Source organism: Neopelma chrysocephalum, unplaced genomic scaffold (assembly GCF_003984885.1).
Source record: "Neopelma chrysocephalum unplaced genomic scaffold, ASM398488v2 Primary Assembly neopelma1_274, whole genome shotgun sequence".
NCBI lineage: Eukaryota > Metazoa > Chordata > Aves > Passeriformes > Pipridae > Neopelma > Neopelma chrysocephalum.
In genome coordinates, this window is record NW_020897936.1 from 999,903 (window position 1) to 1,057,991 (window position 58,089).

The 58,089-nt window shown below is 46.5% G+C and overlaps 1 protein-coding gene and 1 long non-coding RNA gene across 2 annotated transcripts; one reads left to right on the forward strand and one right to left on the reverse strand.

Annotated features, from left to right (window-relative positions):
- Positions 1–23,358: 23,358 nt before the first annotated feature.
- Positions 23,359–32,711, reverse strand: LOC113977891. Its single transcript, XR_003537434.1, has 3 exons — positions 32,528–32,711; positions 30,352–30,475; positions 23,359–23,628 (listed from the first exon to the last, which is right to left on the reverse strand). It is a non-coding gene; the product is annotated as an uncharacterized LOC113977891 (long non-coding RNA).
- Positions 32,706–35,882, forward strand: FOXB1 (forkhead box B1). Its single transcript, XM_027704411.1, has 2 exons — positions 32,706–33,087; positions 33,498–35,882. The coding sequence occupies exon 2, from the start codon at positions 33,521–33,523 to the stop codon at positions 34,481–34,483; it is 963 nt and encodes a 320-aa protein (XP_027560212.1). The 5' UTR covers positions 32,706–33,087; positions 33,498–33,520; the 3' UTR covers positions 34,484–35,882.
- Positions 35,883–58,089: the final 22,207 nt, after the last annotated feature.

The window sequence follows — 58,089 nt, forward strand, 5'->3', positions numbered from 1 at the left end:
CTTATCATCTTCAAATGGAAATCATTATGCTGAGACCAATAAGCCACAAGGAGCAAATACTGATATTTTTAAGATTATTAATGGAATCAAGGCCTGAAAATTGCAAGAGTCAGACAGACACTTGTAGGAATAATGTAATCCCAATTAACAGCAACAGGTTTGTATAACTGTATCTGAAGATAGCGAATGTCACTCATGAAGGAAAACGTTGTGAGAATAAATTTTTTAAAAGTAATGAGAATAAATTAAGATACAAAAGCTGCCTGGAGGTTAACACTGTGCCTATTCCTCCACCTTCTGTCTGCACCATACAATGCAAGTCAGCTGAGCAGAAATATAACTAATAAGACCTCTTCATGCAGTTCTGTGCTTTCATATGATGTTTCTTTATTTGACTATATTCCACCAACTTTAAGAAATTATGTTTTCCTAAACCCTGCAGAATTTATTTCAATTTTGTGAGTTCCCTTATTCCTTTCTAAGAATACTAAAATTTAAGCATTTAATGTGACCAACAGATCACAGGGAAGCTAAAATGCATACAGCATTACTCAAGATCTGTAACCACGATTAAAGGATTAATCCACAAGGAAAGCTGTAACAAACTCCATTCCAGTTTATACACTGGGACACAAAAGCATTTTTAAAACCACACTGTGGATACTTGAGCAATTGTCACACTTTTCAGCAGCCAGCTTCCCTCTGTTTTCAGTGCAAACAGTGGCACATGCACTGGGTTTCACCTGCACTGCTCCATGACAGCCTGGGCCACCTTCTGCTTAAACTGCTCCACAGAACTCAGAAGGCCAAGTCCTGTTTTCAAAAGTGACCCAAGTGCCTCAGAGCCTAAACTGTGCGACTCTGAATGAGGCTGCAGGTGCCAACCTGAGGGACATGCAGACAGAACAGTCCGTGGTTGTAAAGAAGGGCCAAAGTGGTATTAAAGGAAAGCAATTGAGACCCTAATTCCCAGTGAAATTGGAGGCACTGGGCTCTTAAGTGCACTAAAAAACCTTTCTTTCTTGAAGCATATCAACATTTTAAGGCACAGTCACATCTCTAAGCCTGGATTGAAAAGGCAGATTTGGAAAACATCAGCCTGTTTTCAGAAGGGACAACCTGATCTGCCCCACAGTGTAAGGAACACGTGAACACACGTTCCTGTGAGTGTGACATGGGACTGTGCCATGGGAACACATCCTCTGTGCACACACATGGACATGTACATATACATATACATGTACATATACATACACATACACATGTCCATGTCCATATGTGGTACACTGGCTGCACAGGAGCCGCTGTGGGACATCTGATGGATCCTGACTCTCCCCACCAGTCCCTCATCCTCCTGCAACAGAGCCCCGGGAGAATTTTGCAGATGTTCTCACTCACTTCCCCCAGCAGCTGCAGCTTTAGAGCCCTGCCAGCCCCTGCTGTGGAGTGTGTGGGCACAGCTATGAAACCCTCTGTGAGCCCAGACACGAGCACTCCCATCACTGGCCCCCACCTCTGACCCAGCCCTGCTCTGTTTGTACACTGCAGCACCCCCTGCCCTGGCCCTGGGCTGGGCTCTCCTCTCACTGCTGCTGCCCAACCTTCAGGAGTATTTCTGCTCACAGAAGTCTCCACAGTCTCTGGAAGTAGTTTTGTTCTTTCCAAGCTTTAGCTCCTTAATCTCTCTAGTGAAGCCTCTATGTCAAATAAATATGTTTTACAAACACTGCTGTTCATTTAGTGCTGAGGTACCACAACCCCTCGAAATGCTAAACTCCAGTCAACCTTTATAATGCCTTTTCTTCTTCCTCTTTTTTTTTTTTTCCTGGCAATATTACACATCCTTGTGTGGCTACTGTGAATATTCAAATACTGTAATTGGAAATGATTTACTTTGTTTTGAATTAACTAAAATTCCATTGTTAAGCACAAATACTGCTTCACTAAATCATCAAGCTTTTAATAGGTCCACACGAGCAGGTTACTGAGCGTGTTAGGATTTATAATGCTCCTGGGGAGCTGACCACTGTATTATGCTTCCTGCTGCTAGGTAATATGCATGACACATTTCTGGACACTAATTCATTTATTTAATAGTAACAGTATGCAAAAACAGAGTTCAAAATGAGGCTGACAAAGAAGGTATAAAAGTTTTATTAATCCATAGCTAATCAAAGGCCAGAGGAAAGCACATAATGGTGGCATTTACAGACCATATCGAATGCGAATAAATTAAATTTTTGTTTCCTAAAATCTTACTAATAGGATGTATTCAGCTTGAAACATTTATACTTTTAATTACAGTGGCAGCCAATTTAGAGCAGGTATCTGGTTGTACTGCACTTAAAACTTTGCATCAAGGATCTCCACAAATCCCCTCATCAGCTATTCTTTGAATCCGATTTGTTACTGTGTGCACTGTGTCCATGCTCAGAAATAATAACATTATTTACTTTCTCATTTAATTATACAGTGACAGATTACTTGTAGGGGGAAAGGTCACTGAGGGAAAGTATTGTCTTCCTGTGAGAGAAATCCCCCTGAAAGACTCAGCATCATGTACATACAATATAACTTTATGGCTCTATCCTTCAAATGTTTGTATACAAGAATAAATCAATAGAACTGCTCATATGGAAACAGCCCTTTCTCCAGGCAAAAGTTTTCATAGGATCACAACCTCATTTCTAACAGGTTATCAAACACCTGAATTACACTGCAAATTTTGTTTGAAAAAAAATATTTTAGTCAGTTACTAACAAACATAAATAATAGATGACTCAAGAAAAGAAAGAAAATAAAGAAAATGAAAAGAAATAGAAAAACTGGTGGTCATACTAATTTGATCTGCGTTCTGAAATAGCCTTAAAATGTTAGATTACTTTGATCCTGATCTTTCAGAAAACAAGCCAGAGAGACAATACTCTGATTTAGAAAGTTTGGGGAGAGTGAAGTCACAGTGCTTGTATAGAATCTTTTAAATATCAGAACATATTTCAATATCATTGTCATTAATTCCTGTTCTCCCCCACCAACCATCTGGAGTTGGGAAGATAAGACACTTTGCTGGAAATACAACAATATCCTCTTTAGGTTACTTCAGAAGCAAATGCACGTGTGAAGTTCACAGTTCCATGTCGCTGATGAGCCCTTGTCCATCAAGGAACTCCAGCATTTCCAAAACAACATAAAAATTCTATGGAAATCAAGGTGGCTACTGGCTGCTTAAGAGAAGGCAGAGGCTTCAGTGCTCTCCTGACTCACAGACTCAGTTTCTGGCACACACAAACCGCTTGCAGAGATGGAAACAGATCCAGTCACTGCCCACCCGCTCAATATTCTTACTGGTGCCCTGTTGTAGGAAAGATCTAAAGCTTTCCCAGGGCAGTAAAACTCTACAGAACTGTGGTGTTTGCCCTTCACTGGAGCACAGGGGTGTGTTTGGCTGCTGCAAGAGAACAGACACAACGTTCAGAGCAGGGTGGAGCAGCTGGAGCCCAGCCCAGCACTGGAGCTCCTGTGCTGCTGCTCAGGCAGGAGAGCACAGGTACACAGAACATGTCCCACGTGCCAGCCACAAAGGGCACAAAGGGATGGATTATCAGCCCATCTGCTGAGGGCCAGACTCTCAAAGGTGTCTGAATGCCTCACTCAGTTATTCTCCTTAAAGGCATTTGTCAGTCAGTCTCTTATTTTTTCCTTTCTGGGCAAATCATCAAATACTTTCATAATATGCTTCCATCCACCTTTTCCTTCCTCTGATCTACTTTACAGCTTTTGTTTCTGCTCTGGTTTGACTCTTCAAGAGGTCTCTCTCATTCTGAGTGCACAGGGCACCTCGTACAGAAAGCCCTGATACTACTTTGTAATTTCACCACATTTCAATAACAATGTTCATTGTACTGCTGCAGAAACCTCAAGCAAAATTAGTTTTATATCAGCATAAAAACTGCACCCAGTGGAAAGTACACCAGTCAGTCTGGGTCATGTGAGCTCTGCATGAGCTGCAAAGGGACCTGATGTACTCGAAGAAAGCTTGGATTGCTACACACACACACACATATATTATTTTTTTATATATACATATGTATATAAAGTCATAGTGAACAACAGAGACAGCACAGTCACCCTGCACATGCCAACTGGCTGCTCTTTCTTCTCTCTCTGCTATTTGCAACCAAGACAGTTCAAGGTGGGGCATCAGCTCTTACAAAGTTCTGAAGAAACCTGAAGGGTTGCAAGGTGAGTCCTCAGGAGTGAAGTGCTGGAGCAGAGGCTTCAGCTCTGCACTGGTGTGGTGCAGTTTTAAAGACCAGGTGATGGTGCCTGTCTGCACTCTCAGCCTGTGGTGACGGGGAGGGGAGATCTGTCACGGGAGCATAAATTAATATTTAGGCAAGCAAGCTTTACCTTGCATTAGTAACAGATCTAAAGAGTAGAAAAGGTTCTTACCTTGTCTGAACAGCTGAACAGTTGCTTAGGAAGCTGCAGGAACTGAGCTGTGGGCCCAAGTGTCAAAGCAATAAGGCCACACATCTCTCTGTGGAGCAGGGGGAGGCAGTGGTGTGAAGGACACTCACAATTTGCTGTTTTGTGTTCGTGGATCAGAGCTCTAAACACCACCACCCTCCTTCTCCTGTAATTTCAAGAGACAGTAAGAGTGGGTGCAAGTGTCTAATGGGTCTCCTCTCCTGAAGCAAAACCTGAGCTGGAGTCAGCTTTTCAAAGCCAAGCTATTGCACTTTGTATATTTATCCTCTGAAGACAGGTAAGAACCCCTTGCACTAGAATTGCATGAACATACTAAAAGTCAGAGCAAACCCTGAATTTATTTACGTGGGAACTGCTAATATACTGGGATATCTCCACAGTGGCAGGCATAATCTTGCTCCATAAAATCAGGTTAAACTTTTTTCAGTCTGCTTCAGAGGGGCAGTAATTCTTTGAAATGGGACACGAGGTTCTCATTTGCACACCAAGGCTGAATAAAGATCTGATTTTACCTTTCATATAAGAAAGGCTAATTTCATTTGCCAATTAAAATGATTTAATTTAGACTTTATTGTCTAAAATGGATCACTTCGTAAAAATCTTTAGTCTCCTCTTAACTGAGCTGTTCTTGCTGCTAACTGAAGTTCTGCTTTTATTTCTTATTTGACTTTCCTCTTTAAAAGAAATTAATCATTATTTGTACCACCAGATAAGCATGAGTCTGTTGACAAAGGCTGAAGGCTAGAACAGGTTCTCTTCATTTTAAACTTTGGAGGTAAAGTAAAACCAGGGTACAATAGCAATCCTACTGTTCACTTTATAAACACTTTGCCCTCAGAGCAGCAAGGCTGTGAAGGAGGAGCAGCAGTCCCTGCAGGCAGTGCTGGGAAAACCTGGGCATGTTCACCATGGATGTGTCCAACATTTCCGTGCAACAGCAGGGAATGTTTGAGAGATCAAGTTATCACTGCCTTAAATCCCCAATCCCGTTAACATGCACTTCATAAACCAACTGGACAAGCAGACAACATGGAAACCCTAAAGGTTAAGTACACATTATTGACCTCGAGGACGCTGTGTTCTACAGATCATTAAATATGTTGTGCTCCTCTGCTTCAGCCAGTCACACTGAAAAGTGCCCTGGGAACATTATTTAGTGCTTAGATGTTCTACCTACATTTGTGTGACACAAAATCAATACCTTTCCCCTAACCTTGGTTGCTTAGATTGTTCTCAGCTATTAGCTGCTCTTTAAACCCCAGTGAGTTCCATCATTTGCACACGTGTGTCCATTCATACACTTTAATGACACACAGACACAGGTTGGGAACTCATCTCTCCTGCATCAGGGTACAGCCTACTGAGCACGTGAGGCAGTGGAGTGGATGTGGTGGGGTTTTGTTTCCTGTTTTGCAGAGCCTGCTGTGGTTTTTGGGTGGTGGGGATGGTGCTCCCTGAGGGCTGTGTGGGTGCAGCACAGCTCCTGCCCAGGGCGTTGTCCTGCCTGCTGGAAGGACACTCCATGAGGAGATGACAGAATTGGCTCGGGCTGGACCTCCTGGCCCGGTTGTTGAGTCACCCCAAACCCCTGATGGATGTACTGAGCCCCCAGAGCACAGACACCTGGGGAGGAGGCAAACCCTGCCCTTCCTGAACCACACTCTCACCACACCTCTCGGATCTCAGCCCTGTGAGCCTCAGCCCCGTGCTGGGATCCACACCAGGACACCTGCTGGCTCCTCAGTCCAAGAGCTGCCTGGGGGGGACTCCACTACAGCCATGGCATTGCTTCTGCAGCTTCAGCCTGAGCTCTACTCCGACTTCCACCACCAATTCCCTTGGAATTCTAAACCCAGGCTGAGACTGATGCCACAGGACACTCCTGGCACCCAGGCTGTGGAGTGCATTGGGGCAAAACACTAACAGCAGCCCTGACTTTTTTTTGGTAACTCCTCCTGAGTGCTGCTTAATGTTTAGGACATTTCATTCTCAGAGCTTCAGCCCTAATCTTGTCCTTGACTCTTGACTGAAGACTCAGGCAGGAACATGGCCGTGTGCCCAGGTCCCCCAGTGCAGAGGAATATCCCACCAGCTGTTCTCAGGCTACTCTGGCAGCCCCTTCTCAGTGGCATTCTCACCCATTTCTCAGTTTACTCTTTCCTGAAAGCCTGCCCCTAATCCCAGCCCTAACCCGTAGACTAAGATGTGTGCACTGGTACACCCTGAGCTCCCAGGCTAAGGGCTGCTTAGGGTGAGGGCAGTTCTCACTTGATTTTAGCATTTCTGAGCTCCCCTGTTCTGTCATCTGTCCCCACTGACTGCTCCCTGGAACTGTTTCCTATGACTCTTTGGGACCACAACTCTCCTATTCAAAGGTAGAGCAGAAGAGAACAACCCATCTCAAACCACTGTCTCACAGAAACACAAGAAAAGAGGGACAGACACGAGCTGGGAACCCCAGGGCACCACTGGCACGCCCTTGGGAGACTCTTGTTTGTCTTTTTTTTTTCCTGTTTGGCAAAGCAGCAGCAAGCTGTATTTGTGACCCCAAAAATGCAAAAATTCCTTTGTGAACAGTGCCTGAGAAGATTTTTGAACACCCTTAGCAGTAGCATAGTTTCTCCTTGTGAGAATGATTTTCCATGAAAAGCTTTTGCTTAAATCTCCACTTATCAAGAACTTTTTTTTACAGAAGTCAAAAAGCTTAATCATGTTTCATTTGCATAATAAATTTAGAAATAACCAACTGGAGAAAATGAATGTACCTATACCTCAGAAGAATGAGCATTTAAAAAGCATAAACCCCCAAATACTACAAAATGAACATGCTTGGATTTCCTACTGAAATAGGAAAAAACTCAAACTCCATATATAATCCAATGATTAGACCTGAATAGTAACCATTTATACCATGGGAAACAGTAACTAAACATGGAATTATGGCTACACATTTCTAGGACAAGTCCAGATAAACAAGGTGGGGGAAATGGTAATACTGGCTTTAGCAACCAGTTAGAATTATAGAATTACATTGTGCTGTTGCCTATCCAATGGCCTGGGAAGAGCAAGGATGTCAGGGTAAGCTTAACACAGGCTCAGCAAATTACCACATTTAAATGCCCAATAACCGAACCTAAAGTATCTCAGATCTAGTTCTGCTCTTGTGGGATTAGCTGTACTTTCCCCAAGTCGTGCCACTTTGATGTCTTCAGGGGCTCTAAATGCTCAGGGAGATTTTCACTGATATTTTTAAAATAAGTTGAAGCCACGTACTCCTCAAACCCCTTCAGTTTCTGTCAGAGAGAACATTGACAACACCCATTTGATGTCAAAAACACGGAGACACTGAGATCAGCACTGAGAGGACCTGGAGTCGGTACTTTGCTCTGGAGTTTAACTCAGGAAATCAAAAGCTCCCCATGCAACTGTGGTATGAATGGAATTGCCTGAATTCATACTTTCACATGTATATACAGATACTTTTGGAAAAACTTGACCTCCTGGTGAGGGCAGAGCAGAGGGGGACGAGAAGCAAAGCAAACCCGACGAGTATTCAGCACGTGGGAGATATGCCCACACTTCTGACTCTTGAAAACATCTGCACTGGGAGTCAATTCTTTAATTCCAGGAAAGCCCTAGTTACCAGTTCTCTGAATACCAGCAAAGTTATGTCACACTTTTAGTCCTGATTCCTGTTGTCATTGTCAGCTCCCGTTTCTTTGTAGGTGTTCTGTGCACAGCAGGCAGACCTCAAACAGGGACAGTGTTAAACACAGGAATATATTTCAAAGTACAGACCATGTCCTTGATCACGAGGGACGATCAAGATGATCAATAAACTTGAACTTTAGAGCATCCATGAGTTCCAGTGACCTGTGCCTGGGCTGCAGTGAGCTTATTGTTGTAACTCTTGGGGAAAAGCACTGAAGGACAGTTTTCTCTGGAACAGTTTGCCTGCAGACTGCATATTTGAGGCCTCTTAAGGGGTCTGTGTATATCATAGTTACTTTTGTGCCAATCCATGCCAGTCCATCACCATTAGTGCAGCATCAATTTTTCACAAATATATGAAAAAGGTTCAGTGGAAACCAACCAACCAACCAACCAAGCCTCTAACCCACAAGCAGAAAGCATCATTTCTTTTTGTAACCCTCCCAGATGTTGTATCTTCACAGTTTTCATTTTTGTCTTTCCATTCTCTCCCTCCTCCTTTTCTTTCTTTTTTGACTTCTCTGCACTGTGTTGATTCCTTGTCATTGTTCATGGTCATCCTTATTATCCTGCTTTGGACATTTGCAAGCACTGTGGATCCACTTTTTCACCCTTCACATCAAAATATCTGTTTTCCACATTCATTCTTTGCTTCTCACAGAAGTCAGGTTTTTGTCCTTTGTTCACTTTGTAATCAACAAGTACAGAAACCATCAAAGCATAACATGGACAGTTGTTTCCCTCTATTAACAGTGAGCTCAGGACACCAGATGATCAGGTAGTTGTTTGAAGGGACTGTTTCTCTTCCTGCTGTTTTTAAGATTCACCAAAAAACACCTAAATGGTTATAAATGACACTCAGTGACCCATAGCATTTACAGAGATATTCTATCAGCAGTGACAGGAACATGATGAGTCATTTTATATGTCTACTCAAAAAGATTGCTGTTCAAATGAATCAGAGGTATATTACTTTATGTTAAAGTGTATTCCTTTGCTCAGCTCCAGCTGCAGTGAACCTCTACCAGGTATCTGGTATATTTTTATATTTCCAGATGAAAATTGTTTCTTATGGCCACTGACAGATTCTTGCTTTTACTTAGTGTTAGGTACAGTACCAGATACACTGCACCATGTCATGTTCTGCACCACAGAACTGTGCAATTGTATAATTTTGCAAAAAATAAACAAAATTAGGCTATATCTTGTATTACACAATAAAATCAGTGTCTATACTTGATCTCTTATGTTTCAATGTCAGATGCCAGGAGCAACCACTGGAAATGTATAAGCAAATACACAGTTCCCAAATATGAATATTATACTTTAAATACACTTAAACGTGAAACAAGTCAAACACAGAGATATTTGTAAAATATTGCTGAGGGCCAAAGACTCCATGGAGGTGTCAAGTCTGTAGACACGTCAGCAACAGAGGTGAGTCCTGGAACATTCCCTTTCTTTTATTTTCCAAGGGGCTGATTGTTCTGCAGAATTGGTGCCTCCCCATAGGTTCTGTGGGTGCATTTCTAAGACCTGGGAGACCAACCCAGAACCCTGAGACTTCCTTCTGTTTGATCATGAAATCATGAAAACGTCATTTCACTGAATATTTATTTCTCATAGTAGTCATTAACTTTCCAAAGTGCACTGTGTCACACTGCCAAGAAAAAGCAGCCTTCCCCGAGGACTTCAGCATCTGAATAGAGACATGACAAAATGACAAAAGACAAAACAGACGGAGGAAGTGAAGTGCAAAATGCAAGATATAAATACACGATTTCTGAGTTATCCTAAAGGCACTGTATTGGTCTTGTTTCCACACCCATTTCTGCTGTTGTTTCTGTCTAAACAAGCATGGTGTGGAGCTGTGACCTTTGATGTAACATCAGTCACTCTGTGGGCATTATATGTAATATATGTGTGTACATATATAATATGTATACATATGGATATACACACATAAATGCATACTATAATATGACCAGAGAATCTGGCAAATGACTCTTCTGTTTTGGTTACTCGATACCTTCAATTTTAGAGAATGTTTGTGGCCTGGCCTTTGAAAGGTTCTCACACCTCCATTGTGTGTGAAGCCTTTGATAAGCAGCCCTGCAGGTGGTAAAGTGCCTTTTCTTTGTCTCCTGAAACTCCACTCACTTTTGGCAGAGATATAAAGTGTAGCATCCCGGTTTCCCTTTCTTGCTGCCTCTGCAAAGAGGGTTTGGCTGTTTGCCCAAACTCCTGAAGCTCCCAGAACAGACTTATCGTCACCAAAGAGCTGCAGGGGTTGGTGCTGCACACTGAATATACCCCTGGCCCACAAAGCAGAAAGAAACCACCACTCCCCTGTTCCACACAGGGAATTCTGCCACCTCCCACCCCCTTACTCGAGGCAGCACAAGGGCAGCAGGATCCTCAGCTTGTTTGGGAAGAGGGAGGAAGGCAAGCAGAGAAACTCGTGGTCCCATCCCCTCCCCAAGCATCCATAACTCTTCCACCTCCACTCGCTCCTTTTGCCATCTCTGCATTCTCTTTTCCCCCTTCTCTTCTCTGGGCTCAGCTGTAAAGAGGAGGAAGAGTTTGCTGTGTCCCAGTTACAGCCTGTGAGCAAGGGCAGCAGAGGCACAGGCAGTTCTGTTCAGCCCCATTCCCATCGCACACTCTGGAAAATTACCACGGTTTCCAGATTGTTTCCTGTGCAGGAATTCCAGCTGGGCTGACAGCTCCAGAAAGCAGAGAGAGATGAAAAGGCCATCTTGGGGAAGTCAAACAGAAACTGGTGGCAAAGCCAGGAAAGCCCAGAGGCACAGCCCCAAGCTGGGATTCTGGGAGGGCCCCTCTGCCCAGCTCCTGCAGGTCACAGCAGGAGCCCTCAGGCTCCACGATCCTCTGCCTCAAACAATTGGGAAACCTAGACACAGTAACAATAATTAAATTTCTCTTTCTATTGTGCTGGCTGGTGAACATGTAAGATAAAAGACAATCATTGTTTTGCCAGTCTGAAAACTCAAGGTGTGCAGAGCTATGCAATAAATTTAGAAGAATTGCTGCTGTCCAAATGAGTATCAATTTAGTTTCACGTGATTTTACTTTTTGTTGTGGCTCACTTACTTGCATTTTAATTGGGAAATCTTTTAAAGCAGCTTAATTGCCAAGTTAAGCCCAGAAAAGCTGCCTAGACATCTTTAATTCAGCCCCTTGTGGCTGTACACTACAATGCAAAGAAACAAGAGAGAAGTGCAGAAATCACTGCAGCTGCATTTCAGTTCCGAAACCTCGATTTCAGGAGATGGAACATTAGTGATAACAAAGCAAAGCAAAAATCCTTTCTCAACCTAACTGCAAACATACCTTCTGCACCCCCAAAGGCTGATCTGCTTTGTCAGGGCTGCTGGAATTCCAGCTGCAGCTCCAGGAGCCTCCCTGCTGGCCCACCTGGAGCCAGGTCAGGGCTGAGCACGGGCACATCCTCGGAGCTGGGGCAGAGGGCCAGGCTGCTGGAGTGCTCATGGCCCTCAGGTGAGGAGCCTCTGCCTTTCCTTCCATCACAAGCAAGAGGAACATCACTCCAGTCTAAGGTTCTTGGTGTGATTTCTGCAGTGTAGCTTTAGCTACTGAGGATGAAAAACAGAGTGTATTTTATTAACTGGGTTTTGTCTCATTTCAGCCACTGCCTATAGAGATGCTCTTGTTACTTGACTCATGGACTTAGCAAAGATTTTTATGAATGGGGGCCATGGAGAAAAATTATTGTCTCAAGAATAAAAGTTACAGTTTAATGATATGAAACATTTCTAGGCAACTATCCCCAGTATCACATCTGGCACACTATTAACACCACAAAAGAATAAGAAACAAGTATTAATCCATGCCTCTTAACTTCAAAAGGACTTTGAATCAGGCTGTTTCTATTTCTATAGGAACACTACCTAATTTGTCTTTATACCCCATGAAGTGGCAAGAAACTAAGCAGAAGACTGTGAAACAATTGCACACCTACTACAGAGTGAGTGTGGGCAAATACCAGGTGATTTTGTGCCACCTATATATAAATATGGTCAATGATGTTGTTTTTGCTTAAAGACACCAGCTCTGGGAAAGAAGGGTCTATATTAATGAGGAATCTGGCTCCCTTCTCACCCACCTCACCTCGCTTGGTTCCTCACTGAAGCCCATCACCTCCTCCTCTTGTACCACCTCCAGCTGGCACAGAGATCTCAGCTGCACCTCTGCAGGCACCACCCTCACATCTCTCACCACATGAATTTCTGCCCCTGTCCCCCACAGAAACCTGACAAAACACTGTGTTTCTCTTCTCGGTTCCTCTTTCCCTTTTCTTAGCAGCTTCTCACTGACATTCCTGACTTTTGAAGAATCTGCCTTTTGTTTCTCATATGGATACAATCAGCTGGCTCTGATCTCTCATCAGGACCTGGGGCTGCTGTCTGCAGAGGCCTCCAGCAAAGCCCACCACAGACTTCTGATGGAGCTCAGAGATCCTGGTCAGCAGGTCAGAGGCTCTTTCACACCAACAAGAAAACACTCAACCTCAGCATTGAGAAAACTGTCGATGAAAATGCACCAGGAAACGTCTGGATGAAAACATTCCCCAAAGCAACAGGACTAAGTACAAAATGTTATTATCCAGACACAGCCTTCCTGAGACAACCTCCCCTTTCTGGGCAAATTCCATGGAAGTCTAAGCTCAGCAAGGTCACTGAAATGATTTGCCTGGCTACTTAAGAGGGTCAGTGAAGCAGTAACTACTCCACGATGGTAGATTGAAATAAGTGCCTGCAACACCACACCTGGATGATTCAGAGACCTGCAATGCATGAACCCCCACAAAGATCCATCCTTAAGCATAACCCCTAAATTGTAATTTTATAGCAGCCTCTTTTCCACCTGTTTTCTCTCCGCACTGAAATTCCTCCCTCTCAAGTGTGAGCAGTGAATCTTCCTTTAGAACGTGGCAATATTTATTGACTGTATTCTTTGTTCACATCTGTCAGACATGGGAAGTCACCACTGCTTTACAAGACTATCAGTTTTAAGTAATGCCATTCATCACAAAATGGAATAGTGTGAGCAACATTTCCTGAAGTGCAATGAATTATACAAGGGTCAGCAAGCTGGAGTCACGCTTGGCAACACAAACATTGGCCTCAGGTAGCAAACCCATCTCTCCAGCTGTTCTCATCCATATGGGATCAATGAACTGCAGAGACTACAGGCCTCTGCTTATTGGGAGTATCTGCTGGAACTATTCCATCTAACCAGCATCATAAAACAACTCTGCAGTAAGGTGAATGCTATTCATCTCAAGCTCGTCTGGAAGCCAACTGCTGACAGGGGGGGAAATAGGGACGGCAGAGCGGCCGGTGGGACCGGGAAATGTGGCTGCTCCTGAATTCCAGCCTCAAGGATTAAAACTGCAAGGAGTGGGAACAATATCCCTGTGGTTCACAGGTCACCCCAGCAGAGCTGAGCTTCCTGACGAGCAGTTTCCAGGGTTCCTTAGTGCATTTCCTCACTACCATAATGCCCTTTTAATGTACCTGCTGTCAGGCAGATTTGTTCAGCAGCCACACAATTAGCCCTGTTTTCGCTCTGAAACAGGAGATTTGGTTTATACACATGGTTTTGCTGGTAAGATTATTTTGTGATTAAACACAGACATTTTACCAGAAGCCTCATCACTCATGCACGGCACACTCAAGGCTCTGGTTCTCTCTGCCTTCTGATTTTCCTCAGGATTCTCCAAGATTTTACTTCTAATAATGGGTCCTGCAATAAATTTGATTTTCTAGAAGACACTGTGAACACCACATTGCTTTCCTCAGCCTTGTTTTCCCCCTCCCTTCCATTAGTCTAATCAGATTCTTAACAGTTTTCTATTTAAAATAGCAATTGTGCAAACAATTGACCAAGAAGTCCCTATTGAATTGATAACTGTTAATTGCAAAAATACTACAAGTCTGTCTCAAACTAAGAAAGCAACAGATTTCAGAGACAAGGCCTTTAACAGAGACTGCTTCTATATATAAGAAGGCTAAAGGTGCTTCAATTTTCTTTCCTTAATGACATTCAACCTAACAAAATTTATTACAAGCTAAGCGCTCCCAAGAAAAGAAGCTTGTAATAGAAATATCAAAGCCTTAAATGTCAGTTCCTAACACAGCAATCATGTTCAGTAACACCATTGACCCAGTTTGCTTAGCCCACCAGCTGTAGCATTTTAAACTGTTCACTCAAAAAACCAGGATCATTGAGAGACACACTGTCCCTCTCCAGCTCAGGGTTAGGCAGATGGAGCCAGACAAGTTCCCCATCTAAGGGATAACAACCCCACAACTTGTCTTGTTATCAGAGAAAATAAACAAATCCCCTCGAAAGTGGCTCTAGTGTACTGATGGATTGTAGCAGTGAAATGGTGACAAGAAAGGATGGCTTCATGACTATATGTCTATAAAATTCCATTCTTTTAGATGTTTCCTAGGATGAATTAAATTATGTAAATATATGTTAACAATAATTCATAATATTTTAATAAAATCTTTTTGTTTCTCTGGACTCCTTAGAAGTGTGGTCCCAGGTGTCCTTAGGGTGCTGCCTGTTTTGTTTCTGCACTGTAAGGACACACAAGGTTATACACTTGTTAAGCAAGGAAGCACAACTATTGATATATAATGCAGATAATGAAGCTGGGCATCCTTTGTCTGGTATCATTCCCAGTTTTTGCTGGGAGCACTGTTCATCAACAAAGTGACTTGGTATCAAGAAGGGGATTCACATTTTTCAAGTTCTCTGCCAGCTATTCTGGGAAAGAAAAAAGTATTTTGATTTTCTTTTTTTTTCCCTCTAGTGGAAGATTAAACAGTGAAGGTGTTTCTGCTGTTGTCAGATTTTGTATTAGTAAATGCAATCAAACCCACCTCAGTCTCATGCCTCCAGTGAACTCACTCACTGCAAAGTACATCCCCAGAGATGTTTCTCTCCACATGGTCCCCCCGCTTGTTCAGCCTGTGAAAGTTCGTCAAGTTTAAGGTGACCCTATCTTTAAAATAAATTAAAAGCCCAGGATGTTCTTGTAACAAAGTAACAGCATTTCGTCACAGTCACATCAGAGCCATTTGTCAGTGCTGCCAGTCCCATCGGGGGGGGGATCCTGGTGCAGCTGGGAGGCAATCCTGCCTCCTGGAATGCAGTTTTCCCACAGCACAGCAGTGCAAAGAGCTCCCATGGAACAGCACTGGGGCTTTCCAGCTGAGCTCTGGGGCTCCTGCCCCCAGTGCTGAGCACACACCACGACTCCACCTGCTTTCAGAGGCCTCTGATATCTCAAGGTCCCAAATTTCACATTTCATTTTGGTGTTTATCCACACACTGGCTCCTACACCACACCACCCCCTGTGACACGTGCAGAGGTCACTCTGCTCCTGCTCAGGTGTCTCGAACAGTACCTTGAACAGGCAGTGAGAGGGACAGAGCAGCAGACATTGGGGCAGAAAAGAGAAATATCCATGCTCACAAAGGCTGAGAACACAAACACTAATGTGCAGGGTCAGACCACAGCACTTTCTGTTCCTTGTTTCCACTGCCCACCACCAGAAGCAGATAATTAAAGTTCAATCTTCGAGAGGTTCTGTCAAATCACCTGAATTTAGAGTGACAGAGCAAGCATCAGAAGTAGCCTATGTTTTCAGTTTTCCTTTGATCTCATTCTTTGCTTCATCCGAACTCCACCTGAAATATTTGGAAATTATTTTTCTATTTGGATCCATATCTGCTCTTCAGGAAGGGCAAATACTCAAGTTGAATTTATTTTCCTCCTTTAAAAAATACGGACATTTAAGGACTTGTCTACTTTTAAAGCTATCAGCTTGAGAGTGCTGCTGACATTACTGAACACTCCTATTTTGTTCTTCTCTTTCTATTAAGCAAATGTCTCAAAACAGTAGCATCTCTAGTAACCATAAAAAAAACCCCAAACAAATCAGCAAATCTCTAAATAAGTTTTCTTATTTTTTTTTATTTGCAGTTTGTAAAAACATGCTTATTACAGCTGCTACATACATAAAATTTGCTTACAAAATTCCCATAAATCCCTGAATCCTGAGTGGTACCAAACACCCACCAAGTCTGACTAAAACTGCAAATGCTGGAATCCCTAAAACCATTATTGGGGCTGCAACTTTCATTGCTTAAAGCACACAGGGTCAGCTGGAATAGGAACCAATATCACTTTTCTCATGTTTTCAAACTCTTTGGGCACTTGACACTGGACTGTTTTAGAAGAACTGACCCTTCCTCAACATGACAACTTTCCAAAGCTCCTGTAATGTGATCAATATTATTTTCCAAGTGTTGACACTCAGGTGAGAATAAGCTGTGCTACTGTGCTGAGTACAGAAATATAAAAAGAGCATGCTATTTACATTAATTCCCTAACATCAAACTAGACGTGATTAAGACAATTCATTTTAGTGTTGCTAAATGTTAATGCATCCTATGGTTCCTTCTTCTTTTCCTGTTTACTCTGCCCTCCTCTCTTTTGCCAGAGGTTCTCATGATAAAGCACTTTTCTCTCTAACAAGGTCTCTCTTTAGAATAGCATCTTTAAATTATTTAAATACTCATCTGGTAAACAACGCAGTATTTTTAGCAATAAAGTAAAAATCATGTTGCTTTCTGAACTAACCCCAAGGGAAATGTTGGATTATACAAACTGGTTTATTTCTTAATCGATAGAAGGTGCTCAAGGAACCCTGAGCATCATGACATTATGATTAAACCCAAACTCTTAAATACCTAATTCCATGAAAAAAGAAATGCCTGCAAAAGCCCCCTGCAGTAACTGTTACATATACACAAAGGTGATGAGAAACACAAAATCTCTGGCCAAAAATAAGACTGTACCTGAAGCATTTGCATAATGTTCCTTTACATTCCACGAGAAAAGAAAGGAAAAAAAGCCTGACCCTTTACAAAAGTAACCAAGATCCATTCTCGTTTTTCCCAGGGTTACCGAGGCAAAAGCTGTCAGTGTTCAGCTGACCTGCACCTCACCTCAGCAGGGGGATGCACCTCTGAGAGGTTCCTGGGGTGCCACAGTGTGACATCTATGAAATGAAGGGTGAGGGAGCATCCCCACCACAAATACCAGCCCAGCAAACGGGAGACTGTCATTGTAAGGAAAAGGGGAAGACACAAAACAAATGCCTGTGCAGACACCCTTACAGCCTTTGCCTGGCAATTGTTACAGCAGTGATTCCTGAACAGGGGGATGTGGTTCTCGGGGTGACAGTGGGTCATGTCAGAACTGGACAGCACTGAGGTTCCTGCCCTGCTCTGCTCCCACAGCATCTCGTGCTGTCCTCCTGTTTCCACACATCTCTCCACATGCAACCCTCTCGCTCCCTGCCCTGCTGTCCTCCTGAAGCCTACAGGAAACTTTTGAGTGAAGAAGAGTTTTATCTTCTTTCCCCAACAGTATCTTCTGCTGCACACAGGGTGTTACAGAGGTGGCAGACGTTCGACAGGGGAGGGCAGATACAACTGAGGAGACAAAAGAGCCCTTTACCAGTTTCACCACTACAACCACAAAAAACCCACGATTTCTGTATGAAAAGAAATCAGTTACTGCTCTCTGAGTCAGTAGGCTCTGTGTAGGCATAAGTTCACTGCTGAGGTAGTTGATTTAAAACCTTTTGCTGTGATGGCAGTGTTGGTAAAAGCTTTAACCATAGTTTTTACGATGCTATTAAGTTTTAGTCATTTGTGGGTTTTGCAGTATATGAATACTATAGATGCCACCTTAATTAAAAGGTCTTGTCATCTCGTGCAATTAAAAAGAGAAAATATACTCTGCTGTGAATAGCCAGGAACAAATTGAGCAAGCGGCATTATACACGCTAAGTACACAGCAATTCCCTGCCCCTTCCTGCTCCACAGCTATTCTCAGCCATTCAGTACTTGCCAATAATCCTGCTACAATATTTTATGTTTAATTGACTTATGGAGTACCAGTGCCATGGCATCTCTGACCATTAATGACAGCAAAGTTAAACAAAGTTCTGCTTTGCAAATGCATATACAAACTTCACACACACCGAGTGCAGAAGGAGAAATGCTGGATCTCTCAGAATTTCCATCTACAAACACCCATTAAGAGGTGTTCTTTTTTTCAGAAGAAAATATCTAATGGATAGTAAGACAGTCTCTTCCCAAAGAGTACATAATAAGAGAAACAGACTTAAATAAACTCTAATACCCACCCAACTATTTAATTGGACAGCATATGCACATAAAGTGGATCATGCACATGGCATTCACAGTCTAAACATGAAGGTTTAGACTTCCCCAGCTACCTACAACAAATCCCAGCAGATGGTTTCCAGCATGTGTCCACTTCTGTCAGCTGCAAACACGTTCACCTTCATAGGTCTGGCTCATTCTTTCAATTTTGACTCCATCTCAAGGTCTTTCAAGACAGTGAAGCAGCAAATGACTGGTTGCCTTGAGGTTTGTGCCCAGAGCAGGACTGACTTCAGGATCCACTAGTGATAACTTTTGACCATGAGGAAAGGATGTTCTACATCCGCTGCAGCTTATTCCCTTAATGCCCCAGGGCACTATTGACAGGGCAGGCAGACAGCCAGGCCCATCTCCTGGGCCAGTCAGACCAGAGCATTCAGTTCACACCTTCTCTTAAATCCAGAGCTGCCAGGCCACACCAGCTGAAAGCTCTGTGAAAAGTAGAAAGGCATGACATGGTACATTGTCTTCTCCAAAGAGGCCTGGAGTTTTGACTACAAATTATCAGAGTCATTTAGACTTCTCAGGATTTTTTTCTAGACTAGAGAGTCAATAATATTTATGGTGATTTTTGACAGACACTCCTATAGGTCCAAGCATCACAGCTCTTGTGCCCTCATTCAGAACTCACAATTCACATGATCATTACCAATTGTAAAACACACCAGTTCCACCAGTGCCAACTGAAGCAGAACCTCCTGCCTTTGGGTCTACTTTTTAAGTTGTGTGGCTCCATTAGAGAACTTTTCCTTTAAAGGTGCTAGGTAAGTCAGGCTCAAAGGGACATTATCTCAGGAGTCTTTTCCATCTGAAAGTTCTTGACCAGACATTTGAGTGAAAATGCCAAGTTGACATCAAAGTATGGAAAACACTTTTTTCCCTTCTGTCTCACAAATAAGTGGGGCCTTCTGTTTTGGAGAGCTGACACTGCCCCCATCCAAACAAGTAACACAGTGGACTCAAGGTCAGTATAAGACAGTGGTAACAGCAGCAGGACAGACAGTGATCCCACCTCCCCACAAGGGAAATGACTCCCCTCCCCACCACGCTCCCCTCAGTGCTTTGACTCACCCAGGAGTTCCCACACAGCTGCTCTAGCTTCTGGGAAGATCTTCACAATCTGCACAGAGGATCCTGGCTTGCTGCCTTGTCCCTGAAGTGCCCAGTGCTCCCCTACAGAAGGAAACTCCAAAGCTGCTCCTTGAAAGGAGCTTTTCCTCTTACATCCATGCCAGCAGCCCCCTTTGGGGCTCGGAGCCCCGCGAGCGCCTGTGCTCTGGCTGCTCTGAGCCTGCAGCTGCTCCTTTGAAGTGCTCAGCCTTTGGGGAGCATCCTGGGGCACTGCTGAGCTGCACAGCCAGGCAACAACTGCTGCAGCTCAGACAAGCATATGCTCCAGAGGAGAAGACACACTCTAGATGAGGGATGAGCAAAATTTTGATCACTGATAAAGCAAAGGGGAAAGGTTTTGGAAGGAACTCAAGAAATGCTAAGGATACAGGAGGCTTCAAAGCAAAAGAAGAGCAGTCATCTTGGCTCTGATGGTGTAAACTACATAAGATAGTTAATAATCCAGCTGACAAGTTATTGACAATTAGAATAAATACATTTAGTCATGGTTCCAAGAGCCAGGGTCCCACGTGGGCAGGAGCCCAGCAGCCAGAGAGCAGGAGGTGAAATGGTAGAAACATCCAAGGGTGATGGAGCCACATCACCACCACACACTGTACCAGCAGCACCCTCAGTGCTAATGACCTCCCTGCACAGGAGGCTGGTGGCATGACTGACCCTCAGAGTGCAAAATAATAACCTAATGTTACTTGAACATTGAAAAGACAGATAAATGTGTGTTACTGCGCAACCTCTTAGGAATTTCTGAGAGTCTTCCCTTCCCTCAAAGTGGATACAGCTGTGATGGATGATGAGTAGCACCCAATCACTCCTCAAGGACCATTTGTAACACAACCACCAGGAGCTGCACCTTTGAACTGTGGGCCTGACTTGGCTGTTGGCATGGGCTGCTGTCACCAGGCCCCCTCCAGCTGGAGTCAGTGGCAGTAGGACAGAGTTAGCACAGAAAATGAAAAAAAACAGGAAAAAGACAGAAAACACCTGCCTGCTGCAGTAAACTGACCCAAGGAGAAACACAACAGTCACTGGTCAGAGATGTTCCCTCTCCTTCAGTCCTGACAGAGCAAGAACATCTCTCTGCAGGCTGTGAGCAGCTGCCAGCCACTCACAGCCACCTCAGTGCCCCTTGGCAACAGGTACACACAGATATGCTGCTCCTAAACTACCAGTCACCCGAGGCCAGGAGCTATGCAGAAAGTTTGAATATAGATTAACAGGCTCATAACTTTGCTTAAAAGTGTGCTACACACTGGGGAGGCTGAGCCAGCTGCTACAACAGCCTCTTAGTAGGGCTCCTGTCCATTAAAGAGAGAATAATTCACAAGAAGTGGCTTCAGAGTGGATCAAAGCACAAAGGAGAGAGGGAAAACTATAATTTTGAAAAAGATGTGCACAAACAACACATTTGGGCAACTGTGGATTGGTAAGTGCTATTTCCCCTCCCACTCTCCAGTTGAGCTGCAGCATCTGTCTAATCTGAGCAGCACAAATATCACTTAGGTACTGACTATGCCACCTCCTGTACAACTCTGGGTAAATATTACACATGAGATACAAAGAGAAACATACCTTGATTTAAAAAAAACAACACAGTGTACACCTGGGGTTTACTGACCACCTGCACTAATCTGTCTGCTCACTACAGTTTTATAGCATGAAATCACAGAATCAACCAGGCTGGAAAAAGACCTCTGAGATCATCAAGTCCAACCTGTGATTGAACACCATCATGCCAACCAGACCATGGCACTAAGTGCCACATCCAATCTTTTCTTAAACACCTCTATAATATTCTATATAAGCCTCAAGTTGCAATGTGGGAAGACAGACTGCTGCACCACTTAGTATTTTACTGTTGATGAAGTTTCCAAGTCCACTTTTCTCACATCATTTTACCTAAACATGTCAACTGTATCCAGCATTCAGATGCACGAGTCTTTTTTCTGAATTAATGTGTGATGCACAACCCTTTGTGATCCAGCCACGTAAGCCAAAATTAAAAAAAAAAAAAAAAGAAACCAGCAGAGAGAAAAAGTAAGCAGGAAACCACTTGGCTTGAACCCTAGAGGGTGATGCCCCACGCTGCACTGTGTGTTCTCATTACAGAGCTCAGTTCCTGACCCCTGTGTACGAGCAGGTTCAGCGCCTTCCTTTCTGGAGCACGCTGCCTGCTTTTGAACTTGAGCTGCTGAGAGAGTTTATGAACAGAGCTGTTGTTTTATTTACTCTCAATTAATCATGCTCAACTGTAAACAAAGTGTCTGTTTTAGTTCTGCTGACAATTATCCACTTGTCAACATCTCCCTCAAGTACCTTCAGCATCTGGCAACAGCACAGAACTGCTACATCAAAATGAACGTTTTGTCTCAATAAAAAGATAGACGTGTGGCAGGGTTTCATCTGTTTTCCAGCCCATCAACAGTCAAGCTATATTGCTACTGATGCAACCAGACCACTTGCTATGGAATATTTACAAAGGGGGAGGGAAGCCAAATTTTATTTATATGAGGAAGGCAGACTCACGGAAGAAAGTAGTGGAGAGCCCCAAAGAGCCCCAACACCTCCCCACAAAGGCAGAATGAGCCCTCCTTGCAGCCTGCCTGGTGCCTGCCCTGGGCCTCCTGCTCTGCTGGTGCACGTCCAGCCCCAGCTTCACCAGCCACCTTGCCAAAAGCTGCAGAGTAGGACTTGCTTCTTTATTTTGTGGTGTTCAGCAAATCCCAATGCAAATGGAAACCACTTACTGGTGCTTCCCCAAATACTTTTAGTATGATAATCTTTCCACTACCTGCTCCGTGGCCTGGGCATTCTTTGGTCCCTGGAGCTCCTGTACTGGTTTGAATTTTGCCATTTTAAGCTTGTAAGATATAATTATTCCCATTAGCTCAAAATCCTTCCTGCATTTTAACACAACCTCCCTGGTGCTTAAATTGAAAGCTCCAAGGTAAACTCCAGATAGCCTGGCACCTTTTTGGGTACAGTAAGGAAAAACTGGACACTCCTTTTCTTCTGAGGGGACAAAGGCAGCTTGCCAGGTAACCTCCCTGACAGGTGAGGAGGCTCCAAGGTGCTGGGCCTATGGAGAACATCACCTCCCACCTCTGAGTCACCAAAACCATGTGCTGTGGGTCTGGTTACCTCAAATCTTTAATGTTATCTGAAACTTCACCCAGCTATAGCAAAGGAAGGGGGAAATTTGCCTAACTTCGCTGGAAGCCACTCCAGCCCTGCACCTTTTCTGCACAGAACCGAGTTTTCTCCCCAGAATAAAACACTCAGGGGTGCGTGGGAGGGCCGGAGGCTCCACTGAACGGACCGGTCAGGGGCAAAGCAGAGAGAGACCCCCGGGCCGGGCCGTACCTGCTCTGGGCGGCAGGTCCAGCGCTCCCAGGAATCCCGGCTGCTCCCGGCGGGATTCCCCCCGGGAAGGCGGCTCCGCGCGGGCCGCCGCGCCCTGACAAGCGCTAATCAACCTCAGCTGTGTAATTGATTCTAATGAGCTCGGCTCTGGCTCTAGATCCGCACTCACGACCGCCCGAAGTCGGCGGCGGCTCCGGCCGCGCTCCCCGCCCGCAGCCCCGGCCCGGCCGGACCGCAGCCGCCCCTTTAACCTTCTCCTCCCGCCACAATTAATTGAGATATCTTTTACACTTGATGTGTTGTAAAATTAATGCCTAATTTATGTAATTAGTCAATTAACTGTAATTCTAGCATATGGTGCCAAATGCCCAGAAGGTGTTCTTGTTTCCCAGGTACTTATTTTGATGTCATGAAATGCAGCTAATTAATTTTACATGCATATTAATTTCGGATCTATTTAGCGGCTCCCTTTGTGAAGGCAGATTTAATATTTGTCTTTCTAACCTTTTTGGGCAAATTCCGCGTTCGGTGTTGAAATGGAGGTGACTTTTAAACACATTTCCATCGGTCTCCCTTTCCTCTGCGGAGCCTCTGCTGACACCGGGTCGATCTCTCCTGTGTGAAGATGCACAAGGGCTGATTATCTATAGCTTCCCGCACATCTATAACTGTCGCAAGATACGGTTATTGAATTTAAATCCGATTAATATTTAATATTAAACATTTCTGAGGGAATTTTTGTTTGTTTTTTGCAAAGCACAATATCCCACGGACATTTTTTTTAAATAGCTGCTCTTAATACAATGCTCCTTGGAAAAATTATGAGAATTGAATTATCGCCTAATTAGAAAATGGGCGTAATCCTGATCGCTGGCTTCTGATGTTCGCAGTTCTCCTGACTGCGCTGAGAAACTGCACTTCGCCTCTCCCGGCCCCGGGAAGCGCTCCCGCTCCTCCCAGCAAACCGTTCAGGTTCCGCTTCTGTCTCTGTCGGAAAGCGACCGCGTTTGATTTTGTCCATAACACTGGGAAAGATGAGATTATGCCTCTTCTTTCTGCAGTTTGTGCAGAGATTAAGGGGTTAATCGCATCGCGGGCTTTCCCGCTCCCCAGATGCTGAGAGAAGATTTAAGTAGAAAAAGAGACGAAACCCGCAGTCTACGCCTCAAATTCCCAGCGATACCCTTTTCCCTTTGCCGCAGCAGCACTAATTGCCGCATTACGCTTATCTCTGGGGTGAGGGGAGGTACAAACGCGCCCGGCTGAGGGTGCGGGACTCCGCGCGTGGGGCGGGCGCGCTCCCGCTGCCCGGACCCCGCCAGCCCCGGGGAAAGGCTTTCCTGCGGAGCGGCAAGACGGGACTTGGCTCTTTGAGCCTCTACGCGAGTGCTGTGGCGTCATAAAACTTTTTATCCCTCTTTCTGGATAAATTAATGAGCAATTTAATTAATAAAATCAGAGAGTAGCGTAAGTGCTATGATAATGAAGTTAAATGAGCGCGCAGTAAAATATTCACTAATCCAGCACATTGGCAAATGCCCCCTTAATTCTGCTTAGCACTAAAAGGGTTTTGAGCACCATAATGAGATTCCTCTGTCTGCTAATTAATTGACACTCTCCTGAATATTCATATGTGCTAGCACCAATACGTTCCTAATTGCACCGTGGAATGGATCTCAGAGGAAAGTAAATCGCCATAGACTTAATTAAAATAATGTATGCCAGATCCAGCTCGCTGAAGACGAGACATTTGCCATCAAGCAGTGTAAGAAAGTGGCACCTGGTTTGTAGCGAAAAATGAGGAGAAAATCTTTATCCCTCCCAAGGTGAAGTCAGCAGGGGCTGCGAAGCGCCAGGCTTTTCAGCCTGGAGATCTGGAAGCGAGAGAGCTTCGCCTTCCACCGCCGCAGCCGGTGCGCGACCCGCGGAGCGCGATCGCGTTCGGGGCCGCGCTCGGAGGAACCGCGGCTCAAAGGGGGGAGCGGGCTCTGCACGGCGAGGTGGGAGAAATCTGGTCAGGGATGCCCTCTACAGAAGCGTTCAGGGAAAACCGTTTGTCTCCGGCGAGGGAGAGGAGGAGGGGGAGGCAGCGAAGGAGGGAGGGAGCAGCCACATTTGTAAACTTTTCCTTGAGGGGAATCCGGTGCCTTTGAAGCTCGGTCTCTGAATGGATTGTTCTTTGCACCTCCAGACTGATACTGTGAGCTAATATTGTACATTTAAATTGTTCTGCTGTTAAAAGCGTGGCAAGTTGCGCCGAGAAATGAGTGCCTGGCGCTGCCTGGCCGCGGCCTCCATCCCGCGCCGGGGGAGCGGCGGGGGCCGCGCCCGGGGCTCGCTGGGCGGGCTGCGCCCAGGCCCCGCATCCCCCGCTGCCACTGCAAAGCACACGTAAAGCGCTTTGCTAGGTCTTTTCCTTCCCTACCCGCTCAGGAAACGAAAAGGAAAACTGGTTTCTTGGAAAAGACAGCTTTTAAAAAAATCACCACAGGTTAGAAACTAAAAAGAGTTTATTTGAAGACATACAAATGCATATTTATTATACACATGTAGGCATTAACAATGTAAATTACACCGCCAGCACTTGCTGGTTGTTTATTCATTAGATCTTTAGAAAATCTACATTGCCTGCAGATAGCGGGATGATAATGTGAGATACACAAGCAGTTTACCCAGGCAGCTCCGCCCGGCTCCGCGCGGGGCTCCAACAGGTCCGCGGGGCTCCGCGCCGGCCACGGGTCCCTCTCGCTACCGGGGGCGCTTCTTACGAGTGTAATTCTACCTTGACGAGAAAACGGCCGTGCCCACTGAAACCGCCGTCACCCAAAACACAGCGCGAGGGTTTGACAGGTCGTGGCTAAAGAGGGAGCGAACTTAGGCGGAAACACTTCCTAGCAGGAGAAATACGAAGGGGCTCTCCCCTGAATGACAGCGCAGGCATCTCGCTCTCAGAGCTCTAAAAGCTCTGCCGTTCGCAATACCTTTTATTCCCATGTAAAATCTTTCCTCGCCAAAAGGAGTAAAAATCCTCCATCAAATTCTATCCTCTTCGGCTGATTGAATGCTGTGTGACTACCGTATCTCTCGATAATAAAGACAGAGAAAAATATATGGGAAGAAATCGCTGCGGGGAAATCTTTTCTAAAGTTAGATTCAAAGAATCTCTTCCAGGAATGAAATATTAAAGAAGGTTAATATGGTTTTTGCTGTAGAGCTGAGGGTTGATGGGAAGACGGGAGCTGTGCGGCCGGGAGCTGAGGGTGGAGGATGTCAACAGATGTAAGGGAGCGATGGAAGCCGCTGGACTCGGGAAGCGCAGCCAGCGCTTCGCCTGCAGCCGCCGGGCTGCCCTGTCACCCCCCGCCCTGCCCTTCCCTGCGCTGCGGGGCGCGGTGCGGAGCATTCCCCGCAGCCCCGAGCCGGCCCTGCGGACCCCGACCCGTCGGGTGGGCGCTGACCCGGGCCCCTCAGCAGGGGAGGGGGCGGGCAGCCCCCCTGCTTTCCCGGGGACACAGCCGGGAAAGCGCTGCCCCTTCCCCGCGACACAGGCCCGCACTCGCGGGTGTGCGGGAGCCGGGGGGCTCTGGGCGGTGCCGTCCCGTCCCGTCCCATCCCGTCCCGCCGAGGAGCGGGGGCGGGGAGCGCCGCGCTCGGGAATCGTCCTCCCTTCCCTGGGCAGCTCGGTGGGTGGCAGCGGGGCGGGGGGCGCGGGGAGGGGGCTGCGGCAGGAAGGCAAAGCGCCCACACATCGCACCGCACCCCCACCGCGCCGCGGCAACTCACGGGTCTGTTTGCAAACATGCCCCCCGCCAACAGCGAGAAAAACACGAGCATTCAAAGTTCTGACCCTAATTAAAGCCCGGCTCGTTAAAGACTTCACACAATGCAGGAAAAAGTTTGCCCGAGCCTGAATTCCGCGAGCGGTTATTACCTTTGCTTTTAAAGAGGGGAAATAACCGTAACGTGCGCGCCATTATTCTTGTGGATATGCAATTTAAAATCATCGCCAATTGTCATAAAAACCATTTCACAATGTTTGGCTAAGTAATAACTTAGTCATTTAAAGGTGGTTTTCCGGGCGACACGGACATGCAATTCAAGAAAGATTTACATTGCTTATGGGTTTTGCACCGCCGTTCTGACCGCAGCGGGAACGGCACTCAGCCTAATTTTTTTCTTTCTGATTTTGCACGGAACACCAAGAGGAGAGCAGACTGTGGGAGAAAGCGTGAATGGGATGAGCGTGTCTCGGAAAAAAAAAAAGCTGATGATAAAAAATAAAGTTTATGAAACGGACGGATTTGGAAAGAAGAGTCCTCGAAAAAAAAGAGAGAGAGAGAAAGAAAAGAAAGAAAGAAAAGAATGAAAAAGGAAAATCAAGTTTGCTCCACCCAGCTATTAACCAAAACACAATACCTTTTTCTGGGTGGTACTGCACAGAAGTTGATTCAGTTTTGACAATGTTGTTTAGCTATCATTTGCTATTTTGAATGAATGGGAGCAATCCCCCTTTTTACAACAGTTGTTTCCTATTATGGAGAGGTGCAGCAGTTGAGGGCAGACATGTGAAAGTGGCTGTTTGATTCCCTTTTTCATCCCCCTGACCCTGCCTTTGTCCCTCCTCACCCTGGGAATGTCACGCCTCACTACTTCACTTTGAGATGCTCTAGAAAGTGGCTTTGTTATTCCCTTTTAGACATACACGAAATTGTTCTCATTCCCCCTGCTGTAAAAGATACTTCAAATTGGGACTCGGTTCACAAGTGCAATGCAATTTGGCTTAGCTCAACCTTTGTTCTGCTTGTACAAATGACCAAACAGTGCACACATTATACAGTTGATCTACTGCTCCCTTTACACCAGAGTTAGCGGCTGGGAGAAAAGCAAGTTAATCCCTTCAATACTAAGGTGGCATTTTCAATATTTCCTACAATGCGAGAAGGAGAAGAGAGGGCAGCTTGAAATGCGACATTTGTTTAAAAGGGAAGATTAAAAAGAAAAAGTTTGCGAGGCCTCCCCTGTTACTTCTCCAAATAAATAAATAAACAAACCAACAAGTCCCAAACGTGTAGATAAATACTCCAGCGCCTCCGGGAAGGCAAGGGAAGTTTACCACAAAGACAGGCTCTCGGGGCAGTAACGCCGAGACTCGAGCTGGAATCCGCGCCAACAGCGCAGTACTTAACACAGCGCTGGGGACTCACCGCTGCTGCGGGGCCCGAGCCCGCGGCCACGGGCACACCTGTACGGCCCGGGCACACCTGTACGGCCCGGGCATACCTGAGTGGCCCCGGGCACACCAGAGGGGCCCTGAGCATACCCACACAGCCCGGGCACACCTGTATGGCCCGGGCACACCTGAGTGGCCCTGAGCACACCCGCACGGCCCCGCGGAGGTGGGACGGACGGGGGGCAGGTGCGGGCAGCGCTGCGTGTGCCCAGCCGGAGCTCACGCCCTCGGTGTGTCGGCCCCGCGCAGCCCCGGCTCCTCCGAGCCCTCCAGGGAGGTCCTGGGGACGCGGAGGGAGGGGGGGCTGCGGGGCCGCGCTTACCCGCGCGTGGATTGACCGCCGGCGACGGAGGAAAAAGAGCTCTCCCGGGAAACCGGCTTCGGTCAGGAACCGGGTGCTCCGGGCCAGCCCCAGGAGCGATGAGCGGGAGCAGCAGCCTCCTCCCGGGCTTAAGGAATTCGGGTGGTCCCAGCGCGGGCTCTCTTCGCGCTGGGCAGGGGCGAAACGACGGCGCTGAGCCGGGACAGGGGCCCAGCCGGTGCCACCCCGGCGGTGGCGCAGCGGGGACAAGTGCCGGGGGCTGGTGGCGCTTGAAATCGCCGACGGGGCGGGCGAGGACAGCGCGAACAGGCAGCCGGCTCTGAGGAGGGTGACAGCAGCGAGGAGCCAGCGGGCGGCACGGCAAGGCAAGGCAGGGCAGGGCAGGGCAAGGCAGGGCAAGGCAAGGCAGGGCAGGGCAAGGCAAGGCAGGGCAGGGCAAGGCAAGGCAGGGCAGGGGTGGCCGAGCCCAGCGCCGTGAGCCCCGGGCCCCGGGGGGCGCAGCCGGGCCCAGGCCCCCTCGGGCACAAAGCGCTCTGCGCATCTCAAGCTATCGGGAATACAGGTTTGGGGAGCAGTTCTCAGTCCAGCCTTGACAGGCAGGGGGAGTTTGTTTAGTGCTCGTTGGGAAAGGAACAAAATCCTTTTGAAAGGGCGCTAAGTAGTTTCACGCCAAAGTGGCAGATTTGGTGAAGAATGTGGGGTGGGACAAAGCCTCGCCGTTCCCAGAGCGGCCGCAGCGCTTCGGGAAACCGCACCGGGAATTCAAGCACACAGAAAAGCAGGAGACCCCAAATCTCTCCGCTTCCTTCTCCCTCCCGGCCCCCGAGAAGAAGCAGAACCATTACTGAAAAAAAGAGAGCAAGGCTTAGCCGAAACGCAGCCACGACCAGCAGCCTGGAGTTGACTTTCCAAAACGGGGGAAGCTTGCTCAGAGCCTGGCATTGTGTTTTGCAGCCTAGGAAACCCTAAGAAGCTGGTACTTCCCCCCTCCCTTCTCTTTTCTCCCAACCGGTTTGTAAATATTAACAAGGTTGTGAGCTATTCTCTCACACGGAGTGGGTTTTTTCTATCCTTGGAAAACTTCTTGGCTTCCCCCCACAGCCCCTCTCCCACTCCTCCCCTCTGCAAGGCTGCACACCTGCTTGCAGCCACAAGGATTCAAAATCAATATTGTATTTGTCACTTTTCTGTCTCCTTTTCCTCTCTCAACAGACCTGCTTGCCACTGAGGCGAATTGTGGATTTATGGAGGAAAATTAGCATAAATTATTAGCAAATCTGTAAACGTGTGTGGTCTTGCTTGTGGGAAAGGGGGCTATTGCAAACCTTCCATGCAGAAAGGTGGTCCATGATGGGCTCCATGCAAGGGCTGAATGGCCCTTGCACGAAATAGATTTCCATTGGGTTTGCACATTGATATAATTGACTTATGTGTATTTTATACAGTTTTCCCAACACTTCCTCTGAGCTCCTTATTTGAATTAGACTTCAGAAAAACGTCTATTTGTTTTGGTGTCCTACACAATGGATTTGGATTCACTTGCACCCTCTCCTCCTCCCTAGTGTTGGCTTTCAAAGTAAAAGGCAAATGCTACAAGTTGCATTTAAATCCTGTATTTCCCAGGTCTATCATCTGTTGTGTGCTTAACACGAGGTGAAACTTTGGGTATCAATTACTGGGATGATTTAGCCTGCCCTACCCCTCCGCTCACACATTCCTTTACAATGGGAAAAAAAAGAAAAAAAGAAAAAAGAAGGAAAAAAGATCGTGCGCCTTCCAGCCATACCTCGTTCTCACTCGGAGCAGCAAATGACAACGGAAGTCGACTTCTCTTTAACTTTACAGCTTGCGGTTCCCTCTTGCACCAGCGGTTGTTTTGTTTTGTTTTCTTTCTTCGGAAAGAAAAGGTACTGGGAAAAAGAGGAAGAAAAGAATTTGTCACTTCGTGAATCTTATTCACTCCCGTGCTGTTTCTGAGCCGTCTTTTTGATGGGCATCCCAGGAGTGAACTTGGGCTGAGAAACAACACCCGAACTGAGGGGTGTTAGGAGTTGGGGACGGGGGGCTGGAGTGTGTGTGTGGGAGGGAAGTGTCCCTTATACCCACATATTTGGGGGCTCTCAATACAGACATAGAAGCCTTCTGCGTGGTGTCCTAGGGGACGCTGGGAGGAATCTGCCCTCATTTGAGAGTATCGTCTTTCCTACCCCCTAACAAACGTTCATCATCTAATCACCTCTTACACCCCCAAAAAAATTTCTGGAGGCTGCCTTCCTGCCCTGCCCGGCTGGACGGAGCATCTCGGAGCCGGTTACACTGAGCAGGGCTGCTCCCGGGCTCTGAACTCCACAAACGCTCCCGGGCCCTTCCCTGCCAGGGGCACAGGGTGACATGCGGCAGGTCTCCCTCCAAAAGGGCTCGTTAGCTCGGCAGCGCGGGGCCGCTCGGCTGCTCGGAGTCCCAGGAACACAATTATTTGCTCATTATTCTCTAAACGACATCCTGCCCCGAGAGAGAGGGATTAGATGGGACCGAGGGCGGGCGGGTTGGAAGGAGGGGAGCGGAGTGTAACACACACGAGGTCGGCGCGGTGTGAAATGCGGTTTCCAGACTGCTGCCAGGTTTGAGGGAGCCCCGCTTGCTGGGGACTGTCCCTCCGAGGAGGCTCCCAGGCGCCCGCAGAGCCCGTGTCGCAGCAATCGCGCTGCGGAGCCACCGCCGCGCTCCCTCCCCCAGCCCGGCTATTTTTGCTGAATTAAGAAGGTGACATTATTCTTCTTTTCAAGTACTTCTGTTAATATTGAAAAACGTGCGCTTGCATTTCAAGCGCGCGCGCTCAGCCTCAGCAGCCATTTCAATATTAATGAAATTGTTTAATCTCCTAAATTCATCGTGTTTAAGTTACGTTTTGGTGAGTTATTGACCGACTCCGAAAATATTGTTATGGAGTTGATGTGTATTCACCACAAAGGCTCTTCCTCCCAGGGCTTGCAGCTCCCGAGACAATCTTTAATTCTGGCTCTAGGGTGACAGGATGCACCGCAGCCTCGGGAATACACATCATACAAACTTCCCTCCTGTGCCAGGGCAAGCCTGGGACCTTCCGGGCCTCATCCTCCCCCCAGGACACGCGGCTGGCAGCGAGCTGCTCGTCTGGGCTGCGCTTCCAGGATCGGGCCTCGGTTCCCGGGGAGGAGGGAGGGCGGTGGAGCAGAGGGAGCCGCAACTCGGGTGCTCCAAACCCTGCCTGCTCCTCCACACCCTGCCTGCTCCTCCACACACGGGTGCGCACCGAGCAGCACACAGGCAAGCGAACAGCCTGAGACACAGCGCGTAAATCCCACAGAAGGCGTCAAACTGAGGATATTTAGCACCATGACCGGTGACAGGGACTGGATAGCCCGGCCCAGCTCCGCGGGACCCCCAGTCCCGAGGCCGGCCGGTCGGAGGGGCAAGCGGACCCTCCGCGGCCCCGCGAGCAGAACGGCGGCGTGCAGGGAATTCGTTCCCGAGCCCACCGGGCTGTGCCACGGCCGAGAGCCCGCTCGCTGGGATTATTTAGGGCGACTCCCACGGCTTTACACCAACAGGTCCGCAGAACCAGTCCTGCATGGGCTGGGGGGGAAGGGTGGAGCCTTGGGGGGGAGAGTAACTTCCCGGGGCGGCGGCTACCGAGGAGCCCCGATCTTATCGCTCCTCGAAAGAACCTTCGCTCGGGGAGAGCGGATTTGGCAAAGAGAAAGTCTCTCGTTACAGGGAAAAAGGCTCGCCTTAAGTTAGCCAACAATACAAATCAGATAACAATGCAGAACAAACAGAATACCACAGCCAAGCAATTTCCATGTCAAACATCCCACTGCTCAGTACCTCCATTTGTAAGTGTGAATTGCAGACTAAGCTTCCTGCAAAGTCCACAGAGAGGTTAGTGCATACCTTCCCCCCCACCCCCAGCCACCGGGTACCATCGCACTGCAATTCCGCTGGCGGAGCCTTTTCACCCCTCGCCTTGTCTTCAAATGGAAATGATTCCCATTGGCCCAAGGTGTCCATGTAAATAGGTGTAAATGAAACCAGATTATGCCTTTCTCTCCAGCCCCCTCCTCCCCGCTCCCCTCCCCCTGCTCCCAAGGCGATTGTCATATGATAGCAAAGAAGTGGCACATTAATGAAGCGCCTCTACAGGGGTCTTTTCTGCTCATGTCACCACATAAAACTATCAGATGGTTAGAGGAAGGACATGGAGGCAACTACTTAGCTCATCGCGGCTGCAGAGAAGCAAACAAGCCTCTGCTCCAGTCCAGCTGCCGGTGGTGTAAAAGAAGCTGATTCAGCCCGCGGAGGCGAAGGGAGGGGTGTACAAGAGGATTCCCAAAACCAAGCCAGCTCGCTGCCTCTTCAGGACTAAACCGGAGCAGAGTGGCCGCGAAAGGAGCGACAGACACGCCGGAGGAGCGGGGTGGGAAAGAGCCCGGACTCTCAGCTGCGTCCCGGATGCGGACTGTCAACTTCCAGCAACTCTAAGGTGGGCATATGCAGGGGGTAGCACGAAGTGGGAGACGAGGGGAGGGGAGGGGATGGGGTTCCCTTCTCCTCCTCGCCGAGACCAGAAGACAGAGCTATCACTAGAGTAACTTTACGGCCGCGGGCTGCAGCGGGAAGGCCAAGCTCAGGGAGGCCGGAGCTGGGAGAGGCACACCGTTTTTCCCCCGCCGGCGGCACAGAGCTCCGGGCTGTTTTCTCCTGCCCCCATCCTTCCATCCCCCGCCCCCATCGCGAGGGCTGAGGTCCATCGTGCCCTTTCCCTCCGTCCTTCTTTCTCCAGCCCGGCCCCAGACCCACCGCCTGCCCCGACTGGGTGTCCGTGCAAATCCTCTCGGACTCACCCCTCTCCCCCCACCCCCGCCCCCTTCCCTTGTCGCTGCCCCTCTGCAGATCTCCCCGGTCGCCTCGCGAAGATGCCTCGCCCGGGCAGAAACACTTACAGTGATCAGAAGCCTCCCTACTCCTACATCTCGCTGACCGCCATGGCGATCCAGAGCTCCCCGGAGAAGATGCTGCCCCTGAGCGAGATCTACAAGTTCATCATGGACCGTTTCCCCTACTACCGGGAGAACACGCAGCGCTGGCAGAACTCCCTCCGCCACAACCTGTCCTTCAACGACTGCTTCATCAAGATCCCGCGGCGCCCCGACCAGCCGGGCAAGGGCAGCTTCTGGGCGCTGCACCCCAGCTGCGGGGACATGTTCGAGAACGGCAGCTTCCTGCGGCGCCGCAAGCGCTTCAAGGTGGTCAAGTCGGACCACCTGGCCCCCAGCAAGCCGGCGGACGCGGCGCAGTACCTGCAGCAGCAGGCGAAGCTGCGGCTCAGCGCCCTGGCGGCCACCGGCACCCACCTGCCCCAGATGTCCACGTACAACCTCGGCGTGTCCCAGCCCTCCAGCTTCAAGCACCCCTTCGCCATCGAGAACATCATCGCCAGAGAGTACAAGATGCCCGGGGGCCTCGCCTTCTCCACGATGCAGCCCATGCCGGCCGCCTACCCCCTCCCCAACCAGTTGACTACGGTGGGCAGCTCCATTGGCACGGGCTGGCCCCACATGTACAGCTCCGGCATGATCGACACCGCCACCCCCATCTCCATGGCCAGCAGCGAGTACGGCGCCTACGGCGTGCCCATCAAGCCGCTGTGCCACGGGGGGCAGACTTTGCCGGCCATCCCCGTCCCCATCAAGCCGACCCCCGCCGCTGTGCCGGCCCTGCCCGCCCTGCCCGCGCCCATCCCCACCATCCTGTCGAACTCGCCGCCCTCCCTCAGCCCCACGTCCTCGCAGACGGCCACCAGCCAGAGCAGCCCGGCCACCCCCAGCGAGACTCTGACCAGCCCCGCGCCCGCCCTGCACTCGGTGGCCGTGCACTGACCCGGGCCGCCCGCGCGGACTCTGCCTTCCCTGTCTCCCAAAGTTTCCTCGGAGCTCTCCTCCCTCCCCGCCTCTCCCTCCTTCCGCTCCTTTCCTCTCTCCTCTCCGCTCTTTTCCTCGAAAGCAGACACAACTCCCCGCGGGAAGCTGAGGTTTGCCGTGAGCCCTCCCTCGGGGTTCGGCTTCCCCCCTGCTCCTGAACTTTGCTTTCCCTTCTCCCGAGGCGAAAGGACCCGGCCTGGCCCCCTCCCGCCCGGTAGGAACTGCCACTTGCATCGCTAGTTTTCCAAAAGTACTTCAGGCATCTTCGCTGGGCGAACCCGGCCCGGCGACGCCTCTTCCCTTCCTTTGTACGGGGAAGAGCGGGGTTTATCCAGGACCGGTCTGTAATTCCACAGGCAGGGATGGCCGCTGCCTCGCTGCACGGGAGCAGCGGCGTTTCCAGCCTCCAAGCAGCGGGCGCTTGGATCTTGGAAACGCCGGGAAGTGCTCGTGTCCTTTGTGCGGGTCTCGTTGTTACAAAGGGCAGGATTTCCCGGGGCCAGGCTGCGGGAATCCCCGGGCAGGAGCCCCGGGCAGGGGGTGCGGGGCCGGCGCGGGAACAGGACCCACGCGAGGGAACCGCCCCGGTCCACTCAGCCCACACCTATAATGTTTACAAAGCGCCTGTTCTAATGTAAATACTGAACTTGCATCTGTACTGTACATCGGATGGGGTCCCTTTTGCAGTACCTGTTGTAACGTGGATGTTTACTGTAGTTTTCAGGTGAAAGAGAAGTTGACTCGCCTGTTAACTTCTGATTAACCCGAAGGTTTCGGGGGCTGAGGTTTCCTTTGTTGTTTGTTGGGGTTTTTTGTTGTTGTTATTTTTAAAATTTTGTAGCTATTTATTTCATAGCTTAAAAACAAACAACAACAATAATTATAATAAAAAGAAACCTGTTACCAAGCACATGACCCGACATAGCTTAAAGAAAAGCTGCTGAAGTCACTGATAAAATGTGGAAAAGTAATACAATAGCAGGTACAAACTGTGGAGGTCATCCTGATTTCTGCTGGGGCTTTGCAGACAAGAGAGAGGGGGCTAGGGAAATTGTAAATGTTTGTGCATATGAATGATTATAAAATGTGTAAAATGCACTTTTGTTTGATATACTCCTTTCTAGTTTTAGGTAGTTTGCTGGAAACTGAACTGTTGTTCTGTTGTGAACTGCTTAAGTTAAGAAAAAAAAAAAGAACACCCCCTCCAAATGGCATTAGTGTCTATTGAAACTGTAAAGACATTTCTTTTTAACTTTTTTTTTCCTGTACAGAATAAGCATGGCATTTTAAATATTGGTGTTCTTGTTCCCAGCATGTGTGTTTTAAGACAAAGGTTAAAAAGTGTCTACGTTAAATTATGAACCTAGTCGTCCAAATAATATTTTCTCATTAAAATATGTAAATGCAGATTTAGCTTCTTATTTGTCTTTTTAAAGAGTTTACAGGAGAAAAGAAAAAACATTAGTTGATGACAAAGGAATGACGCTATTTCAATATTTAGATAATCTAAACAGCCTTTTCACGCGAGGTTACTATAAATGTAGTTATTAACATACTACCACGTCTCAGATAAAGTTGTCCTTATTGCCGGTTTAGCGAAGGGATAAAGCACTGAGTGTGTTCTGTGGGGTTTATACATCTGTGCATCTACGCATACACATCTGCATTTGTGCCCTGTACACTCACACCGAATACAAACACGAATTACATTTACACCTGTTTGGATGTAACTTATCACCTACGCACTCCCAGTTACATTTTATCTAAAAAGTACAAAAACCAGTAAGCTCCTGCGATAGAGAGCAAACATAAAACCCCTTAAAGAATTACTTCCTTTTCAAGACTGAGAATACCGCATTTTTGCCAGTAGTGTTTTTTCTTACAAGTGGCATCTCAAAATCTTTTTCGAGTAAAAGTGAGCTATTATAGCCCTTTACCTGTCGTTTAAGCCTCCTCAAGCACAACAGTTTAGCCCAGCCACTGCTGTAATTTCTCCATCTCTGTTGATCAACACTTTCAAAAAACGGTAGGTTGCAAACTGTAACACTTAATATTGTACCCGTTTTTCTGTAATTAAATATACAGTCCCTTTTAAAAAGTAAGGGCAACGCAGTTACAATGAAAACTGGATTCCGGGCACTTTCCAGGGGGGTTCTCCCAATCTGTTAGGGATTTTACGAGGATTCTGCGACTGCTGCAAATGACAGAAGCAATCCAGTGAAATTACTAACGAAGTGTTTCGGAGATGAGGAGGCTGCGAGCACAGTTATGAGACAACCACACACTGAAGTGCTTCCTAGCAAGAAAACGACATTGTATTCTAATGAACAGACAGGATTCGCGAATTCTACGGCAATGATGTTACAGAGGTTTTGTCTCTGATCTCTCTCTGAATTTCTGGACCATAAACACAGTAAGTGACATCCCCATTTCCTTATTACAAACCACAAGGTCCTTGCAAAAGTTTTAAGATTAATGTAGAGGGCAATTAATCCAGTTGTGACCATTTTTTCAAAAAGGGAACGGATCCCACACACAGAAAAAAGGTGGAAAATACATGAATCATTGGGCTGATTAAAATGCATGAAGCTGCTAAAGCTTGTCAGATGGGGGACAACTGAACTCATTCATCAAGTCCAACCCACGATTATATCAACACGATCAGCTAAAGAAAGCATTCAAAACTTATCACCAGATCAATGGACACATAACTCGACAAACTTTTCCTAAACAAGCGATGACCTACATTTTTAGACGACGAGGACGCTTTTTCTCCTTCCTTTTTTTCTTTTAAGATCTAGCAGTCAGAATAAATCCTCAAAGATGAAATCCGAGCTCAGCTAAGAAGATGAAGCTGCACTTTCAGTCTTTTTTTTTTAAACTATACAGTAACGGCGGAGATAACGATCTGAAAAGATTATGGCCCAAAGCAAAATATTTTCGAAAGGTGCAATAGCTTTCTCGCTGCATAATGCGATAGTATGAGTCGCCACCGTACTTTTAAAGTGCCATTTTCCTCCTTATCTCTGCGGTTGCCCGAGACTTTGGCAGCCCGAGGACCCCCCTCAGCCCGCGCCCTCGGCCGCGCTCCTCCGCGCATCTCCGCCCGCGCCCCGATGTTGTGATGCTGCTCTCAAACAAATACGCAGCTCAGCGAGTCGCTTGAATTTACTGCTTTGACTTGTTAAATCTCCCTAATGGCTCAAGTCCAATGTCAATAAACACAGATCTGAAATGGAACAGCGAGAGACAACGGCGCGGAGGGAAGGGCCGAGGGGGGGCGAGGGAACCAGCCCCGGCCGAGCTCTGCGCCGCGTTCACACATTTCGTGGGGGGCCGGGGGGGGATCTTTATCTTTTTTATTTTATTTGCCAGCGAGACATTGTAAGCTGAGCGTACTTGATGCAAAGCGAGCGTTCATTCCAGGCAAAAGCTCTTTTCTTCCGGAGGATGGGTTTGAGCCCGGCTGTGCAAGGTAAGCCCGAGAACCCAGCCGGGCTTGGCGGCTCGGGCTTTTGCTCCATGTCAGCGCATGGTATGTGAATCCTTTCTCGGCGGCGTATTTCTTTCCTTTTTTTTTTTTTTTTTTGGTTTTGTTTTCTCTCCCCTCGACATGTGACAAGACACCACCCCACAGGACTGAATCCTCTATTGAAGACAGCCAGCTCTTTCTCTCTCAGAATATTTATTTTCTCTCGGACCGCGCCTTGCAGGGAAGGGCGGTCTGTGCCAGGTAGGGAGAAAAGAACTCCCCGGCGACCCCTGAGAGGGAGTTTTATGAGCCAGCCTTTTTTCAGAAGTGATCCTTGGGAAAGGGACAAAAAACTTAGCAGCTTCATCAACTTCAGTGCCGAATTATCTCGGAATCTTAATATAAATATCACTTTGTGGGTTCGTTATTTTTTGTTTTGTTTTTATTAACAAAAAGAAACCGAGGCTGTGAAGCCTTGGAGGGGCTGTATTTGTTTCTTTTAAACTAACAACAAATTATCTAATTAATATGTTTCAATTACAGCATGAAAAAGAGAGGCTTTGGACCGCCTGCAGTGGGTTTACAATAGCCCCAGAGCCCACTATAAGAATTTACAATAACTTCACATCTGTTTCTTTATTTCCCACTTTTCGAGTCTAAAACTCCTCTTGAAATCACTTCAAACCGTGGCCCAAGTTATGAAATATGGTCTCTCTGCCAGGAAAAAAAAAAAGGTAGAAAGAAAAAAAGGACAAAACTTTGCAGATCGAGGCTTCATTTGCAAGCTAGAAAGTGAAAGCCCCATTGAAGAGCATTAAACAAATATATTAGAATTCTGTCACTTTATGCAATTGAGTAGATCAAATAAAGGGTCCCAGGCCACTTCATTCACTCTCATTCACTTGAATAGAAAATGCAAAGAATAGCAAACCTAGACTGGGCCACCGATGTAGATTTAGCCCTTTTTTTCTGAGAGACAAAAAGGCTGAATTTTCACAAACACATTGCTGACTCGGGGACTAGGAAACCAGCACTGAAACCCCTTTGGAATTTAAATTCATTTTATCTTCCTCTCTCTTTCTGGGTCCCTTTGCGCTACAGGGCGAGTTGCACTGGCACCCTTGCCTGGAAAAAAAAATACAACACAACACATCAACAACGACCAAAAAAAAAGAAAAAAAAAGTTCCAGATATACCCAGCCGAGCCGCAGCACACTTTGGGAGGTGAGGTTTTATTTGCAAAGAGAAAAGAGGACCCAGCCGCTCTCTGCCCGGGCTGCCCGCGGACCGCAGCCCTCCCCGAGCCCCGTCCGCGCTCGGGGCGCTGCGCACACGCGGAGGGGCCGCGGGGGGAGCGCGGAGACCCCCCGGGCCAGCCCGGGCTGGGATCACCCAGCTACAGCAGCAACACACTGCACAGCACAGGGCAGGGTATGGCACCGAGTGTGGCACCGAGTGTGGCACAGGGCAGGGCACAGGGCATGGTATGGCACAGGGCATGGCAACACAGCCGTGCTCATCTGTGCCAGTGCCTGCCCAGGGCAGAGTGTGGCACAGGGCAGGGCACAGGGCAGGGTATGGCACAGGGCAGGGCACGGCACAGAGTGTGGCACAGGGCAGGGTATGGCACAGGGCATGGCAACACAGCCATGCTCATCTGTGCCAGTGCCTGCCCAGGAGCCAGCAGTGCACAGCAGGGACACAGCCCCTGTTCTCGAGGAGGTGGCCCCAGGAGTGCCCACTGCTGTGTGAGAACCGGGTGACCCTGTCCCCCCCTTGGCAGGTGTTTCAGGTGGAGGTGCCTGACCTGCCATCCCTCCTCTGCCGGGCCCTCAGCGCGAGGCACGGGGGCACCAGGGAGGGCCTGGCCCTCTGCTCCCTCAGCATCCCCAGCATGGGCACTGCCAGGACACACCACCGTGTTTGAGAGGTCAGCTCAGACCACAACTGCAGCCACTGCTAAATAAAGGCTCTTGGGTTTGTGCTGTTTCGTAGGGCCTCAGTATTAATTAAGTAGTAACTCGAGTATTTTGCATTAATTAGAGCAGCTCCTTAGAGAGACATTACAGCCAAGACTAATCCTACACCACAGGAAAGCACTCAACATTTTCACTGCCCCAACCAGCACAGCCAGCACAGCCAGCCAGCCAAACAGACAGACAGACAGACAGACAGACAGCACAGCCCCCTGCATGTGCTGGGCGGCTTTGGAAACACCAACCTGCAGCCACTTCTCCATGTGAGGACATCAAGGCACTTTGGGGCTGCAGCTTCCATCCTCCCTGCCTGCTTTAGTGGCTACTGACTAGACAACAAATAAGCAAGGAGGGACTGAGCCCAAAGCCTGGACCTGCTTCTGTCCCTGGGTGTGCCCACCAGCCCTGGCCTCGGCAGCATAAGGTGCCTTCTCAGACTTCAGAAATCTTTATTACAACATCCTGCCAGAGGATTTGGGAACTCTTGCTCCAAAGGACGCTTTCCTAAGCAGGCCCACAGGTTAATTCCACGTTTTAACACTCTGAGCTACTAATTATGGGACACTTTTATTCCTACTGTCAGCAGTGCCACTGCACTAACAAACATTAAAGAAATATAAACTCAAATGAAATAAGCAAAAAGTTACCAAAGCCTGTCTTTTGGAATACCTAAACATGAAAGCACACCAAGTCATCCAGCTCTGGCCAAAACCAGCTGCTTTATTGGTTGAGTCAGACAGGAAACTCTGCTGCAGGATACGAGGGTGGGCAAAGAACCCATTCCAGAGCAAGGTAGACAATTCTCCATTGGCAGCCACTGATGGCAACCAGTTCTTCAAACAACGGCAAGGCCACCTCTTCCCCACCACAGATGTGCCATTTTGTACCAACTGGAGCAATATCACCATCTAATTCTCTCCCACCTGCTCCTGTGTTTCTCTCCTGCATAGTCTTTGTGGCTCTGACTGTCGAATTTCACTTTTAACTCCTCGGCTTAATGATGTGTGTTCCTGGGAGCAGAGTGCTGAGGAGCTGAAAGGTGCAGTCAGCAGCCCAGGGTCTTTAGAATGTTTTTGCCTTGTCCCTTGGAGACCTCCCTCCCCGAAGGCTAATGGGGGATGGATAATTCCCCGGGGCCTTTCACACGGAGTTCTGGACCCAGGAGAACAAGACTTGCATCATCTCTCCCTCTGCTCTTGTCTCTCCTCAGCCTTTCAAGGGCTGGGCTATTCAGGCCAGAGATAAAACCCCTCACACACAGAAGGGTGGGAATAGCCCTGCACAGACCTGCTGAAGGAGACCACAAGCAGTTTGTGTTTCTTCTCAATTTGTGCTGAATGCACTTGAGCCCTTGTTGAATATAATTTCATACTTAACCCTCACAATTTTCAGGTTAAGGAAGTTCTCTGGAGAACAGGGAAGAGGCTCAAGAGAGGGTTGATCTCTGTTACGTGTAATTTGGCTCCAAATTGCTGTTTTGTCTATGAGAATTCTAACAGATTTAGAGAGGAATTCTAACAGACAGGAAAGTAGACATTTATGATTTCTACACCTGCAGGAAGTTGTTAATAGTCATACTCATTTTTTATTGAGCTACAGCTCCCTCATCTTTGCTAGACCTGGCAGGGTCAGGTGCATCCAGGGGCTCTGAGGAGCAGACATTCTCCTGAATGGACATGGGAACAAGCTGGACCACATTGAGCTGCTTTCCCCACAAGCCAAAGAACGTATTTGTAATGTAAGTTATATTCAGCCATTCATGATTTGCCAGACTGGCACCAGTATCTTCTCCTGGAAAATGGCACACGCTGTGTATGCCAGAGGAAGACACACAACTCCTACAACAGAAGGACAAGGGAAGGCTTGTTATTCTTGCTTGCCCTGTGGCTGCTGGGGTTCCTCACCTCCCAGTGCCCAGTGCTCTCCCTACAGCTCACCCAAGTCCTGCCTGCAAACGCCTTACACAGACACGGTGGGGTTCAGGGTAAAACTCTAATTGCATTAAAATCCACCGAAAATTCCCAGTGAAGTAAATAGTTTCACCATCAAGGCTTTTCAGAACACTCAGATGATTTTCTCATCAGGTAAGCAATTTGTCTTTCTCTCAGTTTGGAGTCAATCAGGCAGTGGATATGGAAGGCCATAAACAGCATGTACACAAGTGCCTTAATGCTGCCTGGCCATGGGCAACTCTGAAAACTTGGGAAAATGTTCACATTCTTTTTCATTTTTTTCCTCCACTGTTATTCTAGTGCTTTCAGACCATAAACCAGAAACCTTTTTTTTTTTGCCTCAGACACAAAAGAACTGGCCAAAAAGGGACCAAACCCAGACCAAACCATGGGGTTCCATGTTCCTCTCTGCCTGCAACAAAGTTTTGTTTTGTTGCTTTGTTGGTGTTATTTTAGTTGGTTGCTTAGTTTGGTTTGGGTTTTTCTGTTTGTTTGTGTGGTGGTTTTGTGGTTTGTTTTTTTTTAATTCTTGGATGAGGAAAGGCCAGCTCAGAATCCATGTTTAGGATGGTGCTAGAGTACTTTTCAAGCTGTGGACCAATCTATCTGAAAATTGACAAAAATCGCATTCCTAAATACTTTCAATTAAAAAACTAGAACATTTTGAGAAATTCTTTCTTTTCTGTACTTTGACTCCACTTTCTCAATGGTGAGGAATTTTTCAATTTCTTTATCATCAAAACCACATTATCCAGTTTTCTCCTCATCGGTAAGACCTCAACCACACTCCCTCCCTCCTTTTCAAACAACAAATCATTCACTAGAGATTCTCCAGCATTCAGTTCTCCAGGATTGTTAAATAGAGCATCAGGCACTCTAAGGTTTTTGATCAAGTCTTACTAATACTGGATTTTCTTCTGAAAGCATCACTAAAAGCACAGAAATTTGTGGAAATCACCTTACTCTCTTCCTCACCCAAAAGAAGGGACAATTATCAATAAAATCCATTGTTTGTTCACATAACAAGTTCTGCCTATATATAGTTATGTATTATGAATCCCTTTACTGTAAGATGGTTGGAAACCTGTGTTTTGAAACCACTGGGTCATCTTCTAGAGCTTTGCTTTTGAGGAATTTGTGTTAGGGGTTTATTACCTTTTCTATTTTATTTTTTCCCAATCAGGAGATACACAAAGACGTGTCTTTTTATCAGCCTGGCATTACTCTGACATTTTTCCATGAGCTCAAGATCAGACTCTTTTGAAGACACTGCCCAAGAATTACCAGGGGCACCCATTGCATGTTTAGATGAAGGCTCTCCATTGGAAAATAAGCCAAATTCTGCCTGTAGCACTCAAATTCTATCAAACTGGTCCACTTTCTCTATCTGCAACTGATGTGTCCGAGTTGTACTTTGGAGAACAGCATTTTCCTCCTAACTAGTCACAGGCACTAATTATAAAACAAAACACATTTCTAAATTGAAGTAAAGCCTTGTCAGACCACAGAGTCTCTGACTGAGGCATCAGATCACACAGTCACCCAGAACATTAGCAAAGAAGCAAACACATGAGACATCTAGCACTCTGGATCCCTTGTTATCCCTCCTTCGCAGTAGGGACCAGATATATCTAAGTGCTGCTTTTTCTTTTGTTCAAAATATTGAAAGCCCCTTGACGTATTTCTATTTTCCTGAGCAATTCTCCTTTGTCAGTTCCCACAACTAAACAAAGCAACCCCAAACCCAGAACTGTTTCTCCGTGATCAAGCTCTGGGTGATTTTTTTCCTTTCCAAGTAAAGATATACTGCTTAAAAGGACAGTTTTGGGGTCAAATGCCGCTGCAAAGCAACTCAATGGGATGAATTTGGGTCAGTAACAATGCGTTCCTCAGTTCTCAATGCGAGTCAGGGGGGTGATGGTTCTGTCAATGTGGATGTTGGCACAGTTGGGTAGGAGGTCAACAGCCCAGAGTTAAGTACTATTTTCAGCATTGTCTTCTCCTTCAGCTTTTGAGGATACAAAGCAGAAGCTGTCAGTATTCATCCACTTGAGCTCTGGAAACACCTCTTGGGAAGGCTGGGAACTGATCTTGTAGAAAAACAGCAAGCATCATTATATAAGCCTGGATCCTTGGGGTATCCTGGCAGAAGGTGGAATTCCTTGTGTCTCTCAGAACAGCAATGGGAAAAGCTTTTCTCCCTGGAGCGGGGGATGCAAATCCTGCCTGTCCACTTCCTCACGGCGTCAGCTGAGAGGAAAGCCTGTCCCTTGCACTGCAGACCTTGAGGCAGTGGGTTTGGTCATTTGTTTTGTGTTAGCTCAGGTAATTCTTGTGCCAGAAAAGACTGTGCTGTAGCAGCAGAACGAGACTTCAGAGAGGCTGATTTGTCTCTGGGAAGCTCCAAACCACGGTCTCTCACTGGGCCTTAGAAAATGTTCCACTCTTCCAAGCATGCTACACCATCCACTGTAACCTTTCTCTCTTTGCAGTAGTAAACACTAAATTTGAAAAGAGAAAACTTGTTACAAATATTTTCTCATTCTGCCCAAACCCTCTCTTTACTCTGATAGAATTATGATTGACTCAGACTGCCTGTATGGAGGGAAAAACCTCTAAAATACTGCCTGAACTATAATAAATGGGCTGAACAAACACTAATCTCTTTAGCAAGCCAGCAAAATCTGCTTTGTGTGCTCCTTCTTTCAGCCCAGCAGAACTGGTCTCATTTTAGTCGTGCAGAGCAAGACCCTCAAGCAGAATTTCATGTCCAAAGTTCCTGTGCTGCCAAGTTATATGTGCAAGTACCCACTACATGCACAGAAAGCATCAGGCACATTAGGCTCGAGCAAATGGGCATGAAAATGTGGCCAATTTTGTTTTCTTTTCAAAATAAAGTCCCATTTCTTGGTCTCTGTGGACAGCTCCAAACTCTGGGCAATAAGGTGTCATCTACTTATTTGTTCCTTGCAAGACACCCAGCAGTACAAAGTAGTATATACTGTGTAAATCAAACCATTTGGACGATTCCTGGATGTTTCTATTTAATCTTTTACTTGCTCAAACTGTGCAATTAAAACACAATCACTGGAAAAAACAACAATCTGAAAAAGATCTCTTGAAATATTGCTATTATTGTTTTCTTTAACAGTGGCAGTGTCCAGACCCTGACACAAGGAAAACTTTGATCTCACAGGCCCTTTCCATGACCTTGGTGGGAACAGCAGTAGGATTTCATCCTGTGAATTCTGTAAGGAGCTGTTAGTACCAGCACTCAGGGATCTTTCTCTGGCCACAGAGGCTTTTCAAGGACATCACCATTCTTCATGCTGTTCTCCTTTCAGTGCACAGCACAACTGCCACTGATCTCAGTGGGGATGGCTAACACAGAATGGACTGGAAAGCAACTGTAGTGTAAGCACTGGAATAAATGTACCTGATTCCCTACAGACAATGTCCTTTGTTCCCTGAACTGTACCTGCCTGAGCAGCCCTCCCTTCCTATGTCCTGTGGGACAGAGCAGCTGGGAGAGTGACTGCCTGGGACTGTCAGAGGATGCACCACTGACTGCTTGTTCAGGGGACAAAATGTTGCCTGGATAGAAAAGACAGGCTCAATTAAAGAAACCATCTAAGAAAACAAGGAACTCAGTTAGTAGAAAGAGGACTTCCACTCCTCTCAAGTCTGACTGAACCTGGCCAAAACATTCAACATTGCTTGGGTTGACTGGGAGGAGAGGTCAGGCATAAAATATGGTCTCAGAAGCCTCAATTCCTCAGCAAACCAGGATAAAACATTACAAATCTAGTTAGTGACATCAAATCCCAGGTAGTCACTAGGATTGCCTGGATAATATTCTCTGGCTCCAAAACTATCTAAAACCCCCAAGTGAGCACCCATCAGTGTCATTGCTGAACTGAAGCAATTCTGTTCCTTCTCTAGCTCTGAATGGTGCAATTTTCAAATGTATTTTCTCCTTGTCCTACTCTTTGTCCTAACTGCTTTGAACTCCTTGTTTAATAACAGCAGATTAATAATGCATCTTACAAAGAGGAATTAGGATGGATTTCATTATTGCTAACAACTTGGCTATGTTCTCACCATATGAATATACCACAAGTAAGACATTTTTTATGCCAGATCTTGGGCTTATGACACACTGAATTATTTTGCTGAAAATCCCTGTCAACTTTCCATTAATTACTGATAAATCAAGCATGCTAAAATGATGCAGCAAATAATCTCCTCCCATTTGGAACATGTGTGCTCTCTTTGGGACTGGCCTATTTATAACAGCTATGATGTTCCACAGGCTTGGAAAGAACATGGGATTTCTTCCCTTCATGTTCTGAATGCATTCAGATTTTTTTTTTAAGGTATGATTTTTTTTTTTTACTTACTGTTTTCCTACATTTCCCATCACAGGCTTGCATCTTTTTCTTTTCCTTTGATCTGAGTGTAGACCAAGCCTTTCAAGATTCATCTGGTAACAAAATAACAGCTTCTATAGGAGGTACTTTTCTTGTTTTGAAGGCGACTCAGTTAATATAAAGCTAAACTCCTGGATATAAAGTCTCTGCCTGCCCCCCCTCATCCCCTCCTGGATTTTCTCCACATGTTCACTATTAGAGCAAGCCTTACAAACTCCATGGCTTGGCAAATGCAGACTCCAGCCTTGTCCTTGCCTGGCCACAGCTCTATTGGAGGTGAATTACTACTGGAGAGTCTGAGCCCCAAAGCTGCCTTCATCCCATCCAACTCTGAGCACCAAAAATGTTTCTAGAAATAAAGATTCATGTGACTGGTGTCCAAGGCAGTGGCTCTTTGGGGGGTCTGAGCTTTGTGGTGACTTTTGTTCACTTATCTGCTGCCTCCCCCAGTGACACAATGAGCAATGGTTCAAGCAGGAGAGCTGCCAAGGGAACAGGCTTTGTCATGAGGTGACAAAGAGAACCTGGATCTGGAGAGGAAAGAGGGCAGAGCTCCTACACTTGGTCATCAAAATCTGCCCACTGCCCACACAGCACAGCTGTCACCACAGCAGCAAAAGGGGGGACTGGGTTAGAAGAACTTTGTCAGCATCACTCTGTGTTTGTGCTTGATCACTTCTAAATGTGCCTTAAAAAAGGACTGAAACATGTCACCAGTGGAGGCTGCAGTCCAGCACCATGTTATACTGCTGCCATGGTGCCAGGACTACCAAAGAACAAAGGTTCTAAGGCAAAAGCAGAGTTCAATATTGGGTTTGTAGACATTTCTTTCTGTAATTATAGTAGATATAAATAAATAAATAAATAATTGCCCTAGAAACAAACCTGCATGAATCCATGGAGCAGCTTGGAACTCTTGGAGGGATAATTCTGCCTCTCTCATGGTGGGACATCCACTGTCCTGTGTTAACCCTCCACAGGCAAAGAGTGCCCTCTCCTCCACACGTGGAAGGCTTTTTTAATTTGGCTTCCAATTATTATGGATATATCAGGGTCAGATATCTAATCTCTGATTCTGCTTCCTGCATTAACAGCTATTCAACTGATAACATTATTCACTATTTATTTATAGGACATAAAAATTGGAGTTTGTAGCCTAAACCTAAGTTTGCACATTTGTGATCAGATACAGAACTATTCCACTCAGAAAGAGGAATTTCCTGCTTTTAAGGAACAACAAACATTAATTTATAGTTGCTGAGATCCCAATTATTGTTCAATACCTGTGGAGAATTCATAAAGAAAATAGATGTCAAATGGCAGGTTGTGCTGCGTGTTGTGCCCACAGAAAATGTGGTCTGTTAAACGCCCAGTTAAAGCCCTGCCTCCTTTAATCCCTGTTCTTTTGCTAGGAAATTCCAGGATCAGTTCTAACTGGCAGCTGAACTGGTGGCCATCATATGTGCATTTCTGTCACGCCACACTAACTGCTAATTTTGCTTGGGTGTAGAGATACAGCCGTGTAAGACACGTTGAACAACATCTTAATGCAAATAGAAAAGGAGGCTGCAGAACTTGATAGATTGTTCCCAGAAAAACAGAGGGAAAATTCCTCCTACCAGTTCAGTGTGAGAAAATAAATAAAAGTGAATCAAAACAAAAATGTTTGGAATTGATTCTAAAGTATCTGAAGACATAAAAGTCATTAATATTTATGACATCAAATATTAGTTATATTTGATGTCTAACAAAGACTTGTCTGTTTCATTGGAAATAGCTTTCTTATTTTGTCATGAATACACAGGCAGCCTTATTAATAAAACAAAATACCATAAAGGAAAACAAGCAGAGACTGAAGGTTCTGCTAGTTTTTAAGGGTTTGTGTTCTGCTATGTTATGTACTTATTTTTGATGGTTTTCCCCTTAAATTAAGAGCTTGGGGAAAGAGAAGAAAATAACTTGAGTGTAAAGTTTAAACTGCTTATAAATAAGACAGATATGTTTGAAGCTGATTGCCTTGTCTGGGGAAAAAAAGAGCTACTAAACAACACACTTGAGGATCATAAATCAGTGCACACACAGAGTCCCCAAAGTCACCAGTGGAGCATTGTCCCAGCTGTAGGTACAGCCCTGCCCCTCGTACCTCGTGTGCTCACGGGGCCTGGCCAGGGCTGGGGAGCCCCAACAGGGCTGGGGAAACCTGAGTCTGCTCCTACCTGCCACATCCCTGGCTTTTGTGGGTAAGAGACAGGACAGGCAGAGCTTCCTACAGCTTAGGAAAAGTAGGTTAATGCTCCAACTCATTCACAGACTCCCAAAGCGCCCGTAAGGTCTTGTATGAAAAAAAAACCAAAATCACAAAAAAAATGAAAGAGCAGATGGGATCTCAGGACATCCCAGAATCACAGACATGTTTAGGTTGGAAAAGACCTCTAAGATCATCGAGTCCAAGCTTTAACAGAGCACTGCCAAGCCCACCACAAAACCATGGCCTTAAGTGCCACATCCACACATCTTTCCAACACCTCCAGGGGTGGGGACTGCACCACTTCCCTGGGCAGCCTGTTCCAGTGCTTGACAACACTTTCCACACAGGAACTTTTCCTAATATCCAACCTAAACTTCCCCTGGTACAACTTAAATCCATTTCCTCTCATCCTGTCACTTTTTCCTTGGGAAGAGAGCCTGACCCCCACCTCACTACACCCTCCTGTCAGGGAGCTGCAGAGAGCAATAAGGTCCCCCCTGAGCCTCCTTTTCCCCAGGTTGAGCCCCCCCAGCTCCCTCAGCTGCTCCTCATCAGACCCGTGCTCCAGACCCTTCCCCAGCTCCGTTCCCTTCTCTGGACCTGCTCCAGCCCCTCAATGTCCTTCCTGAACTGAGGGGCCCAGAACTGCCCCAGCACTGGAGGTGCAGCCCCAGCAGTGCCAGCACAGGGACAGTCACTGCCCTTGTCCTGCTGCCACAGCAGCGCTGGCACAGCCCAGGTACCTTTGGCCTCCTTTGGCACACCCAGCTCGTGTCCAGCCACTGTCACCAGCACCTCCAGGGCCTTTTCCAGCTTTCCAGCCCTTCTGCCCCAGCCTGGAGCTGCAGGGGGTTGTTGTGACCCAAGGGCAGGACCTGGCACTTGGCCTTGTTGAACCTCATACAACTGCCCTCAGCCCATGGATCCAGCCTGGCCATACAATCATTTTCCTACACCCAGACAGTGTGAAATAAGCCCAGACTGCCTTGTAAGTGCTTGTATACTCTCTTCTTTAAACTTGCAAGTGGTTTTGCAACGCCCCAAGATGCTCCAGCATTTAAGCATCTTTACAGCTGGTATTTCTGAGGCCTGACCTATATATTATGTGCTGAAAGCATTATATGTTGGGCCCCTTTGTGCTTGCTCCCCATAAAGAAACCAATGCCATGTGCCAAACTCACAGTGATATTGTGCAACTGTGTGCACAAATAGTTGTGAAGAGTTTGAATCCTGTGGTAGAAGGGATCACAGGAGCATCTAAAACTTTGAAACTAAGGAACCTCTGGGAAATGAGAACCTCAGCTGTAGGAAGCCTCAGGCTCAGAAAGCAGCAAAGAGCTGATGAGATTTGGATGGAATTCTCTTACCACAGAGGGCCTGTACAGAGACCAGCACCTGAAAGAGGTGCAATAAAAGGGGAGAAAGTTGTTCTGAGGACCTGACTGTACCCTAGAAAGCTGAGATAAAGAAGGTGCAAGTAAAGAGAGCACAAAAACTCTGCGCAGGACAGCTCAATACCTCATTCCTGTACCTTCCTAGTGTGACCTCAGAAGAGAAAACAAGAAAACTCCCTGGCAATACTCACTTTTTTCCAGCCCTGACTACCAGTGCTCACCAGAGCCCACCCAGGGCTGGGCTCCAAGCACAGCAACAGTGCCCTCACCAGCCAGAACTGGTCTGACTGTGCCTTGGCTGCCATGTAGATTTATCTTTCTGAGCATTTTATGTCTTTTCTCTGAGGGAGCAGAGGGCTTTTTGGGTCGGTACCCTATGTAAATTAGAATACATGAATAAATTGGAAAGCTTATTTAATTATCCATGGACAAAGGAAGCATGACAGTTGTTTTGAATAGAAAAATCATTTTGTGAATGAATCAAATTCCAGTAAGAAAAGATGTTGCACCTGCAGTACACTTAGCCTGATGACTTCACCAAGTTTGCTACCCATTAACCATATTATAATCTTTAAAATATAATTAATTGGTCAGTTACCTAATTCCAACAGCACAATAGGAGCAAGACGCATCTTGTTTCTGAGGTCAAATGCAGTAAGCTGGAATTTTGCCAGGGCAGGGAGTGTCATGGTGTAGATGAAAATAGTCTGTGCTTTAAGCCTTGAATTTGGCTCTATGTTTCATAAATATGGGCTGGACCTGCACAACTGAGGAAAAAGAACCCACAAAATTCCTGTTTATTGGCTACAGCATGAGGGATCATGAGCAAGGGAACTGGGACACAAACCAGGTGTCACTCCCAGTGTGAGACATTCCACCAGCAAAGGAGCAACTGCTGGGATGGAACAAGTTCCTGGGATGGAACGAGGTCCTGGGATGGAACGAGGTCCTGGGATGGAACGAGGTCCTGGGATGGAACGAGGTCCTGGGATGGAACAAGGACCTGGGATGGAACGAGGTCCTGGGATAGAACGAGGTCCTGGGATGGAACAAGGACCTGGGATGGAATAAGGACCTGGGGTGGAACAAGGTCCTGGGATGGAACGAGGTCCTGCTGTGAGTGCAAGGCCCCCTCCAAGTTTCCATGAGCCTTTTGCAAGGCAAGAGAGAAGATGTTCCCTGGAAATGACCCTGATTCCAACCTAACTGGCCTGAGAAAGAGCTTGCAGTTTGCACCCAGTGGTTCTGCTGTGCATGGTTGTGAGGCCAGATGTTGGCTCTGTGTGTTGCATGTGAGGTGCAAGGCAATGTCTGTGTGTGTGTGCTGGGATATCCCTAGAATTTGTTCTGGCTTTAGAATGTCCTGGAAATTTAACTGAACTCTCTCACATGGAATCAATTTAAAATAAAAGGCTTGGCATGGCTTTACTTGTATATCTTTCCTATGCATTTGTCCAATCAAAATGATAATGTAGACAAACTGTGGACTGCAAAGCGTATTATCCAGCAATATCTCATTATTATGCAAAAAATCAGATATTCACAGCAACTGTCTCATCTATTTATTGTTTGGTTACTCATCTGGAAATTTTAATACTTTCTTCAGGGGCAGGGGCTGGCAATAAAAAAATAGATCTATATATCAAACCTTTAACTTCCAGCCATCATTGTGTGCCATAATACAGATGGAGTAGCTATCAGCTCTCTTTACTGTGTTGGTTTATTTACTTCAACTAAGAATAAAGATTTAAAGAGAACACAATAACAAAGTCCACTGCAAGCTAAACTTTCATGTTTCAAAGTGGAAGAAACCTTGACACATAATAATCATAATAAAAGAGTAATCAATATGCATCTATATGACTATTTAATTTATTAAGACCTTAACAACTTTCAAACTTCTCGTTTTTTTTCCAAGTACATCAGTGGGTCTACCAAAACACATGAACCCAGCTGCACCTCTGCATGTGAAGGTCACATCTGGGCTACAACAGAGTTATCCAGAGATTTTGCTCCTTAGTTTGGTGAAACACTGAATGAAGTTCATGTCTCACTTCAAGCACCTGACTGGTCCTATTGAAATCTCCAGCAGGGTTACACCTTATCTCTAAAAGGGTCACAGCCCCAAAACAGAGAGTTCAATACACAAGAATACACAACTCTTGGGAAGCATTTCAGTCTAGTCACCAAATTCAGCGTCTGCAATTGCAGCAATAAGACATTGGGTTTTGCAGACTGAGCTTGTGAGGGCATTTGAACTGCCATTGTGCCACTGCAGCTTCAGACACCACACGCTGACAGTATCAGGGGAGGATCCCATGTTTGAAAATTAATAAAGCTTGATTTTAAGGCTACAGCAGTTTTTCTCCAGTCACATGCACTTACATCCTGCCATGTCTAAACTTCCTCTGTGGGCTGCTATTACAATATTAATTTGTTTCTGCAGTAATCAAAACTTTTCAAAGTGCACGATGGAACTCAGATGCTCTGAGTTCTTTCTCTATGCATGTTCTCTAAATACTTTGCTCACACTCAAATGTGTGATCTCTCCAGCAAGCATCCATGAAGCAAGCCATGCTTCTTACAAGAAAGTACCTCCTGGCTGGCATAGGATCATACACAATTTTCATATTTTGGTTCACTATTTCATTATATGAACTACAGTTTTACTATTAAATTTGTATTTTCAGAAAAATCGGGCAAGGAGAACTTAATACAAGAAATGTATGATTCAGGAAGATCGACCAGATTCAAACAGAGAGTTAGATGGGAAACTGCTGCCACACACAAGTTTTTTAGCCACCTTGCCAAGAAGAATCTCTTTTGCCTGCAGGGTTTTTTTTTAATTGCATGAAAGAAATAAAACTTCCCAAGTCATTCCCCCAGCTCCTGGCACACTGCTAAGGTGACTGTCATTTCACATCCACACACCAGCCTTACTGTGACAGCAGACTTGGAACTGCCATGTGCCTATAGAAGAATGGAAATTATAGGAGGACACATGGAAGAGTTTCAAGACCTGAATCTGCAAGAATACCAACCTATTCCAGTGTAATTCAGGCTTTTCCTGTTTCATTTGGAGCAAAAGAAAATCTCGTTTCTATTTACTGCTTTGTTTTGCAAATTAATTAATGTTGAATTAATAATATTCACTATTAATGAATAAAATCATAGTGAACACCAAGTACTTCCTCCCTGCACCTTCAAGTGTTATGGAATGAAATGACCCCTGTGCCTTTGCACATCCCATGGAAATCAAACTCTGTGTTGCCACAGGCATTTGAACACGTCCAATAACCCACAGGATCTTAAACTTAATGTTTAAAATGAGACATTCTTCAGAATTGTTTTCTGTTTGGAAAACTGCTCCCAGACTTGGCATGCTGGTCCAACCTGAACAAATACTCAATGGCACAGAGTGTCACAGTCTCTGCTCACATCACCCATTGCACTCACACTTCTGTCTGCCAAACACTGCATTTTTTCTGTGGATTGCAATAAAATACCAAAGGATTTTTTCATCTCCATAAACTGTTTTTGTTTGGGGTGAGAAAACAACAGTCACTGATATGTGACAATTAAAAGTCAGTCCTTCCAAGCAAATTCACAGCTTTCTTATTTGTTCCTGATGCTCTCAATAGAAGTGATCAGTCAAGAGAGGAGGCACTTGCCTTGGGAGGGTTACTTAGTTTGGCAGCCAAGAGCCCTGGAAAACTTGTTCTGTGTCTTAAAAAATAATCTAATGGCCTTGCTTGAAAGGGGTTGTGAACCACCAAGTGATTGATGGGGTTATTATCATCTACTGCTTCTGTTTACCCCAAATTAATCTCGAGTAGAGTTCCTTGTAAATTGTTTAGGTGTTGATATTCACTACCCTTAGAGAAACTGGGAGCGAAGTGGAGTCTGGGAAGAAGGGAGGGGTGGGGGGAAGGTGTTTTAACATTTACTTTTATTTCTCACTAGTGGCAAAGCAAAACCCATTCATTTGGTATAATACCTGGTCTCATTTTTATATGCATCTCTTACTATATAATTGCAAGTCAAAGAATAGGCCAATTAATTTCTGGTTAGCAGAGGGTTGGAAATTCAGGAGTTTGAAGCAGAAGAATGTTTGTGCATCACTTTCATCCAGATGATATTCTCAAGTGCATATTCAGTGTGCAGGATGACCCAAACCACAGCACTGTTTTAGAAGAGGGCACAACAGGCAGTTGTGAGTAGTATTTCTATGCTTTCAACTTCCATGAGTACCAGTAAGAGTGTAATTTCACTATGTTGCACTAGCAAAGGCAGAGGAAAATTCTCCCAGTACTGTTTCCCCATACAAACTGCTGAAAATATGCAGTAATTGATGAAATGAATCTGTTATTAGCTCTAAATAACTTGGTATGTAACTATGCTGTTTCGTTTATTTCTGCTTACAGATCCTGATCTTTGCATTTGCTTAGTGCCCCTTTTGTCACCTGGCAGAACAACTTTTTAGCTGGTTCTCCACAACAATTTGAGGGAAGGCAAACAGTTGTGTTGCTGTTTTCTTCGTTCTGCTAATTCAGTTCTGTTGTGGGGGTTGGAGAAGCTGCAGGAGCCAGGAGCAGGTTCTCTGGTGATGAGCCGTGCAGGGTGAGGCACACAGCTGCTGAAGGAGCCCCTTGGAGCAATGCTGCCTTCAAACACCGTGCAGACACAGGCTGTCCAAGGGTTCTTGGTGGCTGGTGCTCAGAACCTTCTGTCAGCGTGGCTCTGTGCCCAGCCACAGGGAGCTGAGCCCATTTCCTTCACCCCTGGACATCAGCCAGGGGCATCCCTGGGATCTGTGCTGGGCCCTTTGCTCTCAGTCCCTTCCCCTACACCACTAATGTCCCATTGGGCCTACGAGCTGTTCCATTCTTTATCACACTGTTAACACTTCCATGCTCAGATAGGAATCTCTGACCCATGGAGAAAGAGAGACAGAGGGTTTGTAGGCACTGGTGGCTGCCAAAAAGACAGGCTGTGGGAAGGCAGGCACTTGGGAAACCTCCTGAAACCAGATGGCTTGTCAAAACATATGCTAGATAAGAGCACAGCCTGCAGGCACTGTGAGGAAGACAAGCCTATGGCAAAGGATGGCATCAAGGAATGACTGAAATCACACAGGGATCACTGCAAGGAAGAGCAAAGCCTAAGCTGGAGATTCACCCAAGGAAGTGCAGATGAGATTAAATCTGTTCCAAAGTGCGTATTAAAATTCATTCCCCAAACTGGAGATAGAAAGATATGCAACATTTGCATGCCAGCAAATTTTCAACTTTCTAAAATCTGGCTCTTTCTACCTGAAATAAAACTGGCCACACACTATGAGCACAAGCATTTTAACTGATTTTCACGGTAACTGAAGACTTTACTTTCTAGTACAAAGTGTTCAATCCAGGTGTTGACACAGAAGACCTCAGAAAAACCAAGAAGAGTTGAGTATCAAATATTTAAACACATCTTGAAAGTTAGATTGATGTCACATATACAACACATTGGCCATTTTTCTTCGTATTATACCTTAGGTTAAATAGCATGTAAACACGTAAAATGGTTTGGATGCACTGAATGCATAAGGGCAGGACTATTCCTGTCTTCACAGGATTATAGAATGGTTTGGGTTGGAAGGGCCTTTCCCAGATCTCTCCCTGTGTATCACCACGAGAGGTTTCTGTGGCAGGAGATGACCACACCAACAGCTGTACGGGGCAGATATTCCTTTCAGAGAGATGAACACATGAAGGAAACAACACCAAAGAGATGGTGGGACCAAAGGACAAGCATCAGATGGATGATGAAACTATCTACAAACAGTGAATTTAAAGTAGAAAATTGCCATGTACTCGTATGGATGAACACCTTGGCTGGAGCACAAGCAGCAACCAACCAAGCAGTGAGCAGAGGTCACAGCAGAGGTCACAGTACCACAGTGGGTCTGTGGGGAAGAGCAGGACTCAAATGTGCAGAGTGACCAGCCAGGAACACACCTCACAGTTCTATGGACCCTGAGGGAAGGTGACCCAAGGAAGGGAACAGGTGTCAGGACAGGCAACCTTTGCTATTTTCCTTCATAAGCACACTATATCAGCCACCAAGCTTCTTTGTAACCCAGCAGTGGCTTCTCCATCACTTGAAGCACATCCAATGACCATTTTCCTTCCCTGGACTCTGGGAAGCCACAGAAGCCTCAAGACTGCCAAGAACAGGTAAATTACAAGAACAAAATAACAAACTCCAGCAAAAGGCAAAAGAGTACAAACATGCTTTGCTTTTAAGAATCAGAATGCAATTAATCATTTAGTCTTTGCTACTATTCTTGCTATTAAGCTACTGGTGCTGCCCCTGTGCAAAAACTCCTTCCAGGTGATAGCATAACTGTTATGCTGAATGGTTGTGACCTGATCATTTTTAAGAAGCCAAAGCCACTTCAAAAGAACATGCCAGGGACTCAGGCAATTCTACTGCTTTACTACTGATGTAAAATGCAAAGTAAATGAGAAGTCCTGGGAAATGATTTACTCGTGTTTGTTTTGGAAATTACCAATACTACACCATTCTTTAACTCCATTCCTTCAAGACTGCCTTTCCTTTTCCTGGGTGTTGGCCCTCGCCTTCCTGACAGAACCATAACTTTCCACTGAAGAACCTCATTCCTTAGCACTGCAAGAGGACATTTTTCAAATTTCCAGTGCTAGCGAGGGTAGGTTGCTCTCTGTATATACTACTTAAGTGAATTAAACCAACTCAAATGTGTGATCTCTCCAGACAAAGATGAAGGTTACATAGTTTAAGGATGAAATATAGACCATCCTCCACAAAACCACTGTGTTGCAGTTTAATTAAAAGAATTCATTAAAGTCATGCCCCATCCAAGGTAATTAGTATGCATAATTTATGCTTTGCCTAATACACAAGGGCAGTAGTCTGAGTAATAAACTCAAGTTAACCTTAAGTGGAAGAGATTGAATGGTCAGATGTTTATTTAACTCAGGTTTGCTCAAGAGCTAAGGTTAAAGAGGTGAAATTTTGTTATAGTTAATTAATTTCTTAAAATTATAAAATGCTGCCTACCCAGTAGGATGAAAGTTTTTTTTTATTTTTCTTAAGGGAGGATACAAGTAAACGTCTCCTGTTCTCATCAGCTACCAGAACACCGATGATGTGATCACATATGTGCAGTTTGCAGCAAGGGTTTGACTTGAAGGAAGGTTCCCCTGAAAATTTTCACCAAGGAGCAAATGTAGCAAAAGGTTCAAACCAAAACCCTCCCAGGTTTCACAATCCAAAGTCAGTGGCTTCCTGACCTATGGCCTTTCCACTCCCTACCCATCCCAGCCCCTGACTCCCTCCCTGCTATCCCCTCAGTGGCACAGCCTCACTGCAAAAAAACCAGCAGGAATGGGATGTGACCAAACCAACCCAACCAACCCCACCCCTCCTCTCCTGCTGCACTGTTGGCAGCAGGACTCAGCTCCGTGTGCCCACGTGTGCCAGCGTCACTGGGGGTGCCCACAGGAGGATCAGCTGAGCCTTGAGCTGCTATTTCTGCTGAAGCCTTTTCTAACCTTGCTCCAGTCCATCTATACCTATGACACAGCTCAAAGTCAATCTGCTCTTTATCCACAGTGTGGTGCCTGGAGCTGAACTGCTCTGGTGGCTCATGGGTGACCCCCTGCAAAGCCCCAGGGGACCTGCAGTTCAAGTGCTGGACACCTCATGTCAGAGTTCTGCTCCACATGAGGGTGCCAAAGCCAGACTTATGGCTTGTGGACCCTCTGGAAAGACACAGGGATGTCAGGCAGATAACAGGATTGGTGATAACGGGATCACAGATATGGGGTTGGCAAGACAGTCAGCTGTCTTAGAGAGCATTTGTCAGCCTGGCACGGGAACTGTAAAGTTTAGTGCTGGAAAAGAAGGCCCCAAAGTTTTCTGGTAAGAACAAGAAAACAGATTTGACCAAAGACTTTTAGCTGCAGCTCCTCTCTTAGCCAGGTCAGTGGGGCTGGCTCAGGCCCAGCTGCAGAGCCCAGGCAGCTGTTGGGATGTGCAGGAAGGTGGGATGGCAGCACCACAGCAG

Coding starts and splice junctions, on each gene's coding strand:
- FOXB1 (XM_027704411.1), top strand. CDS start 33,521: ATGCCTCGCCCGGGCAGAAACACTTACAGTGATCAGAAGCCTCCCTAC.